This window comes from Oryzias melastigma, linkage group LG21 (assembly GCF_002922805.2).
Source record: "Oryzias melastigma strain HK-1 linkage group LG21, ASM292280v2, whole genome shotgun sequence".
In the NCBI taxonomy this organism is placed as follows: domain Eukaryota; kingdom Metazoa; phylum Chordata; class Actinopteri; order Beloniformes; family Adrianichthyidae; genus Oryzias; species Oryzias melastigma.
The window spans coordinates 17,886,183-17,936,881 of record NC_050532.1 but is presented as its reverse complement, the minus strand read 5'-3'; the positions used below and the strand labels follow the sequence as shown (position 1 = coordinate 17,936,881).

Sequence of the window (50,699 nt, the reverse complement as noted above, 5' to 3'; positions counted from 1 at the left end):
CACCTCATTTAGTAAAGTTTACAAAAAAGAAAGTGGTGATTCGAAGTAAAAGTCATTTCGGGAGGTTAGGAAAACAGCCTGTAGGTGAAAATCTCCCAAAGTCAAGAGTCTACATGAAAGAGATGCAACTGCTGCCGCCTTCAAGAGAGAGAATGCAGTGATGAATGGGGTGAAGGAGGGTCTGAGTAACAGCCTGTAAGGTGTAGAGAAAAATAGTGAACTGGAGGAAACGACACTGATTGGATGGGAAAATGCAGTAGTGCACATGGAAACTGAAGTGATGGCAGCTGAAACACTTTAAAATTCAAAAACAATGAATTTATTATTGAAATATTAACACAACGCCACAGTCCTTTCATGCATCGTATTGAGGACTTGAAACAGGCTAATGTCTGTGTCTGTTTTTTGTGGAAGTATGTGAACTAGATTTAACTAAAGCTAAAGTTCTTCTGGGTCTAGAGAAAACAAGACCAATCGGTTTGAAAACAATCTCTGACTTAAACAAGTTTAGAGGCAGAGGACTGCACTTCATCACCCACAGGTGTTCAGCAGGGATCAATACAAGGACCACAGGTGTTCATTTCGTTCCCCTTTTTAATGAGCATTTCATTTGTTCCGCTTTTGATGTAAAGTGCTTTGTACTCCATAATGATTGAAAAGCTCAAAAAAAAAATCAATTAAGTTTGACTTCATTTTCAGAATCAATAATTTGTTAGATATAAATAAGAAACAGTGCATCCAACACTATTTTGGCTCATCTCCGTAACAATTGATTAGTGTTTTTTAAACCTAAAACAGAAGCAAAGTACCTGCTTTTTACTGTCACTTTACTCCGATTTCATGTTCCCTCATCGTCAGCATAACATAAGGAAAGTGGCTTTTATTTTAGGATGAATTTATCCTAAAAAATAAATAATTATGGACATCTGTGACATTGTATTTATGCATTTTTCTCCTAAAAGTTGTACACACATTATTTACCAGAGACTTTTCAAAATTCACACACTGCTACAGGATGAATGATATAACTGGACCTCCCCTGTATGTGATGCACCGCCGTGCCCCTACAAAGGGGTTTTTGGTCTGACCTTTGCATCTCTCACAAATGTCAGACGGTAGAATTCAGGAGCTCAGATCTCAGCTGTTCAGAGACTTTTCATGCTGACTGTTATGAAACCTGAAGCAGAAAAAAAACTAGTTTTGGTGTAATTAAATGAGCTTTCATTGGAGAATTACTTGAGGCTAAAAGAGTCCGTCAGCTGTGACACTTCAACAAACATCCGTAAACTTTCTGTATTTTTCCAAAGTGATGTGTGGATAATAGTTTTTACTTTTTATTTATTTTGGAAATGGTTCAAGGGTTCTATAAAAGATGAATCATCTCTTTTGCTGTGTTTCTCTTTACAGTCATGTTTTAAATCTGCCCTTTTTTAAAGAGTTGACAAGAAATTTCAGGATTTCAGAAACAAAAACAGGATTTCAGGAAAAGTTTTTATTTTTAATGCATATCTATTACATGTTGAATATATTAAAAATGTATAAAAAGTTATGGTATTCATTTGGTTAAAATCCAAATTTCCTTTTTTCTCCTTGTGAACATCAAAAATTATGAAGCTCTACAGGTTTTTGAATAAATAAATAAACAAAATTCAGGGTTGAAAATTAAGAAATGTAAAAATAAAATGTAAATATAACAAATCTGAAAATGTATAAAGTTAAAAAATATGCATCTAAACTATTTTAATTAACCAAATAGTTCATATGTTGTAAATTAAAGTAGTTTTTTTCCCAGTAGAATGGTAGAAACACCAAAAAAACAAATTTAAATTGATAAAATATTAGGTGAAAAGTCATCAGTATTCACTCACGTGGGGGGGTGGGATCAACAGAGATATAACATTTTTGATTATAACAAATTTCATTAATATTTTTTATTTTTCTTATATTTTTCCTTATAATATTATGTCTTGTACCGTCAGTGTCTATTTTCCGTGAGGTACAAGTGACTTCAGAAGATTTTATTTCCTCTTTTGTTTATTTTATTTTATTTTTTTACATTTAAATCATTGCATCAAAGTCCAAGAATCATTTAGTGAAATGTCGCCATCTAGTGTTCAGTGCAGCCACTGCACAACCCCAATCCAAAGGTAACAAACACCTCATATGCAATTAAAAATTAATCAATCGCTCCTCCGCCTCTGGTCCCACAATAGATGAAAGCTGTCTGGTTACAGAATCTGCTTACAGTTGTCACCATCTGATGTTTATGGCTGGAAAGGCTTCATAATAATAAATAATGAGCATAAACCGCAGCGAGGCCTCGAAGAGGCTTTTTCCTCTGACAGCTGCATGGGAGTTTTGCTCACTCTGGAGTGCGCGCGTGGAGCGCATCCAGCCAATTTTCATCCTTTGATATAAATAATTTTATGTATTATTTTACACTTGTATGAAAAAAAATATGTTGTAGAGATATGATCACATTTATTTCACAAAATATCTGGGCGTAAAATGATTTGTGCATGATATGAAAATGTCAAAATAAAACCATGTTTGCAAGTTATAAATTCAAAAAAAAAAGAATCAATTTGATCCATTTGGATTAAGTAAAGTGTTCCCTGATTGGAGGGAACACCGTTTATTAAGTTTCATCCACATCACAGCACATACAGAGAATTTCCACAACGTCAAGCAAAAAACCCCAAATAAAGGAGAAGAAGAGACCCTGCATGTCTACAAACACTGACAACTTCTTTAACCAACATAAGGGAAGGAGATCATCGCTTAAACTTTCTGTAGCTTCAGCCACAGCTTTAAAATAATTTAAAAATACATTTTCCCTCCCAAAAAACTGACAAATAGTCAGTTTCTGCTACACACAAAAAAAAAACATTTCATGTACAGATTCCTAAAGTTATACTAACAGTTTATAGGCTACTTCAAACAGGACAACTGGCTCTGTCAGACACTATAGGGGATCATATTTATGTCGTGGACATCCAGTCACTATCACAAATGCCAATTATTATTATTATTATTATCTATACATTATATCCATAATTACAGCAAGTCTGAGTAACAGTTTATGTCATAACCAAAAAAATTTACACTTTGGATGTAAAGATGAAACGGTCAGATAGATAGATAGATAGATAGATAGATAGATAGATAGATAGATAGATAGATAGATAGATAGATAGATAGATAGATAGATAGATAGATTCCTAACTGTGAGAGTAGAAACTGTAATAACCGATGTCTTTTGTACAGTTTTTGTCACACTCCCTCGGTGCCAGCAGCTCAGACTTTAACGGGGACACAGTCTCTGAAACCGGCGTGGCCGTGGGGGAGATTCTCCTCCGTTTGGCCTGTTCAAAGATCCCAGAGTCGCTGGAATCGATGGATTTGATGGAGGACGGCGTCTCTATCCAGCTGGACTCGGATGTGATGTCTTTGGCTTTGCTCTCCTCCGCGCCACCGATGGGCGACCTCTCCGTGCTGATGGAGTCCCCCTCCTCCTGCAGGTAGCTGCTTCCTGACCGGCCCCCGAGGGTGTTGGCGGGCCAGCAGGAAAAGACCGAGCTGGCCTTGCTGTTGACGCCGCAGTACTGCGGCGGCGTGCGTCCTCCCCAGCCAGACGGGTCTGCGTAATAGCCAAGAGGCCGGTTGGAGCAGCCCGCCGTCGGCAGGGGGAGAGCCTTCACTCCGGCCGCTGCGTAGGACAGCAAGGTGGCCGCGTTACCGGCGAAATCAGCGGCGTCGTATGCCGAGGCTGCAAAGTCCAGTCGGTTGTTGGCAGGGGTGACAAACCATCGCTGCGGGGGGGTGGCAACAGTGGGCTCCTCGGCTTGCTGAGGAGACAGCAAGCTGTTGCCGAGTGGGACGTTGCGCTCCGTGCCAGGAGCGGTCCCCACGCCAGGGTGAAAGCGAGATTTGGCATAAGTGCTGACAAATTGGTCCTGCAGGAAAGAGCTAGGCATGGCGTATCTCGCACCCGGCACGATCTGTGAACGCGGAGAGTCACCCGGTGATGGAGTTAGGCGGTCAATGTCGCAGCCTGTGTAGACACTGAAAAGATGGAGGGGGAAAACAGAGACGGTTCAGGCGCTGAATGTGGAGACTGACGAGTTTAGAGTAAAAACAAAACATTAAAAATAAAAGTTTTTTTGAGAATTAGAAGATTTTTAAAGCGGAGGCCGTAAAAACAAACTCCACTTTTACGCACAAAAATGCGCTTTTATCAAAATAAAATGAAGGAATTTCTAAAAATAAAAATGTTTTGTTGCATTTTTCTCAGCACAAATGAATTTAAAACATTATTATAACACTCATTGGTGTACACATTTACAGAGAAATAATGCAACAGGCTTTTACCTATATGTTTAGGCTTTTGGTGTAAAAAAATGTCAAAAAAAACCTATTATCAATATATTTTTCAAGAAAACGTCTATTTTATGCATTAATACACATACTTGTTGAATAAAAGAAAATAAAAGCAAATTATTAAATAAATCTTACGTGTCATAATTGTCCCGAAATCCTTTAGCAAAGGGATTGTGGTCGATTTTTAGTTGAGTGATCTGTGGAGGAAAAATTCATGAATTAAAAAGAATGTCATAATTGTGATACATTTGTTGCAGCAAAATTGTTGTTGAAAGATTAATAGTGATAGTTTTAAAAATCGGACTAAGGACATTAATTCCCACGTGATGACTCAAATGGTTATATTTAATTCTATTTGTGTAAAATTAAATTAAAAATATTTATTTTTTGTTGGCTTTTTCTTTTTTTGTCTCTGCGTGCGCTCGTGCGTCGCTGGACCCTCACATCGGTGTTCTGGTACGCCGTGACGGCGATAAACTGCGTCTCCGAGAAGGTGAAAGTCTGCACTCTTCCTGGCTGGCTGGTGTCCTCCGTGCCATCCTCGTTCACTTCCACCACATGGAGCCTGGGCTGGTACTTGTGGAGAGACTGCAGAACCACCATCTGCAGTTTCAAATCAAAGCGCGCGCGTCAAACTCACTTTTGAAGTAAAAAAAAAAAAAGTAAAAACAGTTTTATTTGTGCGCTAAAACTGGCACATATAATCCAGGAAAAGGGAGAAGAAATAAACAAAAAATGTAATTTAAAAATATAATGAATTACCTGCCCAGTGTTGTTGGAGGCACCTTTGTTGTTTGTGAGCTTCAGCTTTCCAAAGGAGATTTCTTGACGCATCCAATGCGCACCAGTATTTGGAGAGTCTGGATGCATGTAAACCCTGTTGCCTGCAAAACAAACAAACGAAAAAGTTGTAAAAAAAATAATAATAATGAACTAATATGTTATAAATTTATAGAAATAATAAAAACGATAATACCTATGACGTTTGTGTCTGCTTTTCCACATGGCACCCATTTTCCACCTTGAAAGCGCCAGTGATTTGGGTCAGCGAGGATTACATCCACAAAAATATTGTAGTGAGCTGTTGGGTCCAGGCCAGAAATATTAAAGCTCAAAAAAGGAAACATCCGTCTGCGGGACAGAAAATAAATAAATAAATGAATTTCAAGATATTTTTTAATAGAGGAGAAAAAAAATGAAGCTGCCGGAAAAAATAAAAAACGACGCGGACTTCCTCATTTTGTTTTGTTCTTTTAGTTTTTCTAGAATTATGCGTTTTTATCTTTTAAGCTGATCGCTCCCTCCATTATTTTTTTTGATGGATTTAAACGCATTCATTTTTATTATTACTATTTTTATTAATTTAAATTTCAACTTTAAATGAACGAAAATAAATAAATAGTTTTGGCTAAAAATCCGTGTTGGTTTTTGCGCATTTTTACGCACACTTACCGTCCTTGTTTTGTGATGATCATCTCTGTCTGGTGTCTGTGAAACTTCAGCCACAGGGCCCTGTTGCACAGATACACCTGCGCTTTACCCGGAACCAGTCCCGCCTGCGCCGAGGATAGCTGGTAAAAAGCCCCCCCTTGGTACGTGTGTCCATATTGCTGCGCGTAAGGGTAACCCGCTGCCGGGTAGCCCTGAGGAGAGGTGTTGGTTAAAAGGCTGTTGTACGGTCCATTAGTGATGACGGGATGATGGGCCATGTACCGGCCGGGGCTCCCGATGGAGAAAGCCGGGTGCGCGGGTCCGTGCTGGCTCGGGTAGGGAAACATGGCACTGGCGGCGGCTGCTGCTGCTGAAACTGACTGCGGCTGGGTAGACGGAGAAAAGATGCACCTTTCTCCTGCAGATCCATCGAAATTATGACGGATGTCAGAGACTCCGTGAAGATCAGGAGAGAGTTTGCCCCTCTGGACGTCCCCTGATGCGTCCTTGGAGTCGGGAAAATTGTCTGCCTCTGACTGATTCGTCATCTCCCTGGAGTTTTTTTTCAGAGGTGAACCTCTCTCCAGGTTGTCACTTGCAGATATAATAGGATGGTCCTGCAACGAAAGCTCCGATCCATTGGAGCTCGGAAAGCCACTGCCCACACTTATAAATTTCTTGGAGAGATCACTCGCCAGCGGGTTGCAGTTCTCAACCTGCATAGCTCAATGGGAAGCAACTATTAGCTCAACCTATATCACAGGCTTTTGCACACGCCTTTCCTAATCTTGTGAAAACGCCTCGCGGATGACTTGAAGTATGGAAGGCGGCAAATTAGCCAATTGACACCATTCTGCAATCAGGGAGGATTTTTTTCCTCTCCTCTCTTTGCTAATGAAACAAGTGCTGTCATTGGTTAACTCCAGGCTGTAATTTAATTAGACAGCTCTTAATTAGGAAGGAGCGCAAAGTGACTTGTTTTCATTGTGACATGGGCCTGATACATATCAGGAAAGAAGTGAGCTCCGACTTCACATAAAGGAAGAAATGCGTTCAAATAAATAAAAAAAAAATATTTGGATTGTTTTTTCCTGTCAGGGGTATTTACCTTTACCCGCGTTGTTTACCTATTCATGCGCCATGAGTGCCAAAGTATGTCTGCCCATGAAATCAGGATTTATTATTAACACGCCAAAAATGACAGTCGGTGGCAGGAAAGCCTTAAAATGTTTGTGATATGGCGTGAAATCAGAGCGTCCCACTGAAGATGTGTTTATGAGTCCCAGCGCTGGTAAATATTTGATGCGCTAAAAGTTATAGCCGCTGCTGGGGCAAATCAAGCTCCAGAAATACTGAAAAAACACTAAAGAATCACTTCCTGAAATATATATGAATAAGATTTATTTAAAAAAAAATGGAAATATGCTTTTTTTTATTTTGATTTAAAGGATTGGCGCAGTGTCAGAAAGCAGCTGGTCTAAACGCCTTCATGCTTAATTTACTGACAAGGTTAAAGTAACCCCCGCTGACGTTCAGGAGGAGTGATTATATAGAATTTAGTCTTCTTAAATTACAAATATGGTTTATGATCTCAAATCTGCTCATTTTAGAATTTTTTGACAGTTTTGTAAATCAAAAATTGCTAATTTTTAATTGCTTTTATCATGAAATGTATTTAAATTTAAAATGAAACAAAGCACTGTTAAAACATAATAAAACAAATTCAAGTAAACGAGAGCATTATTGTTGCCAGTCATAATTGCATGTTCTAAATGATAAAAAATAATAACAATCTGAGCTATAAGCCTTCAGGAGCACATGCATGGATTTCCTTGGTGGGTGCAGCCAGCAGTTGTATCTTTAATGAAGAGCCATGAATCTCTGAAGCTAACAAGAGGGGTCATTACAGAAGGGCTACTGGGTCCAGCAATCTATTTCTGAGAAACATGCAAGCACAGACTTGTCTGTACCCAAGGAGAAGAGGCCACTCTCTGCTCTACTCATTACGGGATTATGGTTCACTTCCATCGCTGATCTTTAATAAGCAAAGAGGACTTTTCTTTTTTTTTCTTTTTCTTCTTCTCTCTGTCTCTCCTACTGAACAAACCAATTGTTGAATCAGTCATGCAGCACTTTGGTGTGTTTTCCCAGGTTTAATTCTTCTCTTGGATAGTCAGTGGACATAATCATAAAGACGAGCGGCCGGGTGGGGGGCTGATTTGTTATGTCTGTGGCCAGCTTTGTCCCTCGGGGAGACGGGGAGCAGCACAGGTTAGGATCTCATGCGCAAATCTGCTTTGACCAGCTGAGCATAATGCAGTGAGTCAGAGTGAACAGCATTTATTCAACGTTGATGTATGCACGGATTTACATTCAGTCATATAGAGGGATACTATAGAATAAATCAGAAGGAGCTTTCACAGAAATAATCGTTTTCGAAAGCTTTACTTTTCACCAACCAAGCCCTGGTTAACAATGTTAATTTAAGCGTACAACAATGTGTTTTTCCTCCACCATCATATCATCACTTTCCTTTTTTTTTTTTTTTTTTTTTTTTTTTTACTTGTTGTTGTTGTGCCAAAAGGAATATGCGTGCCACCTGGGTCTAATCCAATCAATGTGAATGACAAGGAGAGAAAAAGCCTGAAAGTGAGCACCAGCTTAGGGACTTTACCTAATGCCCAGCACTGTCACTTCAATGATATGATCACAGCACACAAAATGACAACAAAATTATTGCAAGCAAGGATATGGGGACATCGTGTGCTACTCCAGTCAGGTGAAATTGCTTTTCCTGGCTATGGAATGGCTTGTCTCTTGTCGGATGGGTAAACATTTCCTTGTCAGGCCAGTAATAAGGAATGAGGCACACCGGGCTGAACTAAGAGGATGGGAGCCAAGGTTATTTGGGATTCATGACAGGTAGTGGCTTATGTTACAGTGGCTCTAAAAATTTTATAGGAATGCATTTAAGATGGCCTTTAAGTTATTTATATGTTGTTTGCTCGATGTCACGTTGCAACTTCCATCAATAAATCAAAGTCGAGCCTTTTTTTTTGGTTCTTTTTGGCACCTAAATGAACCAACAAACAAGTAAACATTCATTTGTCTTTAATTACAATCGATCAGATTAAGGGTTAGGGTTGCTTGGTGCCATGTTAACATAACTTTATCCCCCGTGGTTTTCTGCCATTGGTGATCTGCTCTGTCAGAGGGAATCAGGGTGCTTTCTGACAAAAAAAGACAGCTGGAGGCCTGCTAAGGGGCGGAGTGGACAGTTGTGGCTTTTAAACCCTTATTAGCCGTCCTCCCTGGACCCACAGAGACACGCGCCTACGCAGAAGTGCACTCCTACACCTGCTCATTATTGATGTCCTTTACGGCCCAGTCAGACCAGACTCCGGCGTGATTCTTTACCACAAAGCTCATGGCAAATTAACCTCATGGCAGGTGATCGTGTTGTTCGGGACACATTCAAGTGACAGGGATCGTGTGCCAATACCCAGAAGGTTTTCATCTGAAACCCAAAATTTTAGCTTTCTAGCAGACTTTTTGAAAACGGCCTGTAAATGTTTATCTGGGTCCCAAAGTTTGACCATTTTAGTCAACTACATCAGGAACATGCAGCTGGTTCTTGGTGAATCAGTGCTGACTATAGAGTATGTATTTCTGCAAAAACCAAGTTTAACATAAGCCTAAAGTATCCAAACTCAGTACTGGTTACAAAACTACTCAAGTACTGACTAAAGTATTTTTCTTTTTTGAATTAGTGTGTAAATTCCATGATTTTCTAATGTTGAAATAAAAATTAGAATGATTTTGAACAAGTATGAACCCTTCTTTACTGTCCTTTTGGTGAGAACAAAGCACTGACTGAAGTCTTGAACAAATTTATGATGCACAATATTTCAATCTACTGAGCAAAGACCAACAATAAATATCCAGTATTTTATCTTTTTAAATATTTTACATCTGATTCTTCCTTGTTCCCAATTATAATGAATTTTAAGTATTGAATTAATGCTGTTTTAACTCACATGACGGCTGGGATTCCAGACAGCAATTTGATTAGAATTTTTGATTTGAATTTTCTGGCATACAAGCAGGGCTGGACTTACCATTAGGCAAAGGTAGGCGATTGCCTGTGGCCCCCAACACTATGGAGCCCCCTAAGCAGAACACTTAATAAAAGTGTCTAAAATAAATGTTACGACCATCATTATTTAACTCTGCCATTAAAAAAGTACAGATAAATAATTTAAAACGCCTCAGCACTGATCGTGTGGAAGTGTTTTATTCTCCCCCGTTCCCTTGCAGTAATGGAATATTCCAGTCCACAGCAAGTCGAGAGACTTGGGCTATGTCCGAATTCCCTCCCTACTCTCTAACTACTAAAAAAAACTATATAGTGCAGGGCTATATAGTGGCCTGAATTATAAAAACAATTCGGACAGCATGCTGACTACTTTTTTTTTCTAACAGGAAGTATGACGTCACCAATTAAACAAAGTGAAAATCTAATCAATACGAGCATTTTAAAAGTTCTATTTATGACTCCACTGTGTTCTGATAGTGAAAACATTGATGGTTTATTTAAAGAAAATACATTTAAACACTTTAGAAAAAAAGTGGGGTTAAGGAAACTGGAAAATGATTACATAGAAGGAGGGGCGGGGGAACCGAAAGTAACAAATATCAAGATGCTGGAAGTTTAGCGTCATTACTGTCAGGTGGAAGTGTTCTAAAAGGGGCGGGGCCTTTGTGTCGGCAATGCTAACTTTTAGAAATTTTCCGTGTCCAGCGCTGACTGTTCCCCTTTTATTCCAATATAAATATAAATATATACACAAGTAAAGTAATTTTACTAAAAACAGAAGTAATCAAATGAAGCCAATTGTTGCTGTAATTTTTTTCAGAAACTTGCTTAAGTAGATGTTTCTAAGTAACTGTACTTTGTCACCATGTTGAGTACGACATGAGCATATCTTATTTTTCAAAGAAGAAACACTCAATATAATGTTGACAATGATAGTTAATACATTTGTTAAGCTTGTAAGTAGTTATTAAATATGGCCTTTGCAGACAATGGTCTCACTTTAGATGTTAATGAATCTTACTAAGTGTGTTATTAAACCTCATTCGGCCTATTGTGCTGATAAATGTCTTACTAACACCCTATAAACACATTAATAATGTTTAATAATGTGTAAATAAAGCTTGTTAAGGAATCTTGTTAAAAAGTATCACTGGAGTTTTATTCTGGAAAGAGTTGGTGCTTAAATATTTAAAGAAAAAACATTTTAGAAATCTTCATTTAGGTAAAACTGAGGCTCAAATGTCATCATATTAATAAACAGGACATTATGTTTTTTTGTTTGTTTTTTTAATGGAATTCCCATTAAGATTAAATTTATTTTTCAATACCTGGGCTGAAAGACATCACAAGAAAATAAATACAGTTAAAACAATAAAGTAGAAATAAAATTAAATTACAATGAACATTGTATCAATAATTAAAAGGTTAATCAGGAGTTATACAGTCAAGAGTGTCATGTGCATATTTGTCAAGTTTGAATTTGAACTATTCAGTCGAGTAAAATGGTATATATTTACGACACTTTTCCACCATTACACACTGATTGCTCCACGACCTTACACTGTCGCCAACCTCAACAACCAGTAGCAATATGGGGTTTAGGGTCTTTCCCATGGACACTCTGATGCACGGGTCGGCGAGGCAGGAACCAAACCTTCCGAACCTGATTGGAACGGAATCCTCCAATCAGACGTGTGAAAGCACACAATACCTCTGATTTGGATCAGACATTGCAACCCTTGGTTGGCGTACAGCGAGTACGAATATAGCTCCAAAACCAAGCCACGCCCAAAACAGGATTGATTAAAAACAGTTGGAAAATAATAGAGTAAATGTAACCAAGCCATACCAACAATTGATACCACAAGATAATCATTAACAGGACTAGCCTATCCAAAGATAGTCTCACAGGTTTCCTTCAAATGGTCATACCTTTCGTCTGGTCGGTTTGCTTTCACAAAATGAACCAAGGACTGTAGCAACCCAAACTGCCCGCAAAAAACCTGCAGTTCTGAACTCTGCTCACATGGAGGCGCTATTGCCAGAGAAAGGTGGTGGAAAAAAAGCATTTAAAAGACAAAAACCAGCTGTAATGATACTGTAACTGTACTTTCTGGCGGCATCATGTTTACTCGTTTAACACTTAAACACCTGAACTTAAATGTTTATGTTTCTGATTTACTGTAATTTTTAAATTGTTGTCACGATCAACGTCATTCTAGAATTAAGTTGATCGTGTTAGCGGTTGAAAATTAAAGTATGTCAAAGATTTTGTGTTTAAGCGTCACCAGCGACACCTTAGGTGTTAAAGGGTTAAGCTATTCATCCTATGCTTTGTCATTCACTCCTTTTTGTGGACTTCTGTACGTTGGCTAACCCTCAACTGAACTGAAACCATTGCTCTCCAGTGGATCAGGGTTCGGTTGGTTGGTCCGGTTGTACCACGGCGCGCTGTGCCACGGAGTTGTGGTGTATTTGCACTAACGTAGATGACCGACAAATATTGATGATGTCATCCAGTGGGAGTGACATCGAATTAGAAGACACAATTTTTCCAGAACTCTCCATTCGGAGGGCTAAATGTAAGGGTAGAAGAGGAATTCAGATTCAACCTTAAAAATCAAGAGGTTTATTCCTGAATTGAATAGGCAGACCTGTATCTGAGCATTGGAAATGCTAAAAAAAAACATATATATTTCTTTATTTGAAACCCAAACTTAAAACAAATTTAATTCTTAGATCGTTTTATCAAGTCAGAAAAGGGGATCTTTGTGTTCATATTTGTAAAAAAGAAAAACAGAACAACTCAGTTTGAACTTATTTCTGAATATCTGAAAGACAATATGCATAAATATCCTAAATTTACACTGGAAAATGTCCGAATCATCTTAATTGACTAAGTATGTTTGAACATATACAAGGAATTTGACTCCCATAATTAACGCTTGCATGTACATAGACAAAAAAGGCTAAAATATAAACATTTAGGCATTTAATCTAAAAATAAAAAAGTAAAACATGTAAAAATAAAACAACTTTTCTTTCACACTTTAAATTTAATCAAAAATCCCTTGTGTCTAAATTATCAGCAGTTTAAACCATAATATGAGCGTTAACCACATAAGACGTGGTCACTAAGAGAACAAGATTGAACAAATTCTCTCTAACCGCAACCAATTTTTTTAAAAGGTGCAAATTCATCCTTTAAAAATTGAACAGCCGGTCCGTCCCTGAGGTGTTTAGACCGGATCACGTCAAACATTATTCATTAAGGCATTAAGGAAGTCTGTCAGCTTAAAAAAAAAAAAAAAAGAAAAAAAAGGACAAAGCACATCTCCTGTAACTTTTTGAAGGACTGCACAGAAAGCTGCAGTGCTAGTCAAATACACCGAATCCTTCACTTCTCCTGGGGTGAGGCTGACGCAAGTCCATGCCTGCAAGCAATAATGAGCCCTGCAGACCAGCACTCCGGCTTGAAGCTATGGAGTGATAACAAGTCATGTTTGACCATAAAGGTCAGTGGTTTTTATGGCGGTATGGAAGTATAATCAGACTCCTACACAAACCGAGGATGTCATACTTATTCTTTGACATTTTACTTGATATTTGAGAACATGTTCAAACTATAAAAATTTTTTAAGCTGATTTAGTTAGACTTTTTAAGCAAAAACATTTTATACTTTAATATTGGTGTACTGATGTACATTGTTACAATAAGTTTATTGTAAAAAATAAAATGCAATTTTTCTTTAGTGGAATTAGTATGTCCATACTATGCATTTTTCTACATTATATGTTAGTTATTAAGCACATATTGTCTAAAAAATAGACAATATTGTGTTTTGAGGTTTTTTTTATTTAACAAAAATGAATTAAATCCTTATATTTTTCCTTTTTAACAAACTCCTCCATTGTTAACATGAGATTTTAAAACTGATTTAATTTTTTTTTTCTTTTTCTAATTTTGAACTAGTAAAACTGAGATTTAAATTATTTGACTATATTTTGCCCTGTTTGAACGCGGCCATATTGGCACTTCTCACTGTTCAAAACAAACACAGTTTCATTTCTTTACTTGGCAAAAGTCTCGACTGTAAATTACAGCTCTGCTTCAGGTTTTCACAAACAATCAGACAAAACAAAACTCTGTTTAATTGTTAAAAGAAAAAAAATCCAATTGCAATAAACACTTCAAATAAATAGGACCATTATAACTTGGCAGACAAAATAAATCAGCTTCTTTTGCTTCAGGTGATTACTGCTTCTGCTTAAACTAAATTATAATAATGGTGTTAGTTTTGTATAGAATATATTAATATTACTTTTAAGCCAAATCGACAATTTATTTATTTTTTCAATTTAAGCAAGGACATTTTTACAAAAAAATATCTTCTTTTCCTTGCAGCTTCTCATCAAGCCAAAAGTAAACCATTGGTTGAATCAGTCCCTATTCATCTGCCGTTGATGGTAGACTTTGGGAAAACACATAATTTTGAATGTTTGAGTAAGTAACCTGAAGTAATCTACATAATTTAGCAAAAAAGTATCATCTACAAATAAATTATTATTACTAAATAGGAAGTAAATGGTAACAAATCTGTTCTATATGTTTGTCTTCATCATCCTAACCTGAATTATAGTTAACTGAGCAGTAATCACTAATTCACTTGTGGGAAGGATCTGATTCAAAGTGTAGGTTTCTTTTTCTGTGATTCATCTGTTCTCTTCCAATCCTCCAACGTATCTCGACTTCCGGATTTGTGACGCCGGTGGAAACACTCAAGCTACTTCGCTCAAAACATCGAATAATGTGAAAAGAGAAGATGTGAAAGCCATGCATAATTACGAACGTGTGAATGTTGCCTCTGAACAAGTAACAGTTGTGAAATATTGCACTCCTGTGGGTATCAAAATCTCTGGGAGTAATGCACTTAACGGCTTTGCACATGCCGGCGAGGATTATTTGGCTTAGCAAATTGCGAGGCTATAATATCGTGGAGCACAAAGTCAGTGGAAGGGCTAATGTTCCTACCAAAACTTCTTTTATCACCTGCTTCTGGTCTGTTATCAACTGTTTGGTTTGATGGCGGCCTCATTAAATTTTAAAGAGCCTCTGTGACCCGGGGAGTGCAGTTGGGGTTTGTGACCATTTTGTTATTTCTGCTGCCATGCACTGTCAGACGTCTGCGAGTGAAGAACACGGCTACTGTCCCTCTGTAAGCCCAGCGGCATGAAAAATTCAGACTAACTCCACTTTTTAAGCCATTTCTGATGAAAAGCACACAGAAATGAAACTGACTTATGCCAAATGAATGTTATTGAATCCCTGTGATTTTTTAGGCTGGACGTTTGCGACTTTAAAATTATTTATTAAGCATTGCTTCCATTTTCGGAGTATGTCTCTGATTCTTCCCTGAACAGAAAAAAAGAAGAGAGTTTAATTCTTATTTTAAAAAAAAGCAACATTTTGTTCCTTGTCGTTTATGATTTAACCAGTACATGATGATGAATATTTAATCTTGAAACACAGAGTCAGAAAGCGTTGATCTGATTGCCTAAATATCCCAATTACAAGTCTGACAAATGTGTGATTGACCTGCGGTGGAAACGATCTTAAAATAACCCACAAATATTGCACAGATTGCTTGAAAAAAAAACATAATTCTCCGTTAAAAGAGAAAATATTTTGGGGGAGAATAGGAGCAAACAGGCGACAGTCGTGTTACAAGAATAATCTTCATTAAAATTGCAGGCAACAACACCAGGCCAACACACAGCTCATTGGGAATGCAGTGTGAAAAGAGAGGCCCACAGATTATCACTCCCGATAACTCATGTTTAATTTATCCGGGAGCAATATTGTCAAGAGTCCGTCTATTCCAGAGAGCTGGGTAAAAGCTGGAATAAAAAGAAAGGAGGTTCAAGAATCTCAGTGAAATGTTGCAGGGAGAACACTCGAGAGCGAAAGCATGGGAGGAAGCTTCAGCGTGTTTAGCACAGCTTCACAGCACTGTAACATAGCTTCTTTAGGATTGTTAATATTTCAGAAGATGACTCGGAAACGGGGAAGTGTTCACACAACAAGCGGGTATGATCTGAAGTGCTTAACCTTTGGTCGGACTCGAAAGTGCATAATCTGAGGCGCATAATCGCTTCATCTGCAAAATAAAAGCTGGAAAGCAAAATAGTCTTACATTCAGGTGGAAAAAGTAAACCTGATTCACTTCTGTGAGCGCTCGGCGGTGCATCTTTTCCTCCTCCTTCTCCTCCTCCTCCTCCTCCTCCCCACGGCTGAGTGAAATGGAATTGCCTCTCACATTCAAAGACAGCTCTAGGAAGGTGATAATAGAGCTACTCCCTGCTGTCTGCAGGCAGGAAATAGGAAAGTGGCATATGGGGCCAGGAACCAAATAGAAAGGAAATGTGACCAGGCAAGAGAAGGAACCAAAGGAAAGGTTAATGATCAGCTCTGAATTCTACAGGGAAGAGAATTACGCTCCAAGTTGAGAGGAAAAATAAAAGTGTCTCGCTTTACGGCTCCACCACTCATGTCCAAGCTGGAGCAAACAAACATGTGGAATTCAGTTTACCGTCATCACTAACTTTACGATTAGCAGCATGATTTATTTATTTACTTTTGATAATTTAAATTTAAATTTTTAATGAGCAGTAAACAGTAAACACGCTGCAGCTGCTGGTAATGATAAGAAATAAAGTGATTCTGTGTCTGTGAAAGCATTTATGAATTATCATTTGTGCAGAAAACTATTCCTGGTTTGGGAACTACATTCTTTAAATTCATGTATCAAAAGAAATTAAACTTGAAAAAACATAAAACAGAACCAGCAGTTTTCTGGAGTCGGTCCACAGACCAGAACCAGTCATTTAGTCATTAAGTACACAGAAAAACAGAAGTAAATTTAAAAATTATGTTTTAATTAAAGTTTGATCATGTTCCTAGTGGTCTTTTAGTTGCCATTTTTAACCAAAATTAAAAAAAAAAAAAGTTTTTTAGGACATAGTTTCTGCAGAGTGGCAATAGTTTGCTTGACATTTGCCTCTGAGATGTGGGTGGAACTGTTAGCATGACGTAACCTCACCCGCATTTCCCATCATCCATCTTTTTACACGCTCTTCCGCCACCTCTGAAGCAGCAATAATTCACTTAAGTGCAATGATTTTTAGTCATTTTAACTATTGCATAACCATAAAAAACATTGGAAGTTTTGTATAAACAAGTTTTAGATAAGAAATCAGGACATTACCATCACTGTCATTTTAAAAATACAGTCTTCTAAACTGAGAAGGTCTTGATATTTATGGACTTAATGCTGATGTACAAGGTGATGCATAATTTGGCTCCAGAATTCATCGACCAAAGAAAAAGCTCAGAGCGAGTAACTCGGCAGGAGAACTTTTAGTCAGTCAGCCTGATCAGTGAGAGGTGCACGTGAAGGGGACTCGATACTTGAGGAGATCCGACTGTCCAAGACATATAACAGTTTCGCCAAAAAAATGGGGAAAAATGGTTTATCGACACTTACTACTGCAGGCATTAAAGGATAGAGCTGTTGTGAATGTTTGTCACTGTTGTGACGTTTTGTTCTTTGTCATGTCTTATTGTATTTTATTGTATTTTATTGTACTGCTACTCCAGATTTTATTTGCTTTGTCATTTGTACATTTTTATTGTTCTTAGTGTTTTTACTGATTTCTGTGCCATCATGACCAGAGGACCACAGATGAAAACTAGCATTTTGGCTTTTAGATTGCATTGTTCCTTTTTTAAATAAATAAATACTACTTTACATCCCCTCAAACCCCAACTTAACATTATGGGTCCAAGAAAAATGCTGAGCAATATTGGAAAGTTTTGAGTCAAATGCCAACTCAGAAGAGGAAAACCAAACTTAGTTGACAACTGGATGGGGAGCAGGAAGCTTGTGGCCTGAGAAATTGTAGCTCCTACATCACTGCTACCAACTTTTTCCAATAACGTGTCTTTTTCGGCTCTTGATTCACAACAATTTGGATAAAGACATACTAAAATGTTAAGCTTCATTTCTCTATATGTTGTCCATCCTGAGGAAAAAGCCTCAAAAATATGTTAAAAACACCAAACAGAAAGAAAAAGAAATAATAACTATGTGCATCTGGACCATTGACTGTCTATTTGTGACATCACAGGCACTTTGTCCATCTCTTTCGGGGATAGGCATCTCCAGGCCTTGAAAATGTTGAAAATGTTTAAGTATTTGAACAAATGTAAAAATATAAAAAGCAAATAAGCTATTGAATTAATTGCTTCACATTGAAAACAAAATCATCTAAATATGTTCAATCAAAATTACTGTCGATTTTCTGCACTGTTAATTCCCAGTTAGTTTGTCATTGAAAGCATGTCTTGAATGATATTGAACTTTTTGAAAATGGTCACGCTCAGTGTGTGATCACAAAATGGTCACACTCACACACTTGGCATGTTAAGGTGTTTCATGCCAATTTCCACTTTTGGTGGAAGCGGTGTCGACATTTAAGGAAATGAACCAGAAAGCATTGCAGAAGGGTCGCACAATAGTGTTGCCACAGGTTTACAACAAGTTAAAATGTAATTTGGCCAATAACTATCAAGAAATTGTAAACACAGTTTTTAGAAAATGCTGGGGGCAGCTTATTATTGATTTCATGAAAGGAGCCTTCAGGCCCGTGAAAATTAGCCAGACTTTGGACACACCTGGTTTAGATCATAAAAATACAAGCTGAAAAATTGACTTTAAACCACTTTATGTGGATGATTGGTTTGAAAGTATTTGCCTGATTTCTTCAGTTCTGACTGTTTTCTGTTTTAGTTTATTCTACAATTGTAGCTTTAATGTATTTTAATCATCTGTAAGACTGGTTGAACAATCAGAAGAAAAAAAAAACTTTTTTTCAAGACTTTTTCATCTGGTGTGGACAGAAGAAGGTCCAGTTTTCTCAATCAACAAAAAACTATTGCTTCAGAGGCAAGGAAATAAATTATCTTTAACAGTACTATGAGAACACTCTTACATTTTTTTTCCTGACAGAAAAGATTCAAGTGCTCCTTGCATTTCTTTGTGTAGTTTCCATAATATTGACTTAGTACATGGTTGTCTTTGCACTACTTCTTTTTGCCCCCAACATTTTAGCTAACCCCACAGCGCAACACACGGGCCTATTGTCACTAGAAAAGGAATGAAATTTGGACTTGCACATGGATTAAAAGAGCTTCAAGGAAGAAAAAAATGATGCATCCTGGGTAATTTGCTCAAATTTGGACCCTGGTCTCCTTAAATTTAATGTATAGATAAAATTAGCTCAAAACTGTTTTATTGTTGTTATTATTTATAATATTAAAGCAGCCTTTCTTTTAGCTGGGGTACTTTTAAAAATGACTTCTTAATCTCTATCAATATTACTAATATAAAGCTTTTTGCTAAGTGGGGCAGCTAACTCCCCTCCTGTAGCTCCGCCCCTGTAGCATTCTGATAAATTTTGTGACACAAGATTACGTTTCTAAAAATCAAGAAAAGAAAAAGACTAAAATTGTGATTTTAGCTTCAAGAAATGGCTCAATCATTGTTGACATGATCACACAGATTGCCATTTTTAAAAAATAAATATTTCACTGATTTGCTGCATGTTAGCAGATCAGGGAAATCCTGACATATGCATAGCACCGTAAACACTAGATTTTAATATTGCTGGAACACACAGCTGGACGTCACAGACAAAGCGGCGTTGCACAGGCCAGCTTTCTCCAGATCTGACAGCTACATCATTTGAAGCTGACAAGATAACACTTAAATGCAAAGGTGACATGACAGTGTCTTCAGAGCCAGATGGATCAATACTCAGCTTGGCTTGTCAGGATCTGAGCAGTGGTTGGGCAGCCATGTTTGTCTTTTTTCCTCTTTTTTTTAACATGGTTTATGGCTGTCTGCCACCATGTCTGCTACATTATCAATGAGCAGATTTCTTATCTTGTGTTGCAATTGAAATATTGATTTTTTTTATTATTATTATTTGACACAGCAGCTCACAATTCCAAAGGAGATACCTAAAATTGATACTGGAGTTTTACTTTTCAATCTGTTTCTTAATTTTTTTTTTTAGAGATTTTCAAACTGGACGGAAATTTTTGTTCGATCATCCAAAGTCAAAAACAAAATTATCTTTTGCTGCTTAGTAAGTTTGTGTTAATCATATCCACCTTACAGATGGTAGTTTTAGATGTTAGTTTTAGGAAACAAAATCTGCAAGAAACCCCTTTCCAATGGGTGATCACAATGAGATTTGGCAGAACAAAAGTCCAATGCTTGACTAACTAGTACATATATTTGTGAAACTGAAATGATCAATGATCCGGCAGCCCACAGTCGCAGTCAAAAGGCGCTCGAAGTAGCACGCTTCTCCAAACCGTCCCCCTGTGATACAGCCAAGAAGTCCCGTACAGTAGATCAGTTAGCAGAACTCGGCAAGTTGCCTTGGTGACCATCCAGGCTGCACCGACTGGCACTATTTCCATCCCCCCACCACCATTCCCTCATCCACATCTATACACGTAAATAAAAAATCAAATCTATCTTTCAAATATTCAAGAGTCCCTTTTCCCTGCGAGAGGTAGGGAGTATTGTTGAATAATGCAGCCAGACAGGGATCTCCCAGAGCGGGTCTCTACAGGCATCACTGAGTGGGTCTGATCCCACTTGAGTCGCATCTATCACCGTGACATCATCATTCACACAAGGAGATATGATATGACAGTAGTACACTACTCTACTACTGGAGCCAACTCCTTAAGCAGGCAGTGGTGTTACTCATTTAAACCAGTCTACTGGCCATCTGTTGATGCTGAAATCACTGTCGGACTGCCATCTCCAAATCAAACACCATCAGTTTGTCCTTCTACTAGATCCAAACATGTTTTTGAGGGAGGGAAAGCGGTAAAGCTTGTGAGACAATCGATTATTATGACTCGTGTTATTCTGGGGGATGTGCAAATGTAAAAAAAAAAAAAAAAAACATACATACATCAAGAAAAACAACATCTACGTGAAGCAGCAGCAGCATGTCTACGATGCAGATTAGGGCACTGGGAGCACTTTGCAGGTTGTTGTCACAGGTATGACGAGGGAGAATTGGGCTCTCTATCCCCAAGTTGCTCAAGGTGTGAACAAAATATGCAGCCAATTTATTTCGTGCAGAATTAGAAGAAGGAGGGGGGAAGCATCAAAGTCGTAAGCAACGGTTTATCTGAATATTTTCCTCATGAATGCCCTTATTGCGGTCAATAATTCTGGATTTTTAATGAATTTCCATCTTTATCTTGGAGGTAAAACTTCGCTCTTATGCTTCACGTTTAATCCGACCACCGAACAAACATCTAAACACTAGAAACAGGGAAAAAAAATCTAACCAGCTTGATCAAATCACAAGGACAAAGAGAGAGTGTGAGCATTGGCACAGGAATTATCAATCTTGGGGGAATTGGCAAGGCCGACAGCAAGCAAGTGTATTACATATGGCGCGCCATTTTCACAGCTTCCACAAAGAGAACACAAAAAGTGTTATATCTGACTACCTTGGACTAATAAAAACAAGAAGATACGGAGAAGCGTCGCAACAAAGACTTGTGGGAAACTCATCGGTTCATGCCTGATCTTCAAGTGCGGCGAGATGACGATAAGCGGTGCAAGTCTGAGCTCAGCGGAGATGTTAAATAAAGGCACCCTCCTACTAATTCTATGAGGTGTCAGTCAGGAAACTGGCCTGCCAGGATGACTTTCAGCTCCCATCGAGCCAGATGGTTTCTTAACACTGAATAAATGAATTGATTTCTGTGTAGCATCTCTAACGAGGTTTATGTTATTCTACACAGTTTACAAAGGTGGTCAGCAGGAGAATGAGTGCCACAATCTGCAAACCTACTCTTCTCTTCTGGTGACATGGATATGACTAACATGTTCGCAGTGTTTGTATCTGTTATGTTTGACAAACTGCAAGGACAAGGCCCTTTGTCATTTCCAGCGTACACAGCTCACACCTCAAGCGGGCATCATCTTCAAGCCACTACGCTTTATTACTATCATTAGATGGATCGGTGCACTTTCCCTACGGTGTGAACTGCTATCAATTATGCTAACCGTCTTTCAATTATTGTATATTGTGAAAGTACCTGCTAATGAATTGTGAAGCTGTAGTGTTATGGTGTGATTGTGGTGGGCAGTAACCAGCTACTGTACACTTAAGCTCCAATTTCAATTAGATTGGGTGATTTTTTTTTTTTGAAGTCATTAGGAGCATTTGGTGTAAGGAGGTCCACCTTGCACTTAGCCAAAGGTGTTTCTGCAGTTGCTGTTAGCCAGCTGCATTTTGGCCCCGATGCAAAGCCACTGCAGCATGTAAGAGGACTCCAAAGACAACAGGAGAGTACCCACTGTGATTTTCACTGGGGATTTTGATATTCACACCTGTGCTAGGTGTTGTTTGGGAGTCTGATAAGCATGTGTGAAGCCAGAGGGGTGGCTAGAACGGGGACCTTATTCCAAGAGAAATATCTTCTTTTTTTTCTGATAAAAACCATGAAGGACGGAGCCGTTGTCTTGTATTTTTCATGTGCAACAATGAGAAGGGACAAAGCTAATCAGGCACGGTGTATCTTAGATACCAGCCATGTGTCTAATTGAAGCTACGCAGGGCCATATGGCTGTGTGCGAAAAATAGAATGCCCAATAACTGCACGAGGATTCGAGCGACACGAGGAAAAATGAAAAAAGGGCTTCCAACTTTATCGCCCGTCTGATAGTTTGGAGGTTTATCATAAAGCCATAGCAACAACCCCGAGGAGAAAGTCACCAAAATGTGTGTAAGCGCCTCTATATGAAGGAGCTTATCAGTACAGGATAAGAGGCTGTGAAACAAAGCAGGAGAGTTGCTCCTCCTTTCTCCACACTGGTGATGTTCAGAGGCAGCCTGTTACTGGAGGTGTTAATTGGCAAATTCAGTACAAGTCAAGAGCATGTTCCCTGTCGCCCTCGCCCAGCGAGGCTAGGTCATTAAACCGAGAATGGATTCTTTCATGCTGCCTTAACCCTTGAATTGCAAGTTGCAATTCCGCAAACATCCCCACGCCTAATCCCACCTCCATGCGTCTAGAAGAAAAAAAAAACGAGGAAAAAAAGCGTATGATTTGCAATGAAAAATAAAAGAATATGTTGGACTCTCCATTGCAGAGTCATGAAGTCCACAAAAAGTAGACGGCTCAACGCTGTCATGTTTCTTTCAGAACAGCAGCATTGTTGGACTCCACTGATCAGTGTTTTTGGCGCACTGAACGGACTTTTCATCCGCCTGAAATGTGGGGCTCCTTTGGGCCTGTGGGTGCGATCTCACCACTGCCTCTGTCATCACTTGCTGTGACTGCCAAATCTCCGCTCCAGAAATCAGGGCTCTCAGACCAGCACTGAAACAAACACAATGGAGATAAAAAAAAAAAAAGAGGGGGGGGGGGCGTTCTGAGACTTTACACAAGCAGCCATGGCTTCAACACATTTAATCGAACACAAAGTCAGCCACACAGCACTTCTGCACAGAGAGCACAAGCAGCCCAACGCATGGCACGACAACTGTGAGGTGATACTCTCGGCTCGCAACGCCACGAGAGTTGGCATCCGCTCATGCCAACGGTGACCAGAGCACAGACAGCCGAATATGCTTCTCTCCTAAGTTGTTTATTGTCTAAATGACACTGATGTGAAGAGGACGCTCTTACCCCATGACCTTGATCCACTTGGTGCCTCTTTTTTTTTTTTTTTTGGTTTGATTAAACCATTTTTCCTCTTTTTACTATTTTTGGCAGTAGCATTTAGTGAGTAATAATAAAACCAATAAATATAAAAAATAATCAAATTTTTGCTACAAATCTATTCAGCTTAGCAGCAGTTCATATTAGCTTTTTTCCTTAATTATTGCTATAAAAATTAGATATTTATGATTATAGAAAAGAAGTTAATTGTCAAAACATATTTATGTAAATGTTATTAGAGTTTTAGATTATGCAACCAATTTTAAGTAAAAATAAATTACATATGTGAGGACCATGATGCAAAAACTATATATTTTTTTTATTATTTAAAACAGGTTATTTTTTTCTTGATGCTTTTAGACTTTTGATGTGAAAGTGAAGAGTTTATTGAGAGATATCTACATGTTTAAACATTTGAAGTAATTTGAAGGTTTAATTTCCTCTCAGGACGTTGTAAGCAGCATTTCGAAATAAGAAGCTGCTTCGTTATTTGTCACATTTCCGACCCACTTTTTCTCCAGAGATTTTCTTCGGAATTCTGAGGGAAGTCAAAATTAATCTCCATCCCAACTGTTGATGACAAGCAGGAGTAGAATAAAAAGTAAATTTAGGAAAGTTTGACTAGCTTGTAGGCAGTTTAATAATATGGTCTTTACAGACAACCGTCTCAAGTATGTTTATAAAAATAATTCTGCTTATTGTAGTAATAATAGTTTTACAAACAACTTATAAACACATTAATAATGTTTGTTAATGTGTTATTAAAGCTTGTCAAGAATATTATTATTATAGCTTTTTAAGTTTAAACCAAATTTTCTCTTAAATTGATCATTTAATTTACATCTGAAGAGTATTTAAAATTATTTTAAAAAATCTTGTATCAACAGACATACTTCTGTGCAATGTTACTTATCAATATTTTCTCCTTAACTTCCCTTTAATAAAAAATTTAGATAATTATCTGCGTGTTTATTCTGCACAACACGAAAGCGACCTTTTTCCAAATTTAAGAACACTCAAAACCTGCAGCTCAGTGATTTTCCAATTACAAGCTGATAACAAAGCCCAGTCTATAATAGGATGACCTGTGCGCTCCAATAAGCAGTGGCGGAGTAAAGAGCGCTCGGCCTCTGAGTTTCCTTGGAACTTGGAAAGTACTGAAGTCCCCTGAAAGCGGTGACTTCCCTGTCTCCCAAACTCTCTGCAGCACCGACTGGTGGTGCAGAAGCACTGCTGATTAGCATGCAGTAATGATGGTGAGCTGGGCTCCATTGTTCTAACACCTCCCCTCTCCTCCGCACCAATCTGTCACCATTCAGTGGGCTAGAGCTGCCTCAAATGCTTCCCTCCACAAATGAGATGGATAATTAGTTGCCCCTCACGAATGCTGCACTCTTCTCACCCCTGATTGCTTTCACCTTCTTGCTCCTGGCAATTTTGACACCTTGTAATCAGCCTGCTATTTCTCCATCTCAATCCATATCCTTCTTCCATTTTTTTTCCCTTTGGTCCCCCCTTTTTATATTGCTTTTAAATATATTTCTGCTCGCCTGAAATGTCCCAAGAAGAATCTACGAAAAATAAAAAAGACAGTAAAGGTAACGAGCAGCTTCCACTACAGAAGTGAATGAATGTAGCGTAAGGAAATACATAAAAAAATTCTAGCTGTCAGCATGAGATTCCTCTTCCAAATAACAACCAATGACAACATAATTATGAGCGAGCAGCTGTTCATGATCCCAGAGAGAAAAGCATGCAGGCTGCACAATGTTCAACTGTTCACAGATTAAGCAGACAGGATCATTAGGGATATCTATCTGCCAAAATGAGAAATATTACCAAAAAAAATGTGAATCATTTTTTTTTTCCTTTTAGTGTTCACGATTTGAGGCAAAACGAAGACTTATGTGGTTCATGTCAATCCAAAATAAACACACATTTTTGTTTGACACGTTACAATACATCAATATGTAGTAGTCACCTTCGCATGTACACCAAATGGCGTGTATTTTCACTCTTTTCTGCCGTGCAGATGATGTGTTGTGTTTGAGTCCTGCGTGTTAGTCTAATGACTCACTGGTTGAGAATAGTTGATTGCGTTATCACGTATTCTAAGACACTTCTGAGCTGTTTGAAAAGCTCTGAGACAAAGAAAAACTCCTTCAACTTGAAATAACAAATCAATTCATTAGGTTTGATTTTTAGAAGTGTCTTCTAATAGTCAGTAATTGTGAAAAAAAAAAATTGCAATGTTCACACCAGCTCATCTAGCCAGTGCAAGTGTTACCAAACTCGAGCTGGAGGTCTGCAAGGCCCCCAGTGCACAACAGTGTTCCAACACAGAGATTACCCGCTTCCTTTAACATCTTCAGAGTGGTGAAAGTCTCTGCAATTTCTGTGAAAGTGTGAATAAACGAAGCAAAAGACAATAGCTGGTGCTGCTGGTAAAAAAAAAAAAAAAAAAAAAAAAATGAAGTAAAAATCAGGTTTAGTCAATTGACAGGTGGCTCACAGACTGCAAAAATGTGTACTTTTCACAGTGAACAGCCAATTTACAAACCGCGGTTAGCGCTGCTTTACTGTTTAGTGCCGAACATTTCAAGCCTGTTACAGATTTCAGCCATTTTTTTGCAGGCTATGTCATTTAAAGCTGGCACACATCGACTGTATTAATTTCGAGCTGCACCACTCGTCTCCACGTAGCTATTTAAATAAATGAGTCAACCTAAATGCCGTTTAATGCTGCAAATGAATAAGGCTATAACTTTACAAACAGCAAAGCATCTGCTCTCCTACTGAATAATGGGCTACTGTTGGCATTCACAATACGCAACATATGGTCGCTCTATGAGTTTTAAGAGCGTAGTTACCTATAATTAATGATTCTTTATAAATAAAAATATGGATTTGTGTGTGTGAAACTTTTCTGCATATTTTTTAAATCAATAAGGTCAAGAAAGTGTACCACTTTATTATTTTTTTTAATATTAAATAAATGCATTCAAGTCTTGTTGCAGTGTCAAATCCTGTACAGCGCTCGTACTTCACGGCGGGCGGGACTCGGCCATGAACGACAGTCAAAGTCTGGAAGTGGCTGGGAGCCTTGCCAGTTGCTCGCCGTTTTCTCGCTGTCAATTGTCAGCCTCGGTTTTTGGGGAGCAATGGGAGTAGAGGTGGCTGTTCATTCGGTCCTGAGGAACCACGGCGTAGCAGAAAGCGCATTTATTCGGGCTGCTGCTGCTGCTGTTGGAAGCTGCTCCCAGCTCCTCCCTCACGTCCACCGCATCACACAGCTCGGGGCTCCAAATAGACTGCAGAACAAGAAAATAAAGGATTATTTTCCCTCCGAATTATCTCCTTTTTTTCAGTTGACATATGCTCCAACACTTCAACTTAAAAGAAGTTTAAAAATAAATCCGAAGGGAAAGCCAGCCGTCGCTTTGTCATTAAAACCAATCAACTAATTCCCACCACAAATTTGAGTATGGGTGAAATAATTAATGGAAAAACGATTCCAACTTCTTGTTTACCGTTTTCTGATAAGCATGAATACACATCAGCAGTAAAATCCCACAAATACTTGTTTCCGATTTAGACGCTGCTGTGTGCTTCCATCTGGCTTGCACTTTCAAGCAAAGATGCCAAACATAACCACAGCATCCATGCTCGAGCGAAAGCAGGACTGAGCACACATTACACAGTAATAAGTTTCAAGTTTAGCCAAGGAAGATATTTTTGGACTTCACAGCTTTCTTCCTCCATTAGCACAGACCAATCAAAAACTGATAATTTGCTACTACTTTTCTCAGACCTTCACCAGTGTTTCTCACCTGCTGGGGTCCCCGCACGCTCTCCTGGGAGGGTGAGGATGATGCTGAGTGGGTGGGGGATGTTTGGTAGACAAAAGGTATGGGCAGTTCCACAGGCTCCTCCTCTGTCAGTGCTGGAGAGACGCTCCCCAGAGGCCGCTCCATGGGCATGGCCAGCCCAATCTTTCTCTCCGGAGCACTGTTTAGGAAGTCGTATTCACTGTCTGCTGAGGGTGGGAATTTGACACTGAGTTTGGTGAGAGAGTCTACCAAGTCCCGGTCCTCCTGGTTGGCGCCACGGGACGCCAGAGATGGGTGCAGGTGAGGGATGTCGGGCCTTAAAGCTGAGGGGAAGGCTCGTTCCGCCTCTGCGGTTCGGTCTGTGCACTGGATGGGCATGGAGAACCGCTGATCTGTCACAACAGACAAATGTGAGGCTTTTGTCCAGCTGCTTGTGTTTTTCGTCTCGTCTGTGATGTACTTCAAGCATGACTTTACAAGATGCATGCTTGGAACAAGTTGAGATGATAAAAATAAAGAAAACATCCAAGAATTGTTTTTTTTTCTCAAACTCATTAAATACATAGATTTACAGGAATTCTTTTTTACATAGTCTTTCAATCAAAATACCAAAAAAACTTCTGTTTAAGACTGATTAAGAGCAGTTTGCTGTTTTACACAAATATAAATTAAGAAGGAGAAAACAATCAAGTAAAACCTGACATTTTATATTCTCTTGAATTATCAGTAAATTTAAAAAAGCTCCAACATTAGAGGACATTTCCTTAAATTATTGTTTCTGCTAATAATTAACTCAAAATCCAGCTTTAAATTCTTTCACTTGCACTTTTATTTTGTCCTGGAAATCCCGGAATTCCCACTTTTAGTAATGTTAGTAATTACACTATAACAACATCAGAATTATCTAAAGTCAGGTGTTTTCAGGTGGGCTCATCTCCAAAATGAGCTAAAGAGTTCCTGCAGGAATCCTTCCTGACTCATTTTCCTCTACCTGATTCCTCCCTAATAGATCACAGGGGGGCTGAAGCTGTCCAAATCATCATCCAGCAGGAGGTAGGGTTTACTTTGGGCACTAATCCATCACAGTTTAGACAAACAACTACCAATATTAAATCACTTATTAAGAAAAATCTAGAAAAAAAACAATATTCCACTTAAAAAGTTATTCTAAAAAGCCTGCATTAAACTATTTCTAGGTCACAAAAGAATGGATCGTATCATGTTTTCCATTTAATCTTATTTTGGTTATAGAGCACTTCACAACCAAAATTAATATAAATAGAAAAATTGAAACTCGTAAAAAATATTGATAAAACGTTTAGGACCGATTGAGTTGCTCATTTTGAATACCTGAAGCTTTATTAACAAAAATAACATTACAAAAAAGACTGTTGTTAATAAATTCAGCAGACCTTTCACATCATCAAAATGTGTTGAAAGCTCCAGAAGGAGTTCTGTTGCACAAACTTTGTTGCGTTTATTTATCTTAAATATGCTAGTCCGTGAGCATTTTGTACTTTAAGGATGTATTTTGGAATTGTGCAGTACTTTATTTAGCATAAAAGGCTGCAACTTCATCCTATATTGACTCGGTTGTGGAAAAGCTCACTGGATAAACTGTAATGTAAACATAAAATTACTTCACATTATAGCCTAAAGATATTTTGCTGGAAACTTTAAGGCAGGGGTGTCAAACTCAATCACACAGGGGGCCAAAAATCCAAAATACACCTTAGGTCACAGGCCAAATAGGACAAACATTTATTGAACACACGAAATCTAAATTTTAAAACAATAAAAAAAAAAGTAATGTCTTAACATTATATGAATAAAAACAAGCAGGAATATTATTCCAGAAAAATCAACTTAAACCTTGAATAAGTTTAAAAATTTTACTCTCCAAAAAAATATATTTTGTCAAAATTATACAAGTTAGAAATAAGCGCAAGATAACATCGGGTCATTAATAACAATAAAATAAAATGATCCAGCTCCGGAGCCTTGACTCACATGAGCTTTAAGAGGTAACATGAACTCTGGCAGGGATATTTTTTTAATATCTCTGAAAAATAACGTGTAATATGGAATTATCCCATTGCGTAGCTGCAGTGTCTTTCACTTCCTTGAACACGGTTACAAAGTAAAATGCTGAATTTACAGATGTTAAACTGTACTGGTCTTGAACTGTTTGTGCTAATTTGGCAGCTTTTTTTAACCCCGCTTATTTTACAAGCATTTCGCTCACAATTCAGAAAGAATGGATAGTAACTAAGAAGTAGTTTATGTAAAAAGACCTTCATTTTTTAATGCAGCTAAAATGATCCAAAACTGACACATTAACCCTAGAGCACTATTGCTGGGTGATTTTCATGATTTCAATTCAATGTGTTGCCTTTTACTTAGTGTCATGGGTCCCTGGGTAAAGTCTCACATGTCCCAGCGATTGGGTGAACTAAAGGCCAGTATCTTTTTATTTTTAATTTTATTTTGTTCTCAAATTCCAAATTTTTTAGTAATTTTCTAGCATGTTTTAAGATCTTTGTATGTTTTTTTCCTTTTCTTACATATACCACATATGAAAATAAAATAAAACTACTCTAATTTATCATGTTTTGTCCTATCTTGATCTATTTTTTTATGAGAAATGGGTTTTATTAGGTATTGTGTCAGGTAAGAATTACTCGGAAAAAGTGATGGTGTAACTTTTTATAACGAAAGAGTTCTAGGGTTAAAAATGTGCTTGGATTTCTGTTAATGGGAATTCTAAATAATTTTTTGCTATACATAAAGTTTGAAAAGTGTTCCAACTAAGACTACAAAAAAAAGTTTTTGTTCATCTTGTTGTGAAGTTTTTGCTTGACATCAACCATTGTTTAAAAAGCAGTGCAATCAAAGTATAATACTTTTGTGGTAAGTGGTTGAGATATTTAATTATTCATGAAAAGAAAACTGACCCTCCACGGAAATAGAGCGGCAGGTAAACAGCTGAAGCAAAACTGTGGCTCAAAAATTGAACTATAAGCATCTCTTCATTTATTAAATGAAGAAAAAAGGTGAACTAAGAAAGGTTACAAGAAAAAACTGTCAGTATCAACTTAAAAGCTAAGAATAGTGTTACTTTTGAGCATAATTTAATTTTTTTAGCTTGCTTTAACACAACTTCCTGCTATACGTGAAAAATTAATCAGAATTAATATTTCTGTGCAAGTATTAAAGATGCTTTCAAAGTGATTTTATTTTTGGGGGTTGTTTAAAAATCTACTCAAAACAATCTGCAAACAAAACCAAAATCGACCATTTGGATTCAGAGTTGGGAAAAGAAGGACAAATGTTACCGTTCGACGCCTCGCTCCCTCCGTGGAATCGTTTCAGGTGGTCTTTTTGCCTTCTGGTGAGAGACCGGATGTGTCGGAATTTGCCTTGAACTGCCTCAAACGCTTCCAGCATCTCCTGACTGGATGATAAGATCAATGCAATAAAGGAGTCATTATTAAGTGTCAATTGTTCAAATTGCATGTAAGTGACTGGTGAAAAAGAGAGAGTAAAAAAAAAAAAAAAAGGCTTGCAGAAATTGGCACATACTAATCAACGCTGCCGCTGACGGGTAAATTAGGAGCAACTGCAACAGAGCCAATTTTCTCCTAGAAAAGAAAACACGTAGAACAGTAGTGGTCATTAACAGCAATTATCTGAGGTCAAGCTGGTTATACATGTGCACTTTTATTATACATCATAAGCATGAAAGCTTTTCCTGTAAAAGCTGATGCTGCAGAGCTGAACAGTGAAATAATCCTCTAGCACCATCTGGTGAAGTAAAGCAGACACACTCTCTGGATACTATTACAAAAGTAGAGCGGGTCACATCAAAGCCAATAAAAACAAATGACCTCAGCACGCTGAAGACTGGAAAACTACAGATTATTTCCTTCTTTTAGCTTTATTTCTATCATAAATGGCGCACGTACTTCCGCCGTGACGTAGTCACAGAAAAAAGTACAGGACAAACCCTACAGACAGCGATTTAAAAGAAAGCACTGGACATTCGTGTGGTGTTTTCCTGTAACAATCTTTTGCATAGAATCAGGAAATTTAAGCAGAAGTACTTGAAGCTTCTAATTCAGAGAGAGGAAGCTTGTCATTTACTGGATGGACATCCTTCATTTCAAGAGGAGGTGGAAAGAGCTAATGCAACCCGAAACATACCGGGAACTGCGCTGTTTTGTAAGTGCTGGCCCCTTCCAGGAGTTGGTTGCAAGGCTCACATTTCATCTCTCCTACGGGTAAAATGCAGCCAAAAAAAAAAAAAAAAAATGCATGTTAGCCGGATGCTAAGTCGAATTTTGTGTTTTACTTTAATGCAGCACTAACCTGAAGGCTGCCTCATTGCTGAGAGTTTAGCTGTAAGTTCAGAGATCTGCCTCTGCTGGTCCTCTATCTTCTTTTGAAGTCCTTGAGTGTATCGCTCGTAATATTCCGACTGCAAATGCAATCCTTTGAGTTATTCTTCAGGGAAAGGGTCGATTGAAGCAAATAAAGGCTTTCGGGTCAGGTGGATCCTACCATTTTCTGCAGTTCCTTTTTAGCATTGTCCTTCTCGATGGAGACCTGGCGATAAGCTTCAAAAGCTTTGTTGAGCTGGTCCCCAATGTTCCTTTCCATGCCGTGTGCCCCGGGATCATCACTGACACAGCAGACATGAGCCCTATGAAAAATTACCCTCCTTAAATAAAGTTTTAGGACGTTCAAAACAATAATAATGACAAGATAAGCGTTTCATAATGCCTAAATTTGATGGATTTTCTTGACTAGCGTTCAATTCTATGATAACAACTGCAATATATTTAAGAAATTAAGGAAGTGTGTCACTTTTCAACATCTAGGTCATGTCTAGTTTTGTTAAAATCTAAAAAAAAAAGTTGTGACAAAGTCTTAAAAACGTACTTTTGTGCACTAAACAACTAGAGAGAGTTAATTTCTTGCCAAAGACAGAAAAGCTGCTTACTGTTGCAACAGACGCCACCGACGTGTTGAGAGGATGCATTACAAAACTGAGGATGAGGCAGTCTTCCTTATGAGCTTCTTCATCAATGATTCAGAAGACCTCCATTGTGAAGAGTCCCACTCATCTGTCAGGGACACACCGAAGTCCTCCCGAGGAGCTTCAGTGGCATGAAAAACTTCTTCTCCGGGTAGTTCCGTGTTCTTCACACTGACAGCTACAGTGGGAATGGAGAAGAAGAAGAAAAAAGTCAACCAAGCGAGTGAAAAACGTCCAGAACGAGCCTTCCTTTACCTTCATTCGAGCTGCTTTTTGAAGTTTGTTGTTTTGACACCACCGCAGCGGCGTCGCTCAGTACTGAGATGCAAAGTTAGCGAGCGCAGGAGAGGATATGGCACACTATGTTTTACATAGCCCTGTGGAGTTGGGAACTTCCCTCGGGGAATCCCCTGCTCTGTGGACTTCCGCCTTCACGCGGCTCCAGCCAATCAGCGCGGCTCTCGGAGAGGCGCAGGGTGGTTAGATGGTTGAGGGTTCTTCCAGCCTACGCGTCTGCAAACTGGCTGCATGTGAAAACTCTCCTCAAACTCGACTTCACTTGTGCTCATTATTCTCCACAAACTTTTTTTTCTTATATAACCTCATAAACACTTTTTTTTCTTTAGCAAACCATAATATTATCTGTTTATCAGTAAGCATGTCCTTTTTTTGTCTCACCCCTTAGCATAAGTAGTGCACTTGAAGTTAATTGTATCTTGAGTATAAGTAGGCCTGTAGGAAGTAAAACCAACAGAATACTTGTAAATACTGAAACGGAACATTTTTAGTTTAAAATATATAGATAAATATACTTGTAGTGCAATTAAATAGACTACTTTTTGCTAAGGGCTACCACAGTATAGCTAACGTGCAGACTCCATGACAAATACATAAACATCCAAGATTTAATGCACTTTTTTTCTTAAAAACCTCAAACTTTTTTCTTTTTTGCAAAACATTGTTTGATCAGTTTATCATAGTCAGCTTGTACCATTTGTCTAATCTTTGCAGAAAGTAGTACACTCAAGTATACTTGAGTATAGCAAGTAGACCATGTAGGAAGTAAAGAAAATGAATAATAATTTGGAACATTTTAGGTTTAAAATATATAGATAGTATACTCGTAATACACTTAAATATATTTTTTTACTAAAAAGTGTGGAGTGCATATCAATGTCTGCTAATCTAGAAAAAAACTTGTTAAAAAGTATATTTGTAGCCAAATACTTTCATAACTATCAAAGGTTTAATGAACTTTTTTCTTACATAACCTCATAAACATGTTTCTTTTTTTGCAAAACTTTATTTTATCTGTTTTTACAGTCACCTTATCTCTAAGTAAAAAGTAGTACACTTGAAGTTTATTTTATCAAGTGTACTTGAGAATAAATATAGCAAGTAGACCATGCAATGTAGGAAGTATACTAACTGAATACTAAATTGAAACTTTTTAAGTTGACAGTATATAGATCATATATAAAAATCATGCGTATTGTGCACTTAAATAGACTACTTTTTGCTAACACAGAAAAAGTGCACATAAATGTGGCACATTTAGATGTCTGCTAATCCAGAAATAAATATTAAAAAACCTTCATCAGTTATTCTATATAACAAATACTTACATAAACACTATTTTTAATACACTTTATTTCTGATATAACTTCATAAGCACATTTTTTCAAAAACATAATATTATATTTATAACAGCATCTCTTTTTTGTTAGCAAAAAGTAAAGTTCAGTATATATTCTAGTGCTTATACATTTAAAGTGCAAATACAATAACATTTAAGGTTTGTGGACTTTCTTCATTAATAACGCCTTATGAACATGTCATGTTATTTAAAAATGGTTAGGCATTGTAAGAAAAGTTTTTAGTCACAGGCTAAAGCATGCGAGCCTTATGACAAATGCTATGCTCACACACACAATAAGAGGCTTCATTGCCCTGTTGACATTATGATTCATTTACATCCTGTTTCTGCAAAGCACTTCTCACAGTTAACGTCTTTTCTTTATGTAAATGAATGACATGCATGTGATTTAAGACTCTTGAAAAAAAAAAAAAAATCGGATTCATGTCTGGCCTTGTCTGTTTGTACACATGATCTCTGGACTGGAGGTCCACAGGCGGAAGTCACAAACCAGCACAACCAGGGAAGTTACCAGTAGATGGCAGCTGAGAGTGACTTTTTAAAGCCGAACAGCTCACTGACTAAAAGGGTTGGAGTAGAGGTGCAGGAGTGATATGATGATATTTTGACTGCCTTATTCCTTTTGAATATAAGAACATTTTTAAATCATTTTCACCATATGACTCCAATGTTTACAGAAAAGCCAATAATAATCAATAATTTAATAACTGCACCATTTAAACACTAACAGGATTTCAAAAAATGCTTTTTCTGAGTGTAAGTCATATTTGTTTGCTTTTTATTTTTTTTTTGCATAGTTTGACCAGGGGTGCGACTTATACTTATACATTGGAAAATACAGTATGTGTGCTTGATTTGTTTTAATTTCTACACTTGACGTGTATTTTCTTTGACTTTTTATTATGCACAAAAGAGACACTTTTAAAATGTGTTTCATTCTCAATCTGTAACAACAAAAAACTCTGTAAATGACAAACAGGATGTGCAACTGTGCAGTCGTGGCCTTCTGGGCTCCTTTTGAATAAACGCAGAGCTTCAACAGAGGTGTCAGCCTGAGAGAACAGGCTCCCCAAGGGGTCAAATACTGAAATCCCCCCTCATCCGTGATTGAAAACAGATGAAGAAGAAATAACCCAATCCATATGATTCCATTAAGAGAACAGTGGGATATCTTAAAAGTTTCACATATATTTTGATGGTTGCTTTGAACTCAAAACACTCTGGTATAACCCTTGTCTTGTGGTTCTGGTAAAGGAAAAATGTCAGTCAGATTGTGGTAGACAAGATAAGGGGAGATGCTATGACTGAACACTGAGTGAGGCTTATGAGAGCTTTCAATGACCACAGAATCTTTCACCTCAATTACCATGCTCTTTCACTATTCACCTCATAATTCCCCCTTTGTTTATATTTCCTGAGGAGAAAATCCCATTACTGTGCTGACTGCACAGAACATTATGTGTTCTGAACATCAGACCATCAGATTAAAATAATAATAATACTAATAAATTGGCAAAGCAGTTTTCATGAAGTGACCATGACACATTTGGTGAGACACAAGTGTGGACTCAATGTACATTCACTCCCCCTCACATGACCCATAAGCGAGAACCACACAGATTAGTTATCTTGTCACATAGGCTAAAAAACACATCTTATCAGTTATTTATGTCAGTTGTGCATTTCCTGCATCATCTCCCTCCCCTGATGGTAAGAGTCTGGGTGTCAACATTGAAAGCATGCTCTTTAGATTGCCCAGTCCCCCTACTTCCATTTTTGAACATTTACCATCTGAAACCCCCCATCACCCCCCACAATGCTGCCATTCTGGTAAACAATCGGGTCAGTTCTCAACCTGAGTGCTGCAACTGTTTGGTAAGCTCTGGTAACGCTCCACAAACTTCAGCTGCTCCAAAACTCAGAAGGAGAACTTTATCCACCTGTTCTCCAGCAGCTCCACTAGCTCCCAATAACAAACTGCATCCAATGCAAGACAAGGCTTTTATCTTTATCTATCTTTTGCATCAATATACCTGCCTCCACAATCAGATCCTAGTCATCTGTCTGTCTTATTGCAAACAACAGGATTCTGGAGTTCATTGTTGATGTTCCCCTTTCTGCATATCGCCACAGCAAATCAGCTTTCAACGATCCACACACTTGCTTTGACAGTTTTATGCTGGATACCTTTCCTGATACAACCATGTATTACATATGGGTTCGGGATTGGCACAGAGAGACCCAGACTTGGACCCTCCTGTGGTTATATAGGCAGTGGCATAAAGGGAGTAACACTGGTGTAAGCTCATTGTGCCCCCTGGAAGATGAACTCTGGTTTCCCATGTGCAAGTCTTGCATCCAATCCAGCCGCTCTGGATTTTGGAGTCTGTGCCCCTCCAAAATGTCCAATATCACCTCATCTTTCAAACAAAATTCGTCCATTAAGGCTTTTCTACCTTTTGTTTTTTTAAGTAAAATTTTAGTTTCAAATGTTCAATGACCTTAAGTGTCTGAAAAACGTCTCTTAAATAAAATGTGTTGCATAGTGTCACAAAGTCACACATATACAGAAGATTTCTTCAAAGAATTTTAGGGTTTGTGCGTGAATATCTTTATGTGCATTCGTGTTTGTGTGTGTTGGTGGTAGTGGGCGGGGTCAACCTGTGCTAAGAAGCTAACAATGTTTCCGGCTCTTCCAGAGCCATTTCCTTTACTGACCTCCCCTCCTTTAAAAGGTGCACTGGTAGTAAGATCAACATAAAGATAAATGTCGTAGAGATAGGATGTTCTTATTTTGTTTGTACTTTGATCACATTGAACTGTGCTCCATGTGCACAACCTCCACAACAAAACCCAGTGAATAATATATTCATCGTGAAGACAGTTTCATTGTAAATTTTCGTGTCTTTTTTATCTGTTTTATGGGGCCGTCCTCCCATCTGAAGCCGGGATCAGCAGTAAAGCCCTCCATGTTTTCTCCATGTCCAGCAAAATAAACAATCTGCTGTAGGTCTGCAGAAATTTGAGATCTGATAGAGGACAGAGCTGAGGACTCCGGCATGCATGGGGGAGCAAAAAGAGAGGAGGGGAGTGGAGGAGGAATGTAGGGGAGAAGCACGCAGATCATATTTCAGGAGCCCAGAGGGAAATGAGGAGAATAAAAACAAAGATGGCTTGCAAGAAACACATTTATTTCAAGGAAAAAAAGAGTAACCACGAACAAAAAAAAGAAAAATAAGAATAGAGAGCACACATTTTCTGCAGCTGTGTCATACATTCTTTTTGAAACCAAAACAATGCATCTCGCAATGAGGAGATGTGTTGTTTCCTAAAATACATGGACATGTGAGCATCCTTCCTGCAGATGATTCAACTGCCGACCTTTCTGTTTTTGTGACATTTATTTCAACATTCAGGAAATTTTATGCAATCAAAACTACACATTTTTTTCTTTTTTTTATTTATCACCTCTGACTGAATTGTGTTTGTGTTGTGTGACCTACATCATGTTGTTTCAAGCTAGAAATGCTGCAAGGAGGCTTTTCCTGCATGCATATAGAATTTCCTGATTGATAGTGGGAGGAAGTTTTGCCCTGTTCCCGTCAACAAAGGAGCTAAACCACAATGCTCTCACTGACAAAGAGATTTTATGCAAGACCATGAGCATGAACTATGTGCGTGCACTCCTTTTAAAGGACTCAATAGCAGATCCCTTCTTTCACAAAACCTATCTTCATCTACAATCTGTTTTGAAAGATACCAAAAATCGTACAGATAAAGGCAAAATCCTCACTCAGTCATAAGATGATGTACCCTCAATTTCTCTACCGCCTAAAATTGGTGCTTCTTAAAGTAAAGCAACTTTCGAAAATGCTCTATTCTGAAATCTACAAATGATCTACTTTTTAACTTTCAAATTTGTTGCACATAAATAGAATTATTTTTCAACTTGCCACTGTTGAGACGTTTGAAATCAACATAATTTCTCAAAATAAGCATTATTTTAAACATATTTGTTCCTTGATATATAAAAGCATTTGAGCCAGATTGGTTTTCAGTGTTCTTTTCACTTTTGCAATGCATTCCATCTGATTTGGTGCCCGGGAGGTCAAACGTCACAGAGGATGCATGTCACAGAGTCAATATATGAGGTTAGTGGAGGCTGGAAAGTCCCTCAGTTGTGAAGAGCTTCAGTCATGCCACCATGAAAGAAGTGGATATCCTGTTTTTAGATGCCTTTTTTAACAGACGTTTGTGGTATTCTTCAATAAGTGAAACCACCTATAATATTAAAATCTTGTTTAGTATTATAGTTTTGGATGACACAACAAAAAGATTTTAACTGTCATTCATCTGCAAATGTGAAGCTGGTATTTCTGTTAGTTATCGCTCATTTTTAATTTTATTTATTTTGATCGGTAAATTTTAAAAATTAACTGCTTTGATAAACTTTACTATCAGGTGACAGCATTTACTGCAGTTGTGACAGTGACTCACAATGGCATTATGTGGAGGATGAACAGCTCTATACAATGTTTACAATAAAGTTTGGAAAGTTGCCCAGCAGCAAAATGTACACAATGAAAAAGCCCAGCAGGGCTGCTCTTTATGTCAGCATCCAGGCGAAAAGAGCAGCTTTTGTTCTCATATTACTCTTGTTATGGCCTTTGACGTGTACAGATTAAAACCAAACTTCACAATAAAAATCGTAGTATCCAACACTAAATACCAAAAGAAATTATAGTAGTAGTTTCACTTACTTTTATTCAGAATAATCAAATGCAAACACATAAGGATTTTAATATAAGACTTTCACGGTTTAACAAAAACTGACTTTAGAGCCATAAAAAAATTGTATTTCATTGTTATACTAAGTTTTGAAATAATGTGCTTTATAAGACACTGTGGTATTTTTCTTTTTTTGTTTTTTTTTTACACAGGAATTCCAAAAAGACAATAAAAATAAATAAATAAATCTTCTATCTTAGTACACAACCAATATTTCCATGATGAGAAATAATCACTTTGCTAAACAGTGGAAGAAAGATGTTTGGCTGAAAAGAACAACTAAAAAAAAAAAACACTTTGTTGTTTGATCTTTTAAATCTGAACATTATATTCATAATTTTTAACATTTTATCCATAACGTTTTGGTGAATATTTAATATGGAATTGACAATCAGTTTAAAACTACATCTTTCAAAATCTGTATTTTGGATAGATGGAGGGATGGATAAATGTGTTGATTTTGTCCATCATTGTCAACAAAAATGCTTCTCAACCATCTTTTTCATTCTTTCCCAATAAGGATGAGGAGTCTTATTTTTTTTTTTTTTTTTACAAAAAATTGGGTTTCTGCCATATTGCCTTTTAGTTGTCTTGCACTTGGCTTCACCTCAACAACCAATTCAGTATAATTTCAATACAGCATCATCAAACAAAACTTTACTTTAGTGAAAAGCTCTTACTTCTTCCATATTAATAGTGCTTGCTCTTTCAACAAGCAGGAACTGGAGAGGATAGGCAAGGCAAGTTTATTTGTGTAGCACATTTAATGTACAGAGACTATTTAAAGTGCTTTAAATAAAACATTAAAAGAAACAATCAAGAGGAATAGTGAAGGTATGATCATGAAAATAAGATTAAAAGAAAGTGAAAAGAACTGAATCTAAAACAAAAATAGAAAACCGGTGTGGATGCAAATTTTTGAATACATACTAGTCAAATGCAACTGAGAACAGGTGAGTCTTTAACCTGGATTTAAATACACTGAGTGTTTCAGCTGATCTAAGGTTTTCTGGAAGTCTGTTCCAGATCTGTGGAGCATAGAAGCTGAATCACTCTAAGAACTGACAAAAGACCAGATCCAGATGACCGGAGAGGTCTAGGTGGTACAGTAAAAATAATTGGCCTCTTTGTTATTCCTTTTTTGAGAGAGGATTTCCATAAAACTGTAGTTGATAGTTTGACCAAATTTTTCAAGTCAGATAGAATTCAGAGCCATTTTTAAATATTTTTACTCAGGAGCCTTAAAAAAGTCCAAAGAGTATCATCAACACTAACACAACTATCTCTATCAATCTTCAAACATTAAGTTTGCATACACATATCAACCCAGTGAGACCCTTCTTACTAAAGATGGATGATTGCTGAAGGCAGCTTCTAGGAGCTGTTAAAACTGTGCGGAGATCCTTCTACCAATTCCACTTCCTTGAGATCTGTTGATGAGAAGAAGATGAAAGATGATTGTCTTTCAGCTTGTGCAGATTGAGCTGTGAGAATGGAAAAATCTACTTGGATGAGCGGCAAATTCTAGAGAAACCTTTAAAGTCCCGTTGCCCTGAAGAACAGAAGCTTGTGACGACATGACCTGGATGACTGAGAATGCTTTCAGACGATCAGTGAAACTGGAGTGTCTGCTCTGATTTGTGAAACAGAGATCAAAACATCCACATTTGGTAACTGTTTACTCATGGTGTCTGTCTTTTTGAGCTCAGTTAAAAGCTATTACTAAAGTAGCTGTAAGTGGCACAAAGTTTTGGGATTACCTCACTCAGTGAATGACCTTGGAATTTCCCTGTCTGTTTGTGTCTCACACATCTACGTTCATCTCAAGGTGATTTTCAGATCTTTTCAGCTCTTCGTGTTAATACCTGTTCAGTTGGCTTGGGTTCATGTAATCTGAGTCAACACGGGAGTCTGTGAGGACACCTTTCAGCAAAAAGGACAAGCACTTTCCACAACTGCGCGTTCTTCTATTGTTCTTTCATCTGGGATGTTGACAGGAACAGAAATGGCTTTTAGGTGGGCAAGGTCAGATGCAAACCTATCCTGAGTTAACCTTTTCTTTCACTGTTTCATAAAAGGCTGTACAATTACCTCTGTGGCCGCCCCGCCACCCCACCCAGCATCCTTCACAGAGTGCTGAATCAGACCTCACTCCCTTTCTTCCAACACTGACCCGATGACTCCTGGTGGCCTTCAGCAACAAGACTTATGACCTTTTGTTTCACTGAGATTGACTTACAACGTGCTACACTGGTCAGAGCCTTTCACTGTTTTGGTTACTGGTGTCCAAGTGGACTCAAGAGGGTCGTTTCAATGATTCTTAAGTTACAAGCTTTTTGTGGGACAACAAAAGCCAAGCATCCTTAAGCTCATGTTCTCTCCGGTTATTGCACATGGTTTTAGTGAAAGCAGAGTTTAAGTTAAACATCTGCAAGTCTTAAATAGAACAAACTATTATGTATGGCACATATACAAAATATAGCATTACAGATTTTTTTTTACCCTCCTTGTTACTATTAATCACTTTCACAAACGTTTATAAAGAGGAATGGCAACATCTTTTCCCAATTTCCTTTAACAGATTCAAGCCAGATAAGTTTCAGTTTCCCAGGGTTTCGCAATGCAAAAGAATTTTATTTTCACCCAGTGGCAGAGCCTGAACATTTTTTATGGGAGGGGCTTATGACTTTGGAAGGGTGACAATTGATAACAGCAGAGTGTAAGGGCAAAACAAATGTATGCTAATATTATTGATAAATTATTATTAATACGTTTTCAAAAAAACAAGTATTTCATCATGTATGAAAGCAGATTGGATTAAAAAATTTTAGGGGCTCAAGATTTTATTTAAAAATGCTTAATTTGTTGTTTTTGCAATACTTAAAGTCCCACTCCCAGTATTTTAAAAACATTTCCTATGGTCTTTTAATTATGATTATTCCATTTTTAGCCAAAAAAAAATCACTTTCTTGGACATAGTTTCTGCAGGGCGACAGGAGTTCATCAGAAGTTTACCTTTGAGTTGTGGGTGGGACTTGGCACAGAGCAGGCCTGCACTTATTTCCCATCATCCCTTCATTTACATTCTCCTACTAGCTTAAAGCCCCCCATAACCCCAACCTAACATTAGAAAATGGTGGGCAATATCAGAGCCATTCAGCAATACAGTTTAGAACCAGTGCCAGCCCGGATGATAAAATACTGTGATGGATCTATTTGTCTGCAAGTTGGATGCATCGTAATCTAGCGGAGCACGGAGCTTGTGGCCTGCCAATTGTAGTTTTTACGTATTAACTACAAGCTTTATCTACTGCTCTGATTTATAACAATTTAAATAAAGAAACACTCAGAAACACATCTTTAATCTTGATTATCTTTATTTATGTCCTCCATAATGAGAAAAACACTTAAAAACGCAAAACATCATTTTCATTGGAGTGAGTTTCATAAGAAGCTTTTATTGATTTTTTTTCTTAATCTTTGTCAATAATATTGACTCAAAAATGGGTGTGGCAAGTTTTGCTGGGGGTAGCTGCCTCCATTAGCCCCATCCAACAAAACTCCGCCCCTGTCCTCACCCATAAAAACATGTTGCTTTTTATAACAGCAAATCACCCCAAAAACGCAATAATATCTAATAAGAGGTATCTTTGTATGTTTTTAGTGTACTTTTACTGCCAAGACTTCTTTAGCCAATTAATAATACCCTAACCCAGGTGGATCATGCAATGTTTATCTTTGAACTCAAAAGAAAAGAATATTAACTTTTTGGTTTATAGTTAATGTTAGAAGAGACACTTCAGATTTTACTCTTTTGTTGTTCATAAAAACCAACTTTAAATCATCCCTTTTGATGTGAATTAAACATGAAGAAGTTGCCCCGTCCCACCCCCCTCCGCAGAGACCGAATGGTTCCGCCCATGGCAGCTGCGTCACGGCTGCGCAGCGGCGACTGCGATTCAATGAAGCCGCCAGTCAGAGCCGACGGGGCTGGGAGACAAACCCAAGCTGGGACAATTCACGGAGCCTCCTGCCGCCGGGATCCTCGACCACAGGGAATATGTATACACCCACCGAGCATAGAAGCCGCGTTTTTCTCCATTAATAAACACACAAGGATACCTTTGCTAGCCGCTTTCAGTTTGAACTTGAGAGTTTGATGCTCCGAAGGTTTTTTTCTGAACTTAATGTTCCAAGTGAGAATGATTTTTGCTAACACTGGAAACCCACCTAGAACTTCGTATCGCAAACAGGTAAATATTCATATTTTGACTGTTAATTTGAGACGTCTACTGAGCAGACTTTATAGAAGTCGAAGTTTTAGACAGCTGTTTACTCTAAAATAAGCTTTAAATCGTTTTTGGTGTACGTTTGGTTTTTAAAGTACCAGAAATTATGCTAATTATGTTCAGATATCGAGTTTTTTTCCCAGGAGTCATTGCTGCACAGCTTAGGATACCGTCCAGAACCAAACTGCTGGACACAAACAAATCCCCATCAGCTCTGATAAATGTATCATTTTAGGTGTAAAGTCGTAAATTGGAGTTATCATCAGCACAAATGAGTCTTATTTAATTGCTTATAAACTTAGGCAAAAGATTCGCACTTCTACTTGTGTTATTATCCTGTGGCCTGAACTTCATGGGCGAGGCCTTTTACTGGAAACCCAGCGTGTATTTCCGGAGACTTCGTGACGGGCCCTGCTGGTCTGGAGCTGCCTGATAAGCTGCCATCCTCTCCCCATCTCAATCTCTCATGGTCCTGCATCTGGGCTGTCAGGCGTTCCCATGAAGACAGAGAGAAAAGGAGCTTATTACTCATGTATCCCACTTTTGGGAAAAAGTAGACAGCTTTCTGACTGTTGTAATGTAATTGTAATTTCAAACATTACATTTTATTTAATGAGGCACACAGCTTTACTTTTAGTCTATTATCCTATATTTTGGAGTTATAATAATGTAATAAACCACTTTGTTTGCAGGTTGTGGGAGTGGGGGGGGGATCAAACCCCTCCGATTAGCTTCACATTAAAGGCATGTGAGCTGGTTTAGAAGTCGGTCACAAGAGAAGCTCCTCAGGGATGATGTTAGATTGCTCAATCCTGTCATCACTGCATGCTTGGGATTCCATCAGTTTCCTTTCAGCGAGTGATTCCTCAGACGGAGGGGGTGCTTTGAGGGATAATTAGGGTCTGGTAGGGAGCCTGAAGGGGGGGAAAGATTTTACAGACAACAAGCTTTTATTGTCTGCTTGCTTCTTTGGCCCTTAGATGAAAGAGGATGTTTAAGTGGCAATATGAGGACTTTCGGATGATGAGGAGAAACTGTAACCCTATCTTATAAAAAAGAACGAAAAAACTCTACATATACCAGATAGTATCTGTTATTTGCGCTAATATTCGGAAGAGTGATTCCTGTGGGGTATCCAGGGTGTAGCTCACCTTCAATGTTGGATAAGATTGGCTCCAGTGACCCTATGACCCCTAAAGGGACTAAGCGTGTTTGTAAATGAATGTATGGCTGGATCTCGGTGGGATGATTGTCCTTGTTGTGGACATGTGATAATCCAGAGTTCTGTGTCTTCTTGAGTGAATTTGAGTGAAATTGTTGCTCTTCATCTTGCATCCATCTCTTCTTCAGCTACCTGCAGCTCCACTGTCCCAGCCCATGGCTCCGCCCAGCCCCAGCACCAACAGCAGCACCAACAACAGCAGCGGCGGCTGGGACCAGCTGAGTAAAACAAACCTCTACATCCGAGGTTTGTCCCCTTCAACCACAGACCATGACCTGGTCAAGCTTTGTAAGACGTGAGTACTGCACTTCCTTTCATTCTTTTCCTCTATTGATCTGGGATTGATATTCTTCAGCATATGTCTACCTGCAGAAGAGGTTCATGCATTGATATAGTGTTGGGAGTACTGGAGCAAAAAGAGCTAATATGTGAACCCTCTACCACTTAAAAAACACATTTTTATGTTTGTAGTTGTAATTTGGTGTGGTATTTTTCAAAACAGACTCAGCAACTGTATATAGCTAGTTTGTTTAAGATTTCAGAAAGATCACAAAATCACAGAGGAAACTTCAGCTGGAAGCATTAGGGGAGTAAAAGACATTTAGCTGGTATTCCTACAATTCTATTATCAATAAAACATCTACCTATGTGAATTGCAGTGGCCTAAGCAGCAGCATGTTGTTGCTAAAGTCTTTAAATGTCTGGACTTTGAGAATAATTCATCTTGTGTGGGTTATTCTCACATTTGTTGACTTTTAAAGACCATTTCTAAAGCATTTTCTTTAAATCTATGACCCATATTTGATTCACACAGAATCAAATATATTGGAATCATGCAGAAACATCTGTTCTACATTCTGCAAAACTAACATGCTTTACATTTTGAAGGTGTTGCAAATGTTTTTAAACATGTTAAATCTATATATAAGTCATGCACTTACTCGAGTGAATGCATTGCACTGACTCTGCAAGAGTGCTTCAAACATGCCCTCAGCTCATGACTTGGGATTAGACTTTGGAAGACAGAGAGGTCATCAGTTCCTACTCTTTAACCTGATTTAGTATCTAGGGTGGCTCTAATCGTACATTTTTCTTTTTGACTTTTCTTGTCAAGAGATCCAATTATTTAGTAACAATCCAAATCATTCTAATGTTACCATTTTAAGTCTTAAAATAAATAGTTATTCTTAGTTTTTGAATAAAAACATCAATAAATTAATTGAGTCAGTCTGAAGTTTTCACCTTATTAACTTTGACTTTATTAACTTTAACAGTAGAAGTGTAAAGGAATACTTTATAAGTTTTGTTTTTCTTTCTAATTTAAAAACTGTGGCTGAAATTCCCCTCAGAATCTGTCAGTAAAAACATTTTAAACCATTACATCATAAATGGTAATTTCAGGCCAATTAGAGAGCTTTTATTTTTAGATAACACATGATAAAAGGTGTTGTATGTGCAGCACGGGGACTTTACCAGTGCAGTAAGAGATCCAGCGCCTTGTTTGACACAGTGGTTTAGTTTGGCTGCAGAGAAGCGACTGCTTAAGAGTAGTGCTTTGCACTCACAGTGGAGTTTTCAGCACTGCGTCGAAACCACTTCCTGTTTCTCATAGTTTTGCAGTGATGTCATGGATTGTTGCTCAACCCTCTTTCTCTTTGTGTGCTTTAAAACTGGCTGTTCCTGAAACATAGCATTAATAATACTCTCTACTTCTCCTTTAGGTATGGCAAAATCATTTCAACGAAAGCCATTCTCGACAAGACTACAAATAAGTGTAAAGGTGTGTGAACGTCCTCCATTCAGTGTTTTTTTGGCTGCCAATGATATGGAGAAGTCAGGAAATGGAAAGCCGGGCTGTTGAATGTTACCTATTTTAAGCAGCAGACCTTGTGTCATTGTTGTCCATGTTTCCTGGGATGGCTGACCAATTCTTCCTCTTCCTGTTGAGCACCATGACTGGTCCAACTGTAGTAGGCTGTCCAACCTGACTAAAAAAAAGGTCTTTCAGATTATGTGCAGTTGCAACTCTCCTCAGGATGCCTGAATCATCACCCAATCCAAGAGTTTCAATGATAAATATCTTGTAAGGATCCCACTGAAGTTTAAACAGACCCCATTGATGGCTTTGTTTAACTTGTGAACCCTAGAAAGTGCATCAGGTTTCAGTCTTGGGTACTATTGGGTAAAAGGACCTAATCTGACAAATATTTTAAGATAAATTCCACTATGTTTGTGAATATTGAACAAAAACAAAAAATAAATAACAATAAACCTGTTGTTGTAAATTGTACCGTGCTACCACTCTGATTCACTGATCAAACAACAGTGTTTTAGTCTGGTAGAGCATGTATGTTTCTTATCAATCAGGAAGAAGAAACGATAGCAGTAATCTTTCATTTTGTTTCAATCTAAGAAGGGTCACGTGGTCCTTTTGTAAAAATCTGGAGTTCAGGAATTTTAGGCTTATATTTCCACAAGTACAAAACACAATAATTGCCTTAGACTTTAAATTAAAGGGTCTTTATCATGCAAAATCAACTTTTTGAGCTTTTAAGTCTGTTATTATGTTAATTCTTCATGAAAAGCAACCCCAAAGCGATGTTTTGCTCCATTTACACATCTCTCATTCCTCTAAAATCCTGCTCTCCAATCCACAAAAACGAGTGTCGCATTGTTCTGTATGGAAGTGGGGAACAGCCCCTTCCAGGAAGAGTCTGTGCTGCCAGCACCGCCCCACGGCTAACACACCAATTTTCTCCATGGAGCTAGTGGTGATCAAGAAAATGCTTCCATTTTATATGCACAATATATACATCCATCTTTGCAAAAGTTTGGATGTTGTTTGTTTTTGTGGACAAAACGCAAACATGCTGCAGAGAATTATGTGATGAAATGGGCGGCACCCACAAGAAGCAAAAGGCGGAGCCTCAGAGGCGTCCTACTTCCTGGTTGGAAAATGAGTTTGCGAAAACAACTCTTATTTCAATAAAAAAATGTTTTTTTAGTGTGCCAAATGTAATTTATTATCATATTTATGGATATAGTTTAGTCTGAAAGGCTTAAGAATAGCATGATAAAGGCTCTTAAGTTCTAATCAATGAATTGTAACTCTTACCTTATATGTTTTCTGTCCTAATCCAATTTGTTAATGAAGTAGCTGCCTTAACAGCTTACAGTAAAGTTTGGAAGTGTTGCCACTGTCTGATAATGTAATATATAATTGTCTATAAAATTTTCAAACAATCATCTAATGATATTCCTCATTTTAGCCAAAAGAATAAAAATGGAAAACCAGATTTGTGTTTACAGTGTCGCTGCAAAAGACTATGTTCTCACCAATGGAAATAGCCCAAGTTCATTCCAAATTCAGACCCACATAAATTGAAAAATACCAATGAAAAAAACAATAGCTACTAATTATATTTACAATGTAGACCAAGGATTTGTCTCAAGGATTGATACTCAATGATTGCATACCAGTGAGGTGCTGATGGAGCAGGAGAACCTTGAAGTCATCAATTTAACCACAAATCCCTCTGTATTTTATTACCACACATTAGGCTTATCTGCCCAGCTGTGAAAGTTTGGTCAAAATCAGGTCACGTTACAAGGACGTTGGCGGGGAAACCAGCAAATCTCCATCACAGATTTTAAAAAGACAGAGTTTGGGTCAGACAAAGACACTGAAGGTTCAACTTGTTTTGTACCCACCAGGACAAAGAGCTGACGTGAGCCTCTAGCATCTGCATGCTCAGCTCTTTTTTGTCTAGGTGGTCACATGATTCTCAGCCACATCCACTCACACAATCAAAGCACACTTATGTTTGTGTATCGGACAAATTCAGTGCATATCCCATCATTTTAATCAACCAATCAGCTCTGTACAACATAGTATTGTATTGTGGCTTTTGTTAACCCTTAATCAATGGTTGGAAGGAGATGCAACACAGTGTAACTGCATGTGTGAAACATACACCTAACCACACTGTCTCCTCAGGATATGGCTTTGTGGACTTTGACAGTCCTGCTGCAGCTCAGAAGGCCGTGGCTGCCCTGAAGACAAGTGGCATCCAAGCTCAGATGGCAAAGGCAAGGATTCACGACTGACTAATCCTGATATCAAATACATACAAGTCACCCAGCAGCACTGCTTTGCTCCCATCTGGCCGGACAGGAAACTTAACCCTAAGCCTTGTAGAATTAAATAGCAGGACAGGAATGCTGGCCAGCAGGGTGTACGCTCCACAACAATTGCTCTGTTGTGACGGGTCTGCGCCTCCGTGGGTTGAATCATGAAGGAAGCATGTGCTGTGCGAGGATGTGCATGAACTGTGTCTCAAAGAAATTGCTTTCAGGTGTTTTCTCTGTACCCGATTGAACTTAAATCCTTAATCAGTTTCCCGTGGGAGACGTTTCTCTGTTTACATGTCAAGTAGGAGTTACTAGACAGCTTAAGGACAGGCCACAGGGAAATTTTTCAGAGATTGAATTTTAGATAAAGTGATCTAAATCTAATTATGTGCTATGGTATTTATTAGTGAACACATCATCAGGTATTAAAAGATGGTGCAATCTTCCATTTTTGACTTCACAAGAATCCTTCAGAACATTCAGATCAGAGAGCACGGGTTATTGAGGTTTGCACAAACAATGTAACTGCCTTACTGAGAGAGGCACGTTTGGTTTCAAACAAACCTTGGGTGTGGTTACTATCAAAGCTTTAGAACCCTTACATCTTCATAGACATAAACCAGAATTGTCAGATGCCTTCAAAGGAGAGTCTTCCTGTATGTTCTTCTTTTAGACTTGAGTCTTAGAAAGATTTTAGCGAGCCAAGACATACGCCTAAAAAAATTCAAAGCGATTTTACAGATAATAAAACAAGTTTTTGGAGCTGAGGTCAATTAGGAGTCCTTATAAGGAGAATTTATGGCAAGAGGTAACTTTTGGTTGTGGTAACATGGTAAAAATTTGCAAAGGTTCAACAGACGTTGAGAAGTCTGTTTATAGGAATTTTTGACCGTTTTTCCAAAAGCGCATTGGTCAGGTTGGTAGAGAAGGCCTGGCTCTGTCTCCGCTCTAATTCATCCGAAAGGTGTTCTATGGGGTTCAGGTCAGGACTCTGTGCATTTCATCCACACCAGACTCTGTCCTCCATGTCTTTATAGACCTTGCTTTGTGCACTGGTGCACAGTCACGTTGGAAGAGGAAGGGTTCCACTCCAAACTGTTCCCACAAGAGCATGGAGATGTCCAAAATGTTTTGGTATCCAGAAGCATTCAAAGTTCCTTTCACTGGAACTAAGGGGCCTAAAAAACAAGCCCACACCATCATTCCTCCTCCACCAAATTTCATACGCTCAATGCAGTCTGAAATGTCCCGTCCTCCTGGCAACCTCCTAATCCAGACTGGTCCATCAGATTTCCAGATTGGAAAGTGTGATTTATCACTCTAGAGAAGGCCTCTCTACTGCTCTAGAGTCCAGTGGTGGCGTGCTTTACACCACTGCATCAATGCTTTGCATTGCACTTGGTAATGCAGCTGCTTGGCCATGGAAACCCATTCCATTAAGCTCTCTGCGTTCTGTACTTGGACTAATATGAAGGTCACATGAAATTTGGAGCTCTGTAGCATATGACTGAGCAGAAAGTTGACGACCTCAGCGTCTGTTGACCCCTCTCCATCAGTTTATGTGGCCTACCACTTCTGAGTTGTTGTTGTTCCCAAACTCTTCTATTTTATTTTGAGACAGCTGACTGTGGAATATTTAGGAGCAATTAAATTTCACGACTGGATTTGGTTCACAGGTGGCATCCTATGACAGTTCGACGCTGGAACTCACTGAGATCCTTAGAGCGGCCCATTCTTTCATAAATGATTAAGACACCTGATTCTGATCGTTTTGATGACTTAGCCCAGGGGTCGGCAACCCAAAGAGTTGAAAGAGCCACTTTGGACCAATACAATAAAAAGCAAATGTGTCTGGAGCCGCATAAATTGAAACGACTTATAAAAGTCGTACACTATAAGGAACACATAGAGAATGTGTCGAATAAACGATTATTACTCCTGCTGCGTGTCCTTGTGTCATTTAAGCTTTATTTTTGGCCTCATGTCAATTGGTGAGACATTGCAGTGTC

At 38.2% G+C, this 50,699-nt stretch overlaps 3 protein-coding genes across 3 annotated transcripts in view; 1 reads left to right on the top strand and 2 right to left on the bottom strand.

Moving 5' to 3' along the window:
• Positions 1-2,033: 2,033 nt before the first annotated feature.
• tbr1b (T-box brain transcription factor 1b) lies at positions 2,034-7,327 on the bottom strand. Its single transcript, XM_024287345.2, has 6 exons — positions 5,833-7,327; positions 5,357-5,511; positions 5,143-5,264; positions 4,825-4,983; positions 4,516-4,577; positions 2,034-4,065 (listed from the first exon to the last, which is right to left on the bottom strand). Exons 1-6 carry the CDS (start codon positions 6,531-6,533, stop codon positions 3,222-3,224), a joined length of 2,043 nt encoding a protein of 680 aa, XP_024143113.1. The 5' UTR covers positions 6,534-7,327; the 3' UTR covers positions 2,034-3,221.
• A 19,355-nt stretch (positions 7,328-26,682) lies between these two features.
• Positions 26,683-33,700, bottom strand: tank (TRAF family member-associated NFKB activator). Its single transcript, XM_024287305.2, has 9 exons — positions 32,859-33,700; positions 32,568-32,781; positions 32,126-32,267; positions 31,934-32,042; positions 31,769-31,839; positions 31,148-31,206; positions 30,901-31,019; positions 27,566-27,957; positions 26,683-27,046 (listed from the first exon to the last, which is right to left on the bottom strand). Exons 3-9 carry the CDS (start codon positions 32,222-32,224, stop codon positions 26,867-26,869), a joined length of 1,029 nt encoding a protein of 342 aa, XP_024143073.1. The 5' UTR covers positions 32,225-32,267; positions 32,568-32,781; positions 32,859-33,700; the 3' UTR covers positions 26,683-26,866.
• A 9,300-nt stretch (positions 33,701-43,000) lies between these two features.
• Positions 43,001-50,699, top strand: part of LOC112155046 (RNA-binding motif, single-stranded-interacting protein 1) — a 19,670-nt gene continuing 11,971 nt past the window's right edge. The window contains exons 1-4 of the mRNA XM_024286418.2: positions 43,001-43,301; positions 44,688-44,854; positions 46,281-46,339; positions 48,557-48,648. Of these exons, the coding sequence (XP_024142186.1) occupies positions 43,236-43,301; positions 44,688-44,854; positions 46,281-46,339; positions 48,557-48,648 (384 nt within the window). The 5' untranslated portion in view covers positions 43,001-43,235. The remainder of the gene's footprint in view (positions 43,302-44,687; positions 44,855-46,280; positions 46,340-48,556; positions 48,649-50,699) is intronic.

Bases quoted from the DNA above. Each gene is read 5' to 3' on its own strand.
- tbr1b (XM_024287345.2), bottom strand. From the start codon at position 6,533: ATGCAGGTTGAGAACTGCAACCCGCTGGCGAGTGATCTCTCCAAGAAA. The intron at 4,984-5,142 runs GTAATTCATTAT...TTGAAACTGCAG, and splicing joins CCTCCAACAACACTGGGCAG to ATGGTGGTTCTGCAGTCTCT. The intron at 4,578-4,824 runs GTGAGGGTCCAG...TTTCCTCCACAG, and splicing joins CGGCGTACCAGAACACCGAT to ATCACTCAACTAAAAATCGA.
- tank (XM_024287305.2), bottom strand. From the start codon at position 32,224: ATGGAAAGGAACATTGGGGACCAGCTCAACAAAGCTTTTGAAGCTTAT. The intron at 31,840-31,933 runs GTTAGTGCTGCA...TTTTACCCGTAG, and splicing joins AGCAATGAGGCAGCCTTCAG to GAGAGATGAAATGTGAGCCT. The intron at 31,207-31,768 runs GTATGTTTCGGG...TTTCTTTTCTAG, and splicing joins ACAAAACAGCGCAGTTCCCG to GAGAAAATTGGCTCTGTTGC.